The sequence below is a fragment of the Ischnura elegans genome, chromosome 9, assembly GCF_921293095.1.
Source record: "Ischnura elegans chromosome 9, ioIscEleg1.1, whole genome shotgun sequence".
NCBI lineage: Eukaryota > Metazoa > Arthropoda > Insecta > Odonata > Coenagrionidae > Ischnura > Ischnura elegans.
This window is the reverse complement of record NC_060254.1, coordinates 114,863,970-114,936,058: the sequence shown is the minus strand read 5'-3', so window position 1 is coordinate 114,936,058 and position 72,089 is coordinate 114,863,970. Positions and strand designations below refer to the sequence as shown.

Here is a 72,089-nt window from a genome sequence, read left to right as displayed (position 1 = left end):
CGTCACAGACGTAAACATCTGCTAGATTTGAGTCTCCTATCTCCAGGGTGAGCATACATTATAAGAAAGTGATCTTGTTAGTTGCCCCACTTAACTTGAGGCATTTATTTTGCGGACGAATACGCATCCTATTCCCAATGCTATGTTTGTAATCAGCTGGCGTGGTCCTCAGTGAAAATAGGGAGAGCGAAGGGAGTGCATTTAGACTAGCCAGCCGTTGAGGCGAGGACGACAAACCTGCCGTTCAATGGACAGTCAATAGGCCCAGAAGGTGACGAAAAAACAAAAAAATTCTAAGGGTACCATTTTCGAGCAATCCACATCCCTTAACAAGCACCACGTAAAGATGGCGACGAAAAAGTAATTTTGAAAGCATATCTGACGTACTAGATGCAAAATCTGCGAGTTTTAAGTGTTGTGTCTCCACTTCGAGAATGGCATATAAGAAGGTAGCTGAGTGTTTCAATGGACAGTGAAGACGCCCAAAAGCAATAGAAGGCTAGAAAAAGATAAAAAATCAAATGATACCGATTACAAGAACACCTCCTGGGATGACTTACGGCACTAATACCTTGGTTCGAAAAAAATCCTTTTTAGAGCAAATCTGACGTCCACGAGACAAATATCTGAGAGATATTAGGATTGTACCTGCACGGCGAGAATAACATTAAAGAAGGTATCCCTGTAAGCTGCCCCACTTGACTTGAGCTATTGCTCTTGACGGAGGGCTACTCAACCTCCCTCTCAATGCTCTGTTTGTAAATGGCTGGCGTGGTCTTCGGAGAAGTGAGGATTTAGTGGCTTTACTGTAAGTAAAAAACAGTTAAATTATAGGAGCCACTTTTGAAACAAGTTAACTATGCAATGGAAAAACCGTCGCCTGTATCTTAAAAATTGCATCAGAAAACCTAAACGCAGAAATTACTGCGAATCATTTCCGGTATTTTCCATGGAACTTTTAAAGTAAAAAAAAACTCCATTCAAGGCGGAACAAGCCAAATATAAAAATTGTTTATTCCCAGATTTAAGTATATGACCCCGTGAAAAAATTCTTATAATCCAAGTGAAGACTAAGGATTAGAAATGGAAACAATTTGGCATATAACATAATAAAATGTCGTGTAATATTGAAAATTGAAATTTACTTACCATTCATTCCTCAGGATCACTCTCCAGTGTTAAAGAGTTCCGAGACATATCACTCGTATAACAGAAACACCACAACTTTCACATGGAATCGATACACTGAAAATAATGAAAAAGAGACACACATTAACATATAATTTTTATCATGCACCAACCGACTATTACGTTGACGGAAAATTTCAGGTAAGAAACGAAGTTGATGATAATGATAGTTAATACACTAATTTATTTGATAATCCTTCCTTTTGTGAATGCTGAGGCCATGCAAGTTAACGGCCGCGAAGAGAAAAAAGAAGAAAAAAACTTATGCATTAGCTGGTTAAATTCCGAGGAAATTCCGATATATTTGCGATAAATTTAAGCAATTACAACCTCCTGACGACTTCAACAAAGGAGAGGCGTCCTTTTTCAACTCTAAAAACGAAATATTTAGGAATATATCTTGAAGGATCCCCGAACAATATCATGCCACTGATAAACTGCAAGGTTATGCAATCAGCGGTGAAATGGCACAGCCTTACAAATATTCAAATATCTTGGTGACAAAGTCCCGAAAATTCGAGTACAAATACCTTGCGGCAAGACGTCATGAAAATACTATTATAATCCCCTCTAAACCACGATGGGAGACAAATCACTATATTATAGCTGTTCCCAGAAGCCTTAAGAAATCACTCGAGAACCACGTACGGGTTACCTTCAAGCACTTCGTTAACGTCACACAAACACTCAAAACAGATAAAATTAAACAGAGTACACCTTAGGGACTAAATTATCACAATATGGCCACTGGATCGCTGCAATGGACAATTTCAAATTGTCTCATACGTAAGAAATGTAGACAACATTACTGAAACTTGATTACTAGGCATCGTACTCAATGAATAATAATTCAGACGTATCCCGTATCACAATAGCAATCGATCGTGAAAGAGAATAACGAATAGCCCACTATCCACGAATCTTTGGCAGGAACAATGAAAGCATTCAAATTACTGGCGAAGATATCGAAAAACATTTCCCTCAAATTATGTGGGTGATAAATGTTCTTAAGCGTAATAAATCTAAATAAATCAATCAGCTCACGAATAATTTTCGGCATTAATCACAGCAAATTCACAGATATCTTAAACATTAAAGTAAAAAGTAATGGCGTAAATATTAAACAGGGAACCGGTAACTTAAACATGGCTTCGTTACTTACCTCTTCACTCGACGACGACTATCACCAAACTGAGGCTCCCGAAGATTCGTAGGTTGAGCCGGCATGTGATTGGATAACACCTTTGACGTCACGAACATATGGCCGATGTATTTTCGTATAGATATTAAAATAGACTTTCAGTTAAAAAATAAATAAATGGGATATCATTGAAATTAAATTTAAAATGTAATAATTTATATACATGTATTTATAATAATTTACTATTTCAAAGAACTTGCATTCTTACCTTGCGTAGCGTAATAACTTCGATAGTTTCAGAGTTTGGGCCCTTTTGACTCTCCAACAGTTTCAGTGCTCAATTCAATCATGCGTCGCTGAATTCCATTATTGATCCTCGCCACTCCCTCACCCTGGCGAAATTTCTAGTCTTGTGACCGTCAGAAGACTATGACTCACTCTCAAGTGTCATTTCGAAGACTACTTCCACACTGTGAGTGTTGCAGTGTCTACACCAACGGACCACCGTCCCTGACTTCATCAACAACGGCGTGCACACAGGATACGCTTGAGAAATTTGAAAGCAGTGAAAAAATCTGTGCATGTGAGGTTCGAGTAGGATAATAACCTGTTGCAAACAGCGGCTGGCTGGGAAGAAATTTACGTGATTGACCGTGACTTAGTGAGTGAGTAAATTATTGTTATTTTGTGGGCACCTATTGCCATCATAATCTGCATTCCATTTCTTAATGCGCCGGTTGTCGGCAATTTGTTATAATAACACGACAAATATTGTCGATTTATACAATTTATGATTGAATTGCATGAGTTTTTCTATTATATTACTACTATTTCTCCTAAGGGAGCTGTTGAGTATATATGATTTTACACTTTCCCGGCGAACACCTTTAGAAAAATCTTCTCGGGATACCGCGCGGGTTAGATTATTTAAGAGCGCCGACGTTTCGGGTACCGACTCGCTACCCATGCCGTGAGAATGGGTAGCGAGTCGGTACCCGAAACGTCGGCTCTCTTAAATAATCTAACCCGCGCGGTATCCCGAGAAGATTTTTCTAAAGCTGTTGAGTGGTAAAACTGATATTATTTCACAATCTGACATTCTCCGGTGGATTCTCGGAAAAAAACCGTTGTAGTATTTTTTGAATCTCTCTGTCTTTCTTATTTTTTCCTTTCTATCTTTTATTTCCTGTATCTTATTCGCATTTTTGCAGCATACTTCTTTGGTACGGTTTTTCTTGGCAAATATCCTTAAGTAACTGCATCGGTTCTTATTTACTACTTGCAGAGAATGTAGGTACGGAGTGAGGGGAAAAATTGGTACGGACGTGTTTGAGGAGCAGATTTACACGAAAGGGATCATGATTACATGAAAGCTAATATGCAAGTCTTATGAATGCTGTCTCAGGTTTGAGCGTGAAGTGAGAAGAAATTTGGTGCGAGGAGAACATATGGTACGAGCACGCCGGTGGAGCAGGAATTCAATGGATTAATCCTGACTGCGTGAGTGGAGAAATTGATTGTCATTTACTCACCTCCTGCCACGTAACTTTTAATTATTATCTTAATTGCCCACAATTTCTTAGTGGCGGCACACTACACCCATCTTAAGTGATATTTTTGGCAACATTTCTGTGTTTGGTGATTATTCTAAAATAAGTGGTTACCGCTGAATAGCTCAGTAGATATATCGACGGGGAATAGGGTAACTCTATGCGAACATCCTTGCTGAGCAATCAGGCCTTGCATTCAACTTGCTTTTCGTCAAATGTGAATCCAATTAATTAATAGTAGCGGCCGTAATGTGAATCCGTATTTTCGACGTCCCTATTAGTCACTTACTGTACTGCAATGCTAAAGTCTTTTTTCACTAAAAATAAAAATTTGACTAATTATGGACTGAAACTATCAATGACTTTTTTGTTAAATCACACAATAAACCACGCATTAATCCTGAAATTCAATTTAAAGGACTTAAGATTATTTTATTTAGGTAGACACAACCCAAGGTGCTTCTTTATCACCTTGGACACAACCATATCTTACCTGCTACCCGATAAATTCAAGAATTTCCTTGTATCAACTCATGACTAAGCTAAAGCTAAGATTCGGAATTTTAGGAAAAGTCTCTTTGAATTTGCGAACGTTTAATAAATGAGTGCACGAAAAACGGCTGCACATATGATGGCCGGAATAAGGATTGGTAGAATGACGGTGACGTAACCACTTCGGTCCCAATATAAGTCGAGTGTCAATGGTTATTCGGTATAAATTCCAAAGTCACATCACTCAGAAAATTTCGTTATTTTCGTATTCATTCGTTCGCTCAGTCTCGCACGCAAATATCGACCAGAAAGCAAAATTTTCTTCAGAGTAGATGAATTAAAGATCAGATCAATCAATGACTTATTCTTCAAAGCATGGAACAAACTGCGCACCACTTCTGAAATTGTATTCAGATCATTATGATTTTTTTCACTAGGTAGGGATAGCCTATGATTTTTATGATGGGGCGATTCACGTAAATGCTTTCTGTAAATGAAATGAAGGCTTCGGGTGACTTCGTATCTCAACTCCGTGAGGAATTCACGCTTGATAGGAGGCCACGACTCTTGTATATCCCTTCATAACGCTCACTTTGTTGCCAAATTCCATTCCCCGATGAACTACATACTCATTTCCAACTTCACAGAAGAATACGCCATCCCCCAAAACTCAAAGGCGTGTTCGTTCTCCGATTCGTAGGCGTGGTTCAGCGGCATTGCCAATTCGACGTCTATTCTGGACAAAAATTTCGGCTTCTACTTTGGTAATATGCTCTGCCGCCGGGCGATTTTTGTTTTGTGGTTTAATTTTAGTATGAGGAATAATATACACCTTTCGATACATAAAAAGTGTAGAAATATTTTATTCATATAACATACGTAACTTCAATATTCAAGTACTTTACTACACCTCGGAAATTGATATCTACCTTTGTGCCATTTAAAAAATCAAATATTGGGTAAAATATAATTTTTAAACGCTATTTGTAATGCGGAGTTGTCGCTCTCTCTATTAATAAATACAATCTATCGATTAAATATTTTGCCCGTAATCAGAAGAAGAATACGACCGTTCTTCCGTTATCAGAGTTTCTCGCGTGTTCTTCTCCACACTTTCAACCATAGAATCCAAAAGTTTACGTTTAAACAATATTTAATTATTTACTGTCGTAGTCAAGTTCACAATCAGTAAAACGATAGATGACGCAACCCTCTAGAGCTTAGGCAGAATTTCATACAAATTATCAAAAGTCAGCTTTCTGCCTTTTTTGCGCCGATAGCAGGTGATATTTTTTGTCTGGGATGTACTAAATATGCTACACCGTGAAGGCCAAGAATTCTAAATACACCCAGTGTGATTAATGAAGCCAATATAATTGTTTTCTCCCAATCAACTGCATAGAAAAATAAAATAATTACGAGTAGATTTAAAAGGTGAAAATTATAGTTACTTGCTTATTTCCTTGAATCTGGAGCTATTTGACACTTTCCAGGAGAATGAAGCCAAATCCTAGCACCCCAGTATCATTACTCCTCTTCTGTAACTCTCATGGTAACACAAAAAACTTCGCAATCACCACAAGATTTTTCCACACACACACAAACCACCCAACATACTTAACAATATGTAATGCGCTGAACCAGTGATTTCCAAATTCAGATATTTTCGAACTCCACACGAACCAATGCGCTTCACATTTTTTAACGAACGATTTGCGTGTTTTAGATGCACACATTACTTCCTTCATGTTACTTATTGGAAATTTGAAATAACTTCACAAGATGGAAAAGGCACACCACTTAGAAATTAATTCCAACACTATCGTCACATGGTTACCCAGCAACTGCACTATTTCCTGAGTGGCTTCGCACCGATCCCAAATTGTTTCCACCCTCAACTCAGAACTGCGTCATGCTAAAGGCCTGGAGACATGTCCTCTTTCTAAGGACGGTACAAGGCGGCGGTTTACAACCTTGTTAGTCCTTAAGCAAGAAAGCAAATACTGCCGGTTGAGCAGGAGTGATGCGTCTCATAAACCGCACGAGTACATGCTAGCGATTATTCATGATGGCTTTGTACGGAATCAAGGGTGATTCTTTCCTTCGAGAGCATTTCCAATTATAATGTGAAGCGAGGGATGAACAACCAGCCCTCACCGCGTCATACGTTAGAGTGAACTCAAAATTGAAGGTGTACGGTGAGACGTGGAGTCATAGATCCATACAATGGAATGACGAGCGCCATATTTCGCCATTAGCTGAAGCATTGTCACCCATGATACGCGAAGTAAGTTGGGTAGTGCACCAGCTGTTGTTTTCACTTAAAATAAATGAAAGGCATGCAAGCGAATATGCTAGCGAATACTCGTGAAGCTTTACACGTTGCACGATGCCCCTCCATAGCTAGAGGCAAGAATTTGGGGTGAATAAAACTCTCGAATTTCGTCATTAAAAATGACCCATTTCGGGATAAAAAATGGGAAATGGCTCTAAATTTCGGTGTTTAAAAAATATTGACTCATCCAAGATTTCTCAGCCGCCATTTGGTGATACCTTGCATTCACTATATTTATGGCTGTTCTGGAGAAAATTTATTTGCATTTTAATGTATTTACAACAGTTAAAAATAATATATTTATTTTACTCTTGGAATGTACATGCATGGTTTTGTCTATAACATACAGAAATGGTTACATAGGTATAACGTAGACATAGGGTTACAATGATTGAGGTACATGCACAAAAATACAGTATTTATTTATTCATCTGAATATTTTGCAGTACAATTAATCTCCAAATGTCAAAGATAACATAAGTTCAACATTTTCTGGTGTCAAAGTTGTTCTACGGTCACTTACAATATTTGTATACGCTGAAAATCCACGTTCACTGTCCACATTAGACACTGGTACCGACAGTGATTTAACACTTGCATGTACAAACTCAGCATGATCTTTTTTTAAGTTGAGTAATTCTGACATGAGGTCAAATTCAGATCCATTAGAGAGTGCTTTCGTGAGTGCACTTTTAACAGCAGCATGGCCCTCAAGAACCACTTGTGAAGATAGTGCTGCCATTAATGGTAGATGCTTTGAGGCCCTGATAATATCATTATTTGTAGTGGATCTCATGAATCTTTCATCAAAAAGTTGGCCAATAGAATGAAGAAATCCCTTGGCAGTATCTCCATGACTGTAACTGTGAAAGCTTGATTTTTGCCTTCGTAGCTGTATTAGTTAATGCTGCTGTCAGCACAGGTGCAAGTTTTTTTGGGAGATTTTTTATTAGACCAGATGTGTCATTCCCAAAACTACCATCACTTATAATTTTTAGACTATTTCCTATGTCTATTAATTGGCTTTGTAGTTTGTATGAATAAGGATATGCACCCTCAAGGCATTCTAGCAGCTTCACAATCGGTTGACAATGTTCAGCAACAAATGCTGCTTGGCACTGTATAATAGCAACCTCTTCTTCGGTCAGGCTACTTAACCAATGTACAACACTTCCTCCCTCCCCCACCAATGAGAAAAATTCTCGGATATCTGAGAGATACTCATTAACATAAATGACAGCCTTGTGCCAAGAATTCCAGCGAGTAGCTACAGGAGATGGAAAAAGCTTAGCTTTCTTTTCAACCTATGAATACTTCTGCTGTAAGAAAGCAAGGTATGCATGTTTTCTTTTTCTCGTATTCAGAAATGCACTTTTCACCTGCAGTATACACTCATTTAACTCTTTTAAATTAATCTGAAAAATATTACTCACTAAATTAAGTTTGTGTGCCCAGCATTGTACGTGCACCAGGGACTCACCAAACAGGACTTTCAGGCTGTCAACACACTTTTTCATATATGCAGCAGAATCAGTAACGATACAAGAAACATTTGTTAAAGAAATTTCCAACTTGCACATCATCCATTATTGCCCGACCACATTCAGTAGCATTAGCATTGGATAAAATCTTTGCCCCCCGACATACAATTTGGAGCTGTCACTACATTCTAGGATTTTAATTAAAACTAGAAAAACACACTGCCCTTTTCTATCTGTTGTTTCATCACAGAGAATTGAAACTTGTTGGTCTTTTACTTTTTGTCTCATAAATGCCTCCTCTTCTTCTCGGACTTGAGGGATGTAAGTCTTCCGCATCATATCAGCTGAAGGCAAATCTCCAGCACCTGAAAAAAATACGAAATATTAAATGCAACACAAAATTTCCATGTTATCTGGCCCAGCCCAGTACATAGTATCTTTTGAATAGAGAAACACCATATTGTCAGAGTTACAGATAGTATACATAATTTTAAGTATAGCAAGGTTAAGTTTAGAAGTTAAAGCAAGCCATATCCAAAGGTTATATGGAAAAAGATCAATATAACTAGCTAAAAATATAGAGAAAAATTAAATAGTTGCTCACCTGGGATGTATTCACTCATCCACGATCGCAGACTGAGGTTATCTACTTTTTCTATTGGAATATTGGCTTCCAAAAATGCTTTACAGGTGGCCATAACGAAATAATTTTTTTCTACTCTTGCCATTTTAGAACTTTGGTAGGTTTCTTGGAGTGAAGCTTGCCGTTTCACTGATTGACCCTTCTCCTTCGCTTCTTCTTTGAATTTCTTATGTCCTGCACCCTCACAGTGCTTAGCACAGGTATCTTTACGTGCCCATTCAATTCGGCAGTTGCAGTATTTGCACATTAATATTTTCTTCTGTTTATCAAAAACATAGAAACCTTCACTGCGAAACTGATTTTCGCGGTCAAACACAGTTACTGCTTTCGGCATTTTCCTTAGGTCAATTAACGCAATGTAGGGATGTCTCAAGCTGAGTTCACATGGGAGTGGAATATACGGAACAGACTGCTAGTGGAAAAGCATCTAGCCAATCACAATCCATTCCTTCTATTCCACTCCCGGCTTCCGCGGGGACTACAATGTAATGAACTGACTACAATGTAATCACTAATGTGACATTCGTGCCGGGACAAAGTTAGAAATCGCGCTGCGACAACGAGAAAAAAACAAACGAATATCGCTTGGCGACTGGAGCTCAGACGTTGGCGATATTTTCGTGCTCAGACGTTGAGACGTGCAACTCGGAAATTACAGCGGTAATTTTCGTAAATTACCGCTGCCCCTGAAAATCATGGCAATTTTGACCACTACCTCAATTGAAAATTACGGAATTTACCCATCTATACTCGGACGAATAAAGATGAGAATACAAGACGGATTATGATTAACGTAACTTATTGGATGGTTTGATTCCCAATTAAAGGTCTCTAAGATGTGTAAAATCGTTGGATTTGTACATGTAGAACGCGTCCGATGATTAGTATTGTACGGGTATTTGAATGAATTCAATTGGAAATTTTCTGTCAGCGCTTAAAATGATAGATTTTAATAGTCGGAAGTAGTAATATTTCCTGCAGAAATGAGATAGCAAGTGGGAGCAAGAACAAAACTTATCACGGAATATTTCATTCGGTGGAGATAGTTTCGCAGTCTCGGGGTCTCACTCTTAATAGTATACAAGATAGTATATAAGTGCGGAGGTTTGTCGAAAATAATGGGGTTCGATACAGAGATGTTTCCCTCTGTTACATGCTTGAATTTTGGCCGTCGATGAGGATTTTACGATGAATAGATGTTCTATAGGTAGAGGTTTTGCTACATAAGCAACATTTTTGCAAAATATCCAGTAAAAATTCTTTAAAATTCGCATTATTTTCGCGTAGGATAATATATTTCGCGTTATCCCAAATAATCTTGATATTTCGCGTCATTCCGCGAAAAAATCGTTTCGCGAAAAATTCGTGCCTCTATCCATAGCTAACTTCTTCTTCACCTAGGGTGGGCACACAAAAATAGTTGATTCGATAGTAAATAAAACTAAACCAAAATGAAAGTATGGAGCTTGCTGGGTTGACTTTGCTCTAATTTTCAATGGGACGTAGCCCATCTTTCTGAAGAGAGTAGAGGAGCTGCTAGAGAAATATTTCCTCTAGCAGCTACACGTCTACTGAGATGGCCACTAGCCCTGAGGCAACTATCCTCTGATCCTCCTTTTGACATATAGATATAATACATTTCATAATGTCGGCCAATAGCAAGCGATGAATTTAGTTTAGGTATTGTTCAAGTTAAACATATAGCCGCTTTAATGACATTTTTTGTTTCCCAAAGGACACGAATTGACAATGACAGTATATGCAACACGCATACCGCATCGGCACCCAAAAGTATATTTTTTGAAAAAATTAACCCACCTTCTAGTTTGATGTGAATTTAGAGCAAATTATGTTTCAATTTAGCATTTTAGATAATTGCGCAATAGTTATGGTTTTTTTTTACTAACACCGTATGAATAATAGTGTTCATTATGATTCTGGAAAGGAGTGATTAAGAAGAGACTATTTTCCTGTTTTCACATTCCTCCCTACATTATCAGTGCCAAATCATATTTTGTGACAATTAATGAATTACTCTTTCTACTCCCCTTCGCATTTTTATATCGATGCTAATTTTTGTTTTGAACGCGAATTGTAAAACATCGAATGACATGTAAATATGTGGAGAATCTTTATTTATTTTCATATATGGTAATATATTGAGGAACCACGTAAAGGATAAAATGCTGAGGCCTTATGACAGAGATTCATATCAGGGTTGGTTCCAGGAGTTTTTTCTGGGGGCACAAGGCTCTGATAGGCCTTGTCTTATTTGAGATTTAAAAGATACAGAAATAACTGTAGAGAATATTCTATTAATTTTGATACGAAATTTGCTAACATTAAAGTAATAATTCGTTTCTTTCACTCGATACTCCGAAATACACAAAATAAAACGAACATAATGATAACCTTATTAAAATGCCTATTTTATAACCGTTGGGGGGGGAGGACACATGGGATGGGGGCAAGTGCCCCCATCCCCCCTCCTGAATTCGCGTATGCCATCCGTCAGTCTTCTATAACACCCATCTTTCCAGTAATATGTAGACACGCACGAGCCCCACTTTACTCACGGGGCCGGGTCGGTGATAACTTGCAAGGTTGGCACATGAAGCAACTTGCATCCATTGCCTTCACGACACCAACAGCTGACGAGGGCGGACGCGACTGAGCTACCGAAGCTGTAGTCAAACTCCACGAGCTAGAGGCCTATCGGATTTCATGTTAGCGGATGGAATGCACTGAGGCGACTCCCCTCCACGCAAGCGTTGGGCCGTAGGTTTGTTTACTTTCTGGCTCCGTGGCGAGGTTTTTCCTCTCTTTAGATTCATATTTGGGCTCACCAGTTATGTCTCACTGACACGATGCGTGGCAGCCGATTAGTTCTATTCTGTGCGCGATAGATGCGGTGAAGTTCTGGGAGAGTTCAAGTCGGAAGTAATCATCACTTATCCATTTTTTCAAACAATAATTCTTAACATCTACACACTCCTTGCAGATGACTAATGAAATATTTAATTCCGAATTTTCTAAACGGCTTAGTTATAAAAATGATAATTCTCTCTATGTTACCAGATTCATTTCTATACAGATTCATTTAGGGAGTGGAAATGAGCAGAAATAAATTGGTAAATGACCTCTTTACACTACTATATCCAATGACTATTAATACTAATTCATTTAATACCGAAATAATTATCACCTTTGTCTTCCAACCTTTTATTCAAACTAATCCGTGATTTAACTGTGATGTATTTTTTCTGGGTAGAATGGAAATATGACCACCTGGATCTTATGGCTATTAGCGTAACAGATTGTGAAATATTAAAACTAACGCTCAAACAGAAGATAAATCAATCAATGGCTCCTGATAATGTGTCCATGGATGAATCGAAACTAGGGAATGAAGCTATTTTTCTTTACTTCGGAATACTTTTTTCGTAACACTAATATTGGGGACTAATGATAGGATTAAACTATGGATAAGAGAATTTTTGAAAGATAGATCCCAGAGGATAAGAGTAGTTGAAGGATATGTCTAGGAGATAGCGGTAACAATAGGGGTCGCCCAAGGAAGCGTATTGGGTCCAATATTGTTTTTCATATACATTAATGACATGCATGTGGGAGTTGACTCCAAAATACTCTTTTTTTACGGATGGTTGCACAATCTACCGAAGGATTAAAATCAGAGAAGACCGGTGTAGGACCTACATTTCGAAATGACTTAGATAAAATATCTTCATGTATGATACCCTTCAAAATGGATTTTAATACCAGAGTGCAAAAAATACATTCACGAGAAGGAGAAATGAGGATAATCGGTCATATTTTTTTCGGGGGAAATATTTCCAACTTTAAGGTATTTAAAAAATTGGGGGTTAATTTCACATCCAAACTTGGTTGGGGAATGCATATTGATCAGGTGGTAGGAAAATCATTAAAAACTCTGCATTGGGTCATAAGAAAAATAAAAGAGAGTACAAAAGAAACCAAATAATTTGCCTATATTACTACGGATCGACCTGTATTAGAATATGCTGCTTCGGTGTGGCATCCGTTTTGAGAAAATGATACTTTAAAGCTTAAAAAAGTTCAAATAAAAGCAGCCAAGTATACTCTAGGAAAGTATATAAGGGGGGACAGTGTCACAGTTATGATAGGGTTTATGGAATGGAAACCTCTAAAGGTGAGAAGAACTATAATATATTATGTGGGGTCTTCAAAGCATTTACAAAAGAGTGGGGCTGGAAGATAATAGGTGTAAAACTGGACTCACCCTACGGAATAGAAAGGAAAGATCATAAATTCAAAATTAAGTTCAAGAAGCAGAAAACAGAAATGTTGTTAACATCTTTCCTACATAGAGGAATAAAGGAGTGGATCGACCAATCTGAAGATATTTTTAAGATCTTCCTCTTTAATACTGCAATTTTAAGAAGCAGTAATCATCAATTCTTGGCTGTTAACATTGCAGTTTATTAAGGAGAGTTTGAAATGGGAATATTTTTGGTCATTCGCCATATTTTATAATTAATGTATTTTTATAATATAATTGTATTTTCTGTTAATATACTAAGTTATTACGTGAGTAGACTAGTCATTCATTTTCTTAAATCTAATGCTTTATATACCACCAAAAAATAGACTACTTGCAATAGTTTGTAATAAATAAATTGTGGTTCGCACACATACCGTTAGGAATGCGTTTGTCCTCTCATTCACGTAAATTCCGATATTTTTTCGTCCTATAAATTTGAAAATTATAATTATTGGTCGAATTTTAAATAATTTCTCTTACCTTAGGGTATTCATATAATGATTCTAACCACGAATGTCTTTGGTTATTTAGTGAGAAAAGTAGTTGATATGAGAAAGAATTTTTCTCAACTGAGATTGGACATTATTCAGCCGAAAGGACACGGACCCCTGCCACTTCCTCTGCTTATTTCCTCTCAATGAATAAATCTGCTTGAAAATAAATGTGTTAATAACGTAGATAGTCATTATTTTTTTAAAATTAGACGTTTGAAAAAAATCAGTATTAACCGTTTATTTAGTTAACTGTGTCTATTATGTTGTTGTGAAGAATGATTAGTTTACAAAATGAAGTAAATATAATATTACTTCGGATTCGAACCATCCCAAAAAGCTAAGCGCAACTAATTCACGCAGGGATGCCAACTTACAAAAAATATTGGGGGGGCCGAACCGGGGCTCTTGCCCCGGGAAATTTTATTAGTAGTAAGTTTTACGTTTTTTACGCATTTTAGAGGAATCACATGATCGATATTAGAACCCTGATAACTCTAATATCGATATCTGGACACTCCGGGGAAAATCGACTAGCCTGACTCATTTTTTCCTCACATCCATTAGGAATTTTTGAGGGGGCTCGGGCACCCTCATGCCCCGTAGAGTCGGCGCCACTGAATCCGCGTGAAATAAACCTACTCTACAATGGAGCCACATTTACCCAACATGTAAATGTTGAGTCCAAATAGGAATTTGAAGAGAGGAACGACCTCGCCAAGGAGCCCGAATGAAAACATTCCGACCGCCAAAACATGAGCGTGAGTTTCATCAGTGCCTGTCATCCGCTTGGGCTATTGCGCTTGGAGTTTGACTCCTGTCTCGCTAGCCCGATCGCCCCCGCGTCCGTCCTCGTCGGCTCTTGGTGGCGTGCGGTTGAGGCATGTTGTTACCCCATGTGCCAACCTTCCAAACTCTTACCGACCCGACCGCAACAGTGAAGTGGGGATCGTGGGTGTCTACACATTATTGGAAATGATAGTACATAACGTTTTAGACTTAAAGAATTAAACACTTTAACGCATTACCTCATGCATGGGAAAAAAGCCGCTATTGTATTCGGTTTGTCGGTATAAATTAGGGATGGTTGGATCGGATACCTCGGGTCCAAATACCCTCGGGTATTGCCCTTCATCGGATACATCGGATCCAAAGTCGCGGAAGACATCGGATCTGGATCCGAAGTTACGTAGCAGAATTTCAGCCGAGGAAAGAAAAAAAGGCAAAATACGACTGGCACAAAGACTGACTCTCCCAATAGATTGAACAATCGTCGGGGGAATCTCAGCGTCGTAGGATAATAACTACGTCAAAAGTAACTACGTCGCAGATTTCGGAAAACCACCCTCGGCCGTCCATCAGCCCGTGCCTCTGTTGTTTTTTTTCGAAATCTCACGGACCATAAATCATTGTCTTCGTTACGGGGGTGGGTGCAAAACCAGGGGGGAGAATTTTTAAATAACAGGGTACAAAGTAGAGGGTTTCAAACTAATTTTAACACCCTTCATAATCTAAAAAAAACTTCATTTTTCCATGAATTCTATTGTAAATTCATGATTTTTCGATATTTTTCTTTCCTTTTATGAAGGAAAATACTTGAATAACTACTTCGTTTAATAGCAGAAATATGAAAATGCATTTGGATCCGAAAATAACCGATCCGAGAGATCCAGCTCCGAAAATCTAGGATTGGATCCGAAAAAAATCCTGGATCCGTCCATCCCAAGTATAAATATATATATGTATATAGAACACCACGCAATATTACATGATGTCGGTGGCGGTTGTAGGTTTGGGATGGAACCTCACAAAATGGATTTTTGCGCCCCCCCTTGAGTTTTCTCGCATCCACCACTGACCACAGCTCACCCAGCCAAACGGAAGTAAGGACGGGGTTATATGGGACTTTGGCACGATAGTACTCGCTGAGGGTTAATCTAAGAGAGTGAATTTATCCTTAATTAAATTTTATTTTTGAGTATTTCCCCAGTAAAATTTTCCCATTTCCAATCGTAATAATGAGGTTTCAGATCCGATGCTGATCTCTGCTTTTGGTAATCGACCTGTACCGACTAATGATTATCATAAATCGAGTTGAGTAATTTTTTTCGTTGCTGTAAACCACCCTCGAGTAGAGTTTTCAGTTCGTAGTCATGCCACGTAAAGTCAAGTTAATCACTTCTCCTGCTTGCTGTTATAACATTAGTCCACTGTCGCCAACGTTATTCGCTCATTAAAGATAATTATTAGGTATTGAGAACATTTTTCTCGGATGGACACCCGAAATTCTCAGCTACGTCAAAAAGGTTGCAAAACTCCCATCGTTATGCTAAACGACCACTGCAATTTTAACCCTTTATTGGCCCAATAGTTCAAGAGAAATGCACTCTTAACCCAGGCTCACTTATTGGTTTTAGCTCACGTATATATTATCCGTATGGATAAGTGACGATGCTTTGGGTAATCGGACAGACTTAGTACATAAACTGAATACATTGTAAAAATATTTGTATCATATCATCTTAATCATCAATATCATGTTTCCGAGAGAGCAAGGAGAAGTGATATTTTTCTAGAATTTCAATCTTGCTTCGAGTAAGTGGAGGCTTTAAAGTCTGACTGCCTTCACACTGCTATGTGATTGATTGTGCTTACTCATTAGTGGACTCCGAGAAATACATTTTCAGTGTAGTGATGGGCCAATTATTGCATAGTCATCGTGAATAGACATTGTGTACAGCTAAAGGGAAATACTACCGTCGAATATTCCTTAAGCTTCGCCAATGGTAAGATTAGCTAAGTTTACTACGAAAATGCGTTTCATCCCATACGCTTTATTATTTGGAAGTAAATTTTCTGGGAGAATTACCGTGACAGCATTCAAATATAATTTTATCAACTTTATTCATTTTTTAATTACTACCCCGAAATTTTTAACTATGTTTTTAACTAGGTTTTAACTAGGTTTTGTTGGAACTGATCATTTTTTACTTCTAATACTCCAGCCAAAGTAATCTATTTTCGACTGGTTTGACATAACTAGAAGTTTTGCAATACCAACCCATGATCGACTAAAGTTATTGTTTAATTCCTCTGATAAAATGTCTATCTTCCACGTTATGGATTGAGTGCCGTATCAATGGCCTACGATAAAACCTTACACACAATTCAAATGTCATTCACCATATGTATTAATTTCAATAAAGTACACCGAAAAAAGTTCAGTTAGAAATATTACATTCTAATGAAATTCAGCGAACATTTCGGTTATGTGGAACATAAACTGTTTCGGTAACAATGGCCAAACCTAATTGATAAATTTGATTTTCATTCTATCAAAATGGTCGCAGCAGTTCTATAATAGTACCCAGTTCAAAAGGATAGTAAAACCGACGAACAGTGCATATTGGACAGATTTTCCACTCGAAAAAATTTGGGCTGATTGAAAAATCACGAAGTTAGGCGTTTAACGTAAGTTTCCACAAAATCATCATCATCACTGGTCAACAATCCCAGGATTGGTTTGACGCAGCTCTGCACTCAGTTCTCCTATCAGCTTATCTTTTCATTCCATCTACGTATTTCTTCTCTTGCGTATTTCACTCTTACGTATTTCTTCTCCTACGTATCTCTTCTCTTCCACAAAATAAAGGCGAAAAAGTGAAGAGAAAAAGACATCTTCGGGAAGCATTGAACGTTGATTTTTAATGTTAACGTTGCAATCGGTTGCTGTTACAACTAAAAGCACAGACGCTTCAGTGTATTTCTATTGTTATCACTCAACCTAAGTTTTGAAATATGAAGGAGGTGTGACTGCAGTTTCCTTTCGAAAGCTTAAGACAGTGCCGGATGCAGAAAAAATTCGAGGGATGGGGCGCATAAGGTATCTCGAGCTACCTTTCATTTCATTGTAACGAAATAATCAAGTAATACGCTTTTGGTAATCGACCTTTACCGACAAATGATTATCATTGATCGGGATAAGAAAGTTATATTTAAACTGATTATACACACTCAAGACAATGGCATCTTATGTTATACGGTCCCGCAAAGAGGGGGGGGGGTTTACGCGCCCCCCGTATGTATCCGCCACTGTCTTAGGTGAATACATGATAGTATACGAAGGTACCGAATAGCTATATCTTGTGTAGATACGAAAGAAAACTTTTTGCAGGTTCTTTTATTGATGTCATTTTGTAATAACGTGGTAGGTGAGACCCTTGGCATGAATGGTGTACTATGACGAATTTTATCACATGATTAGTCATCATGATCGAGAATAATAACACTTCAGAAATACCTCCAATTAAATTTTTAATGTGTGGAAATACATAAAAATCTCATGACAGCTTTAATGTCCATGATAATACTCAAATCATCTCTTGAGTAGCAGAGGAAAACCAATTATTACTCAAGTTATGATTCTGAAGATGCTGACAGCTAAATAACTTGGTCGGTCAATCAAACGTGATCCTCGTATGCGGAAGAAAGGATTGCCTCCGAAAATTTCATTGCTGAATGCACGATTCCTTCCTGCACGTTGACACATGAGCGCCTCCGTATAAATATCGCTTGTCATATCGCCTTCCTCCGAGGGTTTCCGCGAACTCTTTTCGACCGGTAGGGGGTACACCCACTTTCCACGCTCAGAGTGTTCGTTAGTCTTTGCATCGGGGGTGAGGTTAAGAGGCATTTCAAATTCGACTTCAGATCGAGACTTGAAAAACTTCGGCTTCTTGGTGGTAAGATATTTACGTGCGGTGCATGATATCAAAGCAATCTTTTAGTCATGGCTGTCCGCAGGAGATATACGACGGTGACTTTTGGGGGAGGAATTAATATTTTGAGGGATTTCAAATATACCCTATAATCGCGATGACTTCGAGAACCTTTGGCTGTGGATACGAGTGCCTTAGTTTAAAGTAACCTAGTGTTGCCTTTACTGCATTGGCTTTTTTCTAACATATTGTGAGATCAACCCTCGATATAGAGCACATTGTTTATATTTTTACAAATCTTTTTATCCTATTATTTTTCATCACTGAATTTTTATGGCTGGATATTTTACGATATGCATAAGTTTACTAAACATAATAATTTCTAACGGTCGCCATGCATTAAAAAAATAACCGATCAGTTTAAATGTTTCCGGAAGGGTTTTTTCCAGATGGTTTAACTAAAAGGCGTGATCTAACCATTGAATTCGACAATTCCCACAATATTCTCACGATGAAAATACTATTTAGGGGGAGACTGTCATTATAGAGAAGAAAAATGTTTACCTCGAATTACGCGAGATGATTCAGGAATACGAATCTAAAAAGAAACCTCTAAAATAAGCTTTTCGAGTGACCCTTTCAAAAAAGAATCAGGTTGCCTTTATTCTTCTGACTCCTTTATTTTATTTATTTTTATACGACCTATTTTCGGTGGATAAGTCATAAATAAAGCAAATTAATGAATACTTGGAATTTTACAATTACAAAATAACTTTTTATTAATTACACCTTTAATATAAGCTTCACGATAGACGCGGGCGTTGTGGGGGCCCCTGAAGCTCGGGGCCTTCGGCGATCGCCCACCAGCCGATCTGGCCTTACCGCCCCCGGTTACAATCATTTCAATCGCCAATGTCAACCGATGCGATAGCTATCGAAGAGAATGGTGGGAGGAGCGTCCCCCCGTCTTTCTGCCCCCCCTACCTAACAATCGTCCTGGCTACGCCCCTGAATCCGTGCGTTGAGTGAGGGCCTACTCCCTATCGGTCAAAAAGAGTCTTGGAAGCCCACGGCGGCGGAAGACGTTTTGATCGGCGATTTTCATGACTGTGTGCCCCAGGATGAGATTGTGACCGGCCCCTTCGCTTATCAGTCGAAAGACAACTATTCCATCCTGTGCTGCCAGGGCCGGCCTCAGGGCGGGACGACCGGGGCGAGAGCCCCCGGCCCCGCGCTTTGGGGGGCCACGCGTTCGTGAAAAAAAATTAAAATATACGATAGTTTTGAAAATGCAATTTCAACTATTACTGTATTGTTAAGTCCGTGCTTGACAAAAAAATTAATAAATAAATGAAAATGAAAACTCATAATCTAACTTATAAAAATATGTACCAATTGAAAAAGCGCGTTTTTTGTTTATTTTACGTTATAAATTTATGAATAAATATAATTATAAATTCTATTTGTATCTCATACTATTTTGAACTCAACTGCGTGATGGTATCATAACGACGTTATTACGAAGTCCGAATTTGGGAGGGGAACGCATACTTAGCCAGAGAGTGGTAGGAATTCAAAATGCTCGAGTTTGTAGATGGGGTATAGAGTTTAATATTTTAAGTGACGGACCCCGCACTGAAGGTTCGCCCCTAGCCCCGCACCTGCTAGGGCCGGCCCTGTGTGCTGCAAAGGAAAAGAAGTGGCTTCTGGAAGTGGGGAGGAGAGTAAGACGTTTTGACTCGCGATAATGAGGTGATCATGCGTATAGGCCCCCGTGACACAGGGAATCTGTTGAGTTGAGTAGTTGAGTCACGGAATTTTCCGTGGCCATCCTTTCGTCCGCATAAGTCATTTTTCCCCAGAATACGTCAGAATACAAGAGCCATTTGTGCCTAGCTATTAGATGCGTCGTGCCAAATATTTTCAAATCCCTCAACGATCGTGGATAGCTGGGATCAGGGACGCAGCTAGGAATTAAGGATTGGGGGGTTTCAGGCGTAGCTAATACTGGGTTGCCTGAGTGTGTGGTATACCCGCTAGGGTACGCGGTAGGTGCGGGGGCCTTCCGCCAGAAAAAAATTAAGGTAAATGGTTCAAAAGTTTGAGTTTTTCTGCCCTCTGAGGGATATTTTGTTAATCATCACACTATTCTGTAAGCAATATTAATCCAATTAAGTAACATAGATTTAACCCTTAACCAGTGACGTGCAATTCTTGCTACACTACCAGTGACCGCAATAAATCAAAAAGAGGGGCAGGAGGGGGCAGCTGCCCCCCCTAGAAGCAAAAATCCCCGATTTCTTTAAAGAAAATAATATTTTTTCAAGCAGATAATTAAAAAAAACTAATAAGGAACTGTTGCTTGGGCAGCGGTTTTGTTGTTTTTAAAATGCTGGCCAGATTTGGTGGTCTTTTAAAGACGAGGGAGGGGCATCACGGGAAAAATCTGGAAGTGGTTGTATTGTCTGAGAGGATGGGGATCCTGCATTAGATCTAATCTTGCATATTTGTCTACCTAAGCTTCCCATAAACAAACACCAATTCGAAATCGTCGGCGTACTGCCGCCTTCACGCAGACAAAATACGTCAGGTTCAGTTTTTCCGCGAGGACGCAGCGAACTGGAGACATGACGTCATCAATTCTCAAAGACAGGCTCTGATTGACTCGCTAGCCGCGGCGTCAACGCAACGCGTAAGTAAGTAAGGCAGTAAAGTAAGTCAGGCAGGGCACCAGCTGTTGTTTCCGCACGCGCAAATGCTAGCGATTACTCATGAAGCTTTACCCGTTGCACTGTGCCCCTAAATAACTTACTTCTTCTTGACCTAGGATGGGCACTCAAAAAAAACTTAGTGAGGTAGTAAAAAACTAAACATAGAATGAAAATATGTATTTTACGGGGTTGCTCTAATATTCGATGAGACGTAACCCATATTTCTCAAGAGAGGAGAGGAGCCGCTAGAGAAACTTTTCATCTAGCATCTAATCGTCTGTAATATCACCACTAGTCCATAGGCAACCGCCCTCTGATCCTCCTCCTTCTTACGGCATACAGATATATTCCATAATGTCGGCCAATTGCCAACGATGAATTTAAATTTAGGTTTTATTCAAGCGAAACATACTGCCAATTTAATGGCATTTTTTTGTTTCCCAAAGGAACCGGATTGACATATAAAAAACAGTATATGCAACGCGCATACCACACCGGCATCCCAAACATATTTTTGGAAAAATTTATCCGCGTTCTAGTTCGATTTGAATTTAGAGCATATTATGTTTCAACATAGTATTTTAGATGGTTGAGCAATAGTCCATGCTTTTATTTTTTAAAGTATTAATAATAGAGTTCATTATGATTCTGGAAAGAAGTGATCAAGATGAGCCTCTTTTTTACTATTATCATATTTCTCCCTACATTATCAGTGCTAAATCATAATTTGTGACATAATGGATTACTCTTTCTACTCCCCTTCGTATATTTCTATTGATACTAATTTAAGTTTGGATTGAGAGTTGTAAATCATCGAATTACAAGTAAATATGTATAGAATCTGTATTTTTTCATCATTGCTATCTATGGAGGAACCATGTAAAATATTAAATATTGAGGCTTTATGAAAGACGTTCAGTTCAGGGGAAAGTCCAGGATTTTTTTCTGGGGGACAGCAAGGGTGTCTAATAGGTCTCCTCATATTTGAGATTTAAAAACAAAATACAACAATTACCGCAGAGAGTATTAATTCTCTTAATTTTGATATGAATGTTATTAATATTAAATTAAATGATTGAGTCTCCGCAATACACAAAAGAAAACGAACGTAATGATGACCGTATTAAAAATCTTGTATATATATTTTTTTAAGAGTTTGGGGGCGGGGTGGCATGTCCCCCTATGCCCCCTCCTAAATCCGCCTATGCCATCCGTCAGTCCTCTTCTCTAACATCCGTGTTTCCAAAAATATGTAGACGACCACGAGCCCCACTTAACTGATGGGGACGGGTAGGAAGAGACTTGGAAGGTTGGCATATGAAGAACTTTTTCCTTTGCCTTCACGAAACCAACAGCCGACGAGGACGGACGCGACTGAGCTACCGAAGCCGTAGTCAAACTCCACGAGCTAAAGGCCTATCGGATTTCATGTTAGCGGATGGAATGCACTGAGGCGACTCCCCTCCACGCACGCGTTGGGCCGTAGGTTTTTATACTTTCGGGCTCCGTGGCGAGGTTATTCCTCTCTTTAGATTCATATTTGGGCTCACCATTTATGTCTCACTGATACGAGGCACTGCAGGCGATTAGTTCTTTTCTGTGCGCGGTAGATGTTGTAAAGTTCTGGGAGGGTTCGAGTCCGAAGTAATCATAATTTATCCATTTTTAAATAGAAGACTTCTTAACACCAACATACTCTATGCAGATGGCTAAACGAAAAGATAATATCGAATTTTCTAAACGGCTTAATTATTAAACTTATGAATCTATCTACGTTACCACATTCATTTCCACACAGATTCATTCAAGGAGATTCATAAGGAGAAATAAATTGGTAAATGAACTCTTTACTCTACTTAATCCAACGACTATTTATAATAATTCATTAATTACCGAAAAAATGATCACCTTTGTCTCCCAACCGTTTATTCAAGCTAGGCCGTGATTTTACTGTGATATATTTTTTCGGTGTAGAATTTCCACCTTGCTCTTATAGCTATTAGCGTAACAGATCGTGAAATATTAAAACTAATGCGGAAAAAGTTGAGAAATTAATCAATGGGCCCTGATAATATGTCCATCTATACATTGAAACTAGGGGATGAGGTAATATATTAGAATAATTTTTTTCGTCACCCTAATAATGGGTACTTGCCCTGCGATAGGAAAATGGCTACCGTCAAACCCATTTTCAAGGGGGCGATAAAACTAAATTAGAATGTTATAAACCAATCAAGACTAATGTCAGTAGTGTGGAATTCAATTGAAAAGGTTATCGCTAGGTACTAGTGCGAATTCTAGGATTAAAATGTCAGGCTATTTTTGTATCACTATTGTTTCAGGAAGGGCTTTTTTAAGTTACCCAGTTACTGGGGTTATCGCAAGACATTGCTTAAGTCCTGTATCAAGACAGTGAAATTGATGCAGTGATCATTGATTTCAAAAAAGCTTATGATAAGGTGTCACATGGTCAATTGATATATAAAATAAATTGGATAGACAGATACACATACAGATAGACAGATAGATTAACCATGGATAAGAGAATTTTTGAAAGATAGATACCGGAGGGCAGGAGTAATTGTTGGATATTCCTTGGAGATAGCGATAATATCAGGGGTCCCGCAAGGAAGCATAGAAGTGGGAACAGAGTCACAGTTATGCCAGGGTTTTTGGGATGGAAACCTCAATGGTGAGAGCCATTAATAGGTTATGTGGTGTCTTCAAAGCCTTTACAAAAGAGCGGAGTTGGACGGAAATAGGAAGGAACGATCATAAATTCAAAATTAAGTTCAAGAAGCGGAAAACAGATATTTTGTAAAAAAAAACCCTAAAAAGAGGAATAAAGGAGTGGATTAACGTCCCTGAAGATATTTTAAAGATATTCCCCGTAAATACAACAATTTTAAGAATAAGTGCTCATCGATTCTTGTTTGATGACATTGCGGTTTATTATGGCGAGTTTGAAATAGGTTTATTTTTGGTCAATGTTCACATTTTAGTTATTTCATAGTAGAATTAATGTCTTTTTAAATAATATTTGTGTATTTTCTGTCAATTTAATTCGTTATTTCATAGGTAAACGTTCATTCATTTGTTTAAATCTAATGCTACCACCAGAAAAAAGCCTAATAGCAGTTATTTGTAATAAGTAAGTAAAATGTGGTCTCACACAGTTAGGAAAGCGTTTGTTCTTTCATTCACGTAAATTCACACATTTTGTTTTCGTAATTAAGTACTAGACATTTGAAAACTATAATTATCGATTGAAATATAATTAATTTTCTTACGATACGGAATTCAAAATGATTTTTCTTATGAATGTCTCTGGTTATTTACTAAGAAATGTAGTTGAGTAAGAATTATTCTCAACTTAGATTGGACAGTAGTTAGCCGAAAGGACACGAAGATGCAACCTCTGCCACTTCCTCTGCTTATTTATTCTCAGTGAATTAATCTGCCTCGAAGTAAATGTATTTTAACGTAAATAGTCATTATTTTAATAAATTTGGTCGTTTAAAAAAATTCGGTATTATTTACGTATTGAGTTTACTGTGTCTAATATGCTGATTTTAAGAATGATTCTTTTACAAAATGAAGAAAATATAATTACTTCGAATTCGAACCCGCCAAAAACTCAAGCGCTACTAATCCGCTTGAAATTAACCTACTCAGCTACGGAGCCACATCTATCTCACATTTAAACGTTGAGTCCAAATATGAATCTAAAACGAGGAATAACTTTGCCAGTGGGCCCTAATGAAAACACTTCGACGGCCAAAACATGAGCGTGAGTTTCATCAGTGCATGTCATCCGCATGGGCTATTGCGCCTGGAGTTTGACTCCTGTCTCGCTAGCCCGATCGCCCCCGCGTCCGTCCTCATCGGCTCTTGGTGGCGTGCGGTTGAAGCATGCCGTTACCTCATGTGCCAACCTTCCAAGCTTTTACCGTCCCCACCACATCAGTTAAATTGGGGATCGTGGGTGTTTACATAATATCGGAAACGATAGTACATAACGTTTTATACATTAAAAATTAAACGTTTTAGCGCTTTCTCTCAAATATGGGAAAAGAGCATAATTTTATTTGGTCTGTTTGTGCACGTATGTGTATATCTAGCAGTTATAGTAAAGTATGTACATGCAGTGTGTAACTGTCCTCAATTTTACGGCTGATTTCGATTAGGGGTGCCGACTTAAAAAAAAATATTAGGGGGGCCCAAACCGGGTATCTTGCCCCAGGAATTTTTATAAGTAGTGAGGTTTTTAAGCATTTTAGAAGAGTCATATGATCAGCATTAGAACCCTGATAACTCGAATCCTGATATCTGGACACTCCGGGGAAAATCGAGAAGCCAGGCACATTTTTTCGTCACACCCGTAACCAATTTTTGAGGGGGCTCGGCCCCCCTCAGGCCCCATGGAGTTGGTGCCATTGATTTTGATGGCAGTTCTAGATTCGGTATGGAATGCAATTTCTAAAAACATTTAATGATTACGAGGTCTCGAATCCACGCCCCTAGTCTGAGGCTTTGCTTAATTACGTACGATGAGTTTTTTTTGCGATTTTCAACAATGTTGCGAAATAAATTCAATAATTTTGATTTTGTTGCTTAGTATAAGAATTATACTATTATATAAATAGTAATATACTGATTGCGGTAAAAAAAACGTTTATTTTTTTAATCGTTTAGCCCCTAAGAATGACGCATAGCTGCTGAATATTTTAGAGCGTAAAATATGTGATTTCGGAAATTTCTAAGGTTAATACGTTTCCCATGGCACCGTAATTCAACTAATTAGAAACTAAAGGAATTATTGTTTTTTCACGAAGAATTATGAGGGTAAATATTGCATTTTACATCTTTAGAACTGATTTTAGAATTATATTTTTTCTATTTTAGTTTATTTTTTTCTTTTCTATTCTATATTTATATTCTCTCCCATGGAAGTACAGAATCAAACGTAAAATCTAAACGAATATGAAAATTTGACATTTTCTAAAAGACGCCGTCTAAAGTGAAAAATTCACATCCTCGTCCGAAAAAGTGGGCTCAAAATCTATTTTGGTTAAAAAAAATGTCTGTCAATATATTTAAACTTCACATTTGAGAGCAAGAGGAAGATGCTCCCTACCTTTTATTCGATGACTCGTCCATCTGCGGCAGAGCTCAGCTGTCCATCGGCGATTCCCCAAAATACACATATTCACCAGCACTACACATTCTACACACTAAAGACCATGAATTCTTCCATTAAAACTTAACACTTTCACTGCTTTCCCGTCAAATCTTGAAAACTTTAAGAGCTAGGTTGGTGGCAAACTTTGCGTTAAGTTTAAGAACATGAAATATTCCAAGAGTTATAACCCGTAAAAGAAATTGCACCAAGGACATAGTACATCCACTTTATAAAAAGAAGGAATGGTTACCTCGAAAATTAATTTGATGCATGCGTATTTAAGCCATTCTTTAGAACCTGTTTTCATGATAAGAATAATAATAACCTGTAATAAGCTGATGTATATCTCTGAACAGATTAAATGAAAGGAAACTTTTCCAAATTAGAGAAACAAATTTGAAGAGATTAAGTATTCTGATAATGCATTCGTGAAACACGGCTTCGTTAAGAGGTAAATTTTCACGTACATTTTTGGCTCATTCATTAAACTATAATAAAATGGCAAATTCTTATATAAAATTGCGCGTTGTATCAAATAAGGTAGTGGGAACCGAGGGTGGAACGGGATAGCGATTTTTAAATGTGAAAAAGGTGCTCCGCAAGCGGTAATAAACTATAGCTAGTCCAGATTGGTGTTGCTCATAAGTTCATCAACAATAATCTGGACTAGATATAGTTGTTGCCGCTTGCGGAGCACATTCTTCGGCACTTATAAATCGCTGACCTCGTTCCGCACAGGGTTCCCATAATTAAAATAATATAATAATAATAAAATGTGTTTTTATGGCGTAACCAGTCCTTCCGGTAGGATCTAGAGAGTCAAACCCCAAAAACGCAAGTTGCATAAACGACAATAATTTTTACTTTACCTTATTGCCAAAGAGTATATCTTTACTTTGCACCTAACGATCAAAATATAATGATTTAATAAGCAGAAAAAGCATGGAATAATAGTTACAAGTAAAGACATACCTCCATTCTTCAGCAACAGACCATCCGCCTCTCACCACCAATAAAACAGCTGTGAGACTCCGACTTCACGATAACAGAATGAGGACTAAGTGGAAACACCGAAAGCGGTTGCACTGCTTCTTACTTACACCTCTTGGGGGATGAGAAATTGCTTAGGAATGTATGGGGTTCTGCTCGGCACGAATAGTCCAATGCAGAGTAAAATGCACTGAACTGATTTTGAGTCACAGTGCACCACGAAGTCAGACGGGTGAGTTTCGGTTTACGCGTCATTGGGCTAGCAAGGCAGGGAGGGAGTTGGTGGCTAAGGGGAGGTAGTAATAGTGCGATGGCGAGACGAGGGGGGGGGAAGTGTCTCAGGGCGCCACCCTCTATGCACTAACACCATTAATTAAATTTTAACGGTGAGCTATCGCTACATTAATTTGCTGCCATGTGTTCTATTACATGCACTCTGGCTATTTTAAAATTTCTAGGCGAATTTTATGATCAAGCTGACAAAAAAATCATACGTAAATTTACAACTTGAAATTATTTCATGTCCCTCGTTTTAAATTCAAACAAATTATATAGTATTTTTCCTTTGCGTTGTTTAGGGATCGCGATGCTAAGGTTGGTTACCTTTATAGATATTGAATCTCCCTTTTTTGCACGGAGTGCCAGCTTTACGGCACGGAGGTATCATTTAGATTGCAACAGGTGTTCGTTGCGAAGGAAATTCAAGTTTTCATTGTTACTTATACTAAAAAAATAACAATGTTGATGCGAGTAAACGGAGAGGTGGTGAGAACTGAATCTCAGAACATTCGCAGCACTAAATTTTTGGCGCAGGGCGTATCACTATTCGAATTTATTCGTATCGACCGGCTTAACATTATGGTGTTAAACGAAGTCAAGTTAGGATGACGTTTATCGTCGTACTATGGTAGACGTGATCACGAGGAGAGAGTAAAGGAACAGACTGCAGAACGGAGAGACTTGAAATGCCATTTTACTCGTACTATTACGTATAGCAACGGTGTCTATGAATTAATAGAATTAATGGCGTTATTCGCTATGACAACTTATTGCATGTTTTCTCCATAGTTCTAACCTTGCAATGGATTTGCTATAGGAACTACAAACCACTGGAAAGTTTTGTCTTTGCATGAGTGTTCACCTATATTTTGCTATAATTCGTATTATTTCTATAACCGTGTGGTGTGCATGCTGGAGTCCAATTGCATGCTGCATGCTGAAAAATGATCATCCCCTGCCAAACACCCTTGTGGTGGCTTACAGGGTATCATGTAGGATAAATTTGAGCCAATTAGGGTTACATGCACGATAAAAGCTTGTGGAATCAGGATTTCCCATGCTCGGAATGACTCATTTTAGTCAGTTAGCACCTCACACTTCATTATTCCTCCCTTATCCTGGCCCAGAAAAGAAGTCGCTGGTCACCGAGTAGGGACTACTTTGGCTCAGTTTCCTCATGTACCCCAAGGAGAGGACACCGGTGGCAGAAAGGCCTGCTGAGCGCGGCTCGCGACTATCTTGGGAATTAGGAACGAATTGGCGGAAATGCGATGCAAACAATGATTTTTAAGTCGACGTTCTAGAACCAACAGAGAATTGAGAAAACTAACGTATGAGCTAAATATTCTTATATCTAACGTTCAATCTCAAGTAAGTGTCTCAGATGTCTCAAGTAAGTGTCTAAAATTCTCGATGTAAGTGAATTGAATAGTAAGTGCTTAATCATTTGACATTAGTAAATTGATAATATCGTTAGTCATTACAACCCAAGATTTATGGGAAAATAACTACTGCTTAACTCGGGGAATGTCTGGACATGCATATATCATTGTTCTATTTTATTGTATTCTTTTCAGGGGCCGTATTCTGTATTTCGTCGGTACCGCACCGGTCGGTTTCCCTTCCCAGCCCACCTACAGCAGATCATTCCGTACCGACGACGGTTTCCATACCGACGACGGCAAATTCAGCGATTCAGTATGGTGTCGGTATCAAACCAGACGGTACGGTTCCCCCTCCTTTTAAAACAGGGAAAATCCGAATATATCCGAAATTGAGTGAAATAATAGTTGCCTATTCAGAGTGAGATAAAGTGATAACATTGCGGCATAACTCATATTTAATCAAAAATATATTTTTTATGTCAAAGGAGCAAATAAATGATGATATGAACAAATATCTTCTTTTATCGTCAAGGGAATCAATGGTTGACGATGAAATGAAATATAGTTGCCCGTTACAAATGAAAGAAACTGATACCGTTGTGGCAAACTTCGTACTTAAATAAAAAGATCTTATTTCTATGCCCAGAGAATCGCCAAATTGATGCTTGAGTGAAATAACAGTCGCCTATTCAGAGTGATATAAAGTGATAACATTGCGGCAAAACTCATATTTAATCAAAAATATCTTTTTTATGTCAAAGGAGCAAATAAATGATGATAGGGAGAAATAAAGCCTATTACAAGCGAGTGAATGTGGTAACATAAATGAGAGAAAGTCATTATATGTTAGCAAACCTCATGTTTATTAACCACTATCTTATATGTATTTCTGTCAAGGTAATCAATATAGATGATGACACAGTGAATTATAGAGGCGTATTCGAAGGGGCAGAAAAAGATAACATTGCAGCAAACCTCATTATTTACTCGGTGATGAGGTAAAAACAAAATAAAACGTACAATGCGCACCGGGGAGTTCATGAAACCCACTAGTCGGTGGCCGTACCGACACCTTTTTGCTGTCGGTACGGCTACCGACGATCTCCCGTCCTCACGTCGGTGCCGCACCGATCGGGTTCGTACAGAATCGCACCACTTCTTGCGGGGAGTCGGTGTGACGTCGCACCCGACGAATCGGTGCCGCTCCGATCGGTTTGGAGTTACAGAATACGGCCCCAGGGATGGAGTTTGTTGTCGTCATTCTCAATCTTTTTATTTTCGGAAATTACGACTTATTGCTAGATTAAGATAAACGATATTGGATAAGTTGTTAACAATGCTTATATAATGTGTGGTAGTAATGCTGTACCTACAGAATCGAAGGAAACAATATTACAACATCACAATAAAGTTTGTATGTGATGGAGATTGTTGTTGCTGGAATGAATTATTGAAACTATCCTTGAGATCGTAGTTTCTTTTTTTAAATATTGGTTCCGTATAATGCTATTTATTCATGATTTGGTAATATAGTTGTCATTAAGTAAGTTCCGTATAAATGTGATCAACGGAAGGTTATGCCATTGGCAGCGTAGCAGACGAAAATAGCATACCATGGAACGTGAACGTAGGATTCAAATGCAAATGTCATATTAGAGGAACAAGTTAGGAAATTGTTATAAAAATATGGAGCTGGGTGTAATTAAAAGAAGTGTAATGACGAGGGAGTAAATAAATTGTGATTGGGTGAAATACATATGTATAAGTTGCGCATTCTAAGTGAGAGAAAATGATAATATTGCGGTAAACCTCACACTTATTAACAAATATCTTCTTTTATCGTCAAGGGAATCAATGGTTGACGATGAAATGAAATATAGTTGCCCGTTACAAATGAAAGAAACTGATACCGTTGTGGCAAACTTCGTACTTAAATAAAAAGATCTTATTTCTATGCCCAGAGAATCGCCAAATTGATGCTTGAGTGAAATAACAGTCGCCTATTCAGAGTGATATAAAGTGATAACATTGCGGCAAAACTCATATTTAATCAAAAATATCTTTTTTATGTCAAAGGAGCAAATAAATGATGATAGGGAGAAATAAAGCCTATTACAAGCGAGTGAAAGTGGTAACATAAATGAGAGAAAGTCATTATATGTTAGCAAACCTCATTTTTATTAACCACTATCTTATATTTCTGTCAAGGTAATTAATATAGATGATGACACAGTGAATTATAGAGGCGTATTCGAAGGGGCAGAAAAAGATAACATTGCAGAAAACCTCATTATTTACTCGGTGATGAGGTAAAAACAATATAAAACGTACAATGCGCACCGGGGAGTTCATGAAACCCACTAGTCGGTGGCCGTACCGACACCTTTTTGCTGTCAGTACGGCTACCGACGATCTCCCGTCCTCTCGTCGGTGCAGCACCGATCGGGTTCGTACAGAATCGCACCACTACTTGCGGGGAGTCGGTGTGACGTCGCACCCGACGAATCGGTGCCGCTCCGATCGGTTTGGAGTTACAGAATACGGCCCCAGGTCAATTCGTGAAAAATTTGACGTCAGCCATGCAACTGCCTTGCTGACTGTGCGGATAGTGACAAAGGCGTTGATATCGCTAGCACCTGTCGTAATTCGATGGCCTAGGCGCCATGGAGCGCAGGTCGTTTGGGGAGGTTTTGAGGCCATCAATGCCTTTCCTAAAGTTTTGGAAGCTATCAATGGGACACACAATCATATTCCTGCTCCAAAACATAATCCGGAAGCCTATATTAATCGGAAAAAAATATCATTCCATTCAGTTGCAGGTAATTACTAACTGAGTAATGTGACCCTGGTCAAATTTCAATTCGAATGATGCAAAGATACCAATATAACATTCATTATTTCTCACAGGGAATATGTGACCATAAAGCCCGTTTCCTAAACTGCTACGGTGGGCACGTAGGCTCACCCCATGATCAACGAGTTTTCCGTCTGTCGGAAGTGCAAGACTTTCATGGCGATGCAACAAAATTTCCTAGTGACAGTCATTTATTACGCGATGCTGCTTACAAGCTGCACTCAAACCTCATTGTCCCCTACCGAGATAATGGACACCTGATGCGACGTCAGAATCATTTTAATTTTTGTTTATTGTCAGTTAGGATATCTATTGAGAGGGCTCCTGAAAAGTCGCTTCCGCAGTTTGCTGCATTGTCTGCAAATGACTGACACTGCAGAAATACCCCAGTTTGTTCTTGCTTCTTGCGTATTACACAACATCTGCATATAGACCGGAGATGATTGGCGCGAATCGACCACAAAATAACAATACATGCAATGGGCATGCCTCACCGGTATCCCAAAGCATATTTTTGACAAATTAATCCGCGTTCTAGTTTGATTTGAATTTAGAAGAAATTACGCTTCAATACAGTATTTTAGATAATTGCGCAATAGACCATGGTTTTATTTTTTACACAGTATGAATAATAAGTTCATTATGATTTTGGAAAAGAGTGATCAACAAGAGCCTCTATTTTATTATCATCGCATTCCTCCCTACATTATCAGTGCCAAATCATATTTTGTGACATCTGATGCTACCACATTGCAGAAAGAGATTTCAACTCATAAAAATAAAATTTTCATTGAAAATCATGGAAATAATGATGAACAGCAGCCTTTTGTAAAATGGAAGGTAGAAAAAAATTATGCCGCGGCCAAGAATCAAACATAGGATCTCCGGGTAGGAGTCAAGTACAGTAACCACCGCTCCTAGTTGTTGAGACCGTATTTCTGAGGGAATAAAACCAACCTGTAAATGTCTAACCTCGTTTTTGTTAAAACTATCGGTTATATAACCCCATATGGGGGATGATTCGTGGTCAGCTCCCGATGGACTACGACACTACTAAGTTAGATCGAAATCTGAGACCCTCACTTCGCCACTTTCCTTGTTAGACAAGAGGAGGAAGTAATAGGCTTATATATTGAGGCAGGATTAACATCTGGAATGATGTTGAATGATGAATCTGGACATATTTTATTTACGAATGAAAATCATCGCATTCTGAGAGCTGTTATTAACAGAACAACAGAAAAACTCTCTAGCGATATTTCACGTCCACAATACGATCTAAATGCTAACTGGAATTGCAGTCTTTGACTCTCAAAAAGGATAAGTTGCCATTAATCCTCTGGGCTACTAAGACTATCACTGAAAGAGAGACCGCACTCACCGGCAATCGCCTCGATGGCATGGTTCAGTTGAGTCATTCCGCGATGTAAAAGGAGTGTGTTAATCGCACAGTATGGGTGTACTCAGTTGGGGGGGTCAGGAGGGGACAACTGCCCCCCTCCCCAGAATCGAAAATTAATGTAATTCAAAAGGAAAGTTTGGAACAAAATTTATTTTGAATAAAAATGGTTTGAGCATAAAACGTGTACTTAAAGAAATAATTTTTTCAAGCAAAATATTTAGAAAATGCACGACTACGGCTTGTCCCCTCCCCTAGTTGTGATCCAGGGTAGACCCTTGTCTTGGTGGTCTAGGGATGACTACTTTCACTATGTCTAAACATAGGACATAATACTGAATGCGGGTGAGGTGACGTCGAGATGCTAGTAAAAGAAGAAGGTTGGGATATGGACAAGTGAACAAAAAACCAACTAACGATGTGTAATCTAGCGATTACCTTACTATTTCAAGCCGGAACATCCCGAATGAACTTTAAAATGCATATAACTTACTGCCATCTGACTCATTCACAATCCTGGATAATTAATACTCACCACTATGAATTGCAATTGCAGGCGCAATACACAGTTAAGGATTTGGAGGAAAAACGACTGATCCAGGATAACACGCAGTTCATCCCTGTAAATTAAATTCAATTGAACTCAAAATAAGGAACAATATACGAAAGATTATGGAATTCCGTCTCCCTGAAAAAGATCGACCAATTAAAGTGACATTAATCAAGGTTATCTGTAAAATAAATCAGCATGCATGAAATTCTGCTAAAAACCCTAATCTAAATAAGTCAAATCAAGTCTTTCTATCGCTTTAATAGTGTCAACTAACGTCTATGATAACATCACCCAAACCAAAACGGGTTTACTGTTAACCTTACGAAAAAATGAGGTTACCATCTTGATATTTTGAGCGTTAGCAACTATAGTAGATCCCATTCCGACATTTTCCCGATCACTGATATGAGGAGCGAATCACACTTCGATGAATAACTGTCGGCTGGCTAGTGGCTAACCCTTTAAGAGTCGCCCGAAAGTGCACCACCACAATTCTTACGACGAACCCCCTTCATTTCAATCTATATTCAATTCACGATCTATATTCAATTTCTCTACTCGAAAATGGCGTATTTTTTCCAGTCGTTACAATAAACCTTATTTATAACTCCTGATAACGTGGACTTGTGCGTCTTCTTGAAAAAAATCTGAACTCGCGTGATCGTCACCTCAAAACCGTCATCGCCTCGCTGTTAACGAAGGAGAGGGACATAAAGAGAGAAAGAGTTTTGAATTTGATCGTTCCGCAAGCCTGAAAATATATTCTAAAGCAAAAAGGGTCGCTACGTTTAGGGTTGGCAATATTTGGTCGATTTTGTTCATAACAATTTAAATTAAGCTCAATTTAAAATTAGATTAAGACATTATATATTGATAAAATAAATAAAATCTATACCCTAGTGACCACTATTAAGTTTTAAATGGGTGTCACTAAACTTGTTATTTATCTCTCATACTCCATCTCAGAAGTCGAGTTTTCTTTTCATTTCAATGAATACATACCATTCCGAAAATAAACTTAAAGTAGAAACTCATTTATGCTTGTGGGAAAAAATTTAAACATTCACATTTTTCTCACGCACATCTCTTGGGCTCTCCAATATAAATACATACATGAGGGTATTAAATACAACTTTTATGCAATGAGGCTCATGAATTCAAGTAATTTATTTTTATTTTTTAGGGGTGAAAACCTCCTCCTACTTCATGATATTTAAACCCTTAAAAATCAACCCTTATTCGGGGTTAAGGAAAAAAATTATTTACCACAAAAAATATATTTTTCGTCAAAATGCCCTAATTTAAGAACGATGCCGATTTAAATATGTACAACCCTTAAAAACCACCCCTTGTAACATTTCAATTCTTACAAACTACTTAAAATAGGTAGAAATAGGAAAAAAGTAAATTTACACACTAACGTTTATTTAAACAAAATTACATTACAAATATTTACATGCGTAGAGAGATATATATATACACATAAAAATAAATATTTTAATCATGTTCAGCATGTATGATTATCGTGGTCGTCGAAGTCATCCTTGCGGGAATAGAAGGATCAAAACCTTTGCTATTTCCAAGTAGTATTATATTAAATATACTTATCACTTATCACTTATCACCCCAACCCCATCCCACTCCATCCCCCATGCCACCAGCTTTCTGCCCACACCCTCCAAGATGGCTTGCAGCTGAGGGGAGAAAGATGGTACAGAAATTGAATTTCCATCGCGGATTTATAAAAACTGTATGTGAGTGCACTGAAATTTAATAGGGTACGAGGAATCACTGCAAAAACAGCCATGGGAAAATTCAACATTAGTGGTATAAGAAGCCCGCGTCTTATCTCTGCATGAAAAAATGAAAAGATGTTTCATTTCGATAGGGATGCATGAAAATTTCAATGAAATTTAAACAGAATTCAAGGGAATATGTTCAAAATGGTTAAAAAGTTTCTAGAAAAAACTTGAAATCCTAAAGCTGAAAGTAGTTCTAATATGTGTTTAGTGCTATAAGTTAGGACCTGTATAAAATTTATCAAATTTATACCAGCAAATTTTTAAGTTACTTCCTGTGATACGCTATGGACGCCAGAGAGCAAATATCTAAATGGGCAGAGTATTTTCCTAATGAATTGATAAAATGGAGGAGACTCATACAATTGGGATTCAACAAGAATTCTTTACTTAGCCAACGAGGTATTTCTTCAGAAGTGGCATTAAAAAATATAATTCACTTTATAATCTATCAATAGTTAAAAATAATTCTGAAGAACATAATTTACATTCTTTCATTCTCTACTTAACATATTCACAAAAAAATGATGATTTGATTTTTTGAAAAAGGACTTTTGCAAAATGTTTTGAGAAAATATTTAGTTTATCAATTGAGAAAGAAAAAAAAACATGAATAAAAATTAAAGAAACTGATTTTCAATGCAGTGCTTGGATGAGCAATAATAAAAAAATGAAAGGTGACTGATTACATACAATGTTCATGATGCATCAGGATTATGCAAAGAGGTGAGATTAAATGAATGTATCTAAACTTGTTTGGAAGAACTGAAAGATGTTGACTTCATTTTGCATTAGTATAAATTAGGCTAAAAAAAGCAAGAAATCCTTAATGGCAGAATATGCATCATGAATTAAAAAAATAAACTCATGTGGATATCGTTTTAAAAAATTGAATTGAATGTAGGAGAAATTATTTTATAAATGAAATTAATATGCAAAATTTAATTGAAAGTGGGTAATATTGATTGGTTGTCCTTAAAAGTTGATTTCAATGTAATACAAATTTTGGATTGTTATTCATACTTAAGCGGAGTTGGTTTGCGCAGAATAAAGATAAAGGTGCTCAGGACAGTATTTGTGGAGAAATTTACCTTAGTGAATCTATCAAACGTTTCTACATCATCCTGATAATGCAATTAAATTTTAATAGGTTGACGCCTTCCCTCTTCTTTGTCTTGACATGTTTCTTCTCCTTTCAGTTGTCTGATGGTATCTCTTGCAATGCCTACATTCCTTCGGCCACCGGAATGTCTTGATCCTAGAGAGAGAGTGGGTTAGTTCATGCAAGGTAAATAAATGATCCTTCCCCCAAGACATAGCACACTCTGCACTGCAACATATGGAAAGTCACTGTGGGGAAGGAGGAAATTAACCCTTTCACATTCAAGTGACACAGTTTCTAACCCGTGCACTGCAATGGTATGCTGTGAATGCCAAACCTTGTTTCAACATAAAATTCTAGATAATGCTCTTTAAAATCCTAGCCTTACTCGACACAATAATTCAAAACCCAGAGGGCCCAAAAAGTAAGCTACGTGTGAAACTGGGATCCTCTTGTCTTGAGCCTATGGAGAGAGTACATGCAAGGTAAATACCTTTCCCCAAGGAATTGCATAAGCTTCATTGCAGTATACAAGTCATTGTGGCACAAGGAGGAAGTTACTACCTTTTCATTCAAATGACAGTTTCTATTCCATAATGCTGCAATGCCCATGTCAAACCTCAGTTTGACAAAAAAGTATAATTGACTAACCTAAAATAACCTAGTCTTACTTGGCACAATGATTCATGGTCCTAAGGGCCAAATCTAAGCTAAGTCATTCGCATTCTTCTTCCTGGAATGGTCTTCTTGTCCTGAAGTCTCTCTCTTCTCCTAAATTTGGAGGACTCGGGAATCACACCCATCCTTTTGTTTCTGAACAATCAAAAGGCTCAAAATTTTTGCTCAATCATGCAACCCATCAGATAAAATGCATGCAAGGTTCAAACACTTTTTGCTTTTTTTATTCTATCTTCAAACTCCCATTATTTTGCTTCATCCTCCACGAAATCCTGGAACAGAGTGGATAAATGACATGAATGAAAAATACCAAACTGTAAGTTATCCAAATATGTATCATAAAATCGAAGAAATTATAATACATAGTACACATAAATTTCCTCAATATGGTACCTTTATGCCAGTTCCTTATGTTAGCTTAATATATGTATACCATTTGTGAATGCATATTGTAACCGTAGAAATTTGGCAGGTTACATAAATTGGTTTGAATGGATATTTTTGAGGGAAGGAGAGCTTCATTTATTTGTCTTATATAAGTTTGACCGTGTGTGTGTGTGGGTAGTTCAGTGTGAATGGACTTGTGTGTAATGCATTTCACCTCCCCCCCAATTCCCCACCTCCAGATTTTGGGGTTTTCCCATCACGTGACTTTGTGTATGAGCTGGCCCCTAATAGAGAAGAGTGCACTCCTTCTCAACCACCCACACCCACCGAGGAGTGATGGTGCAAGGCTGCCTACGACCACCTGATTCTCCTTCACCTATACATTCACCCTCTCCCCCAAAATAGATTAAACATACTTTAACTCCCCCATGGTGACTTACCTCTAGAAATAGGCCTCTTTCTCATTTTCTCCCCACCCTCCTCACCCCCTGAAAACCAACCCTCTTTGAGGCATGAAACCTAAGGAGCCACCAGCTGAAAGAGATACATCAACCCCGGCCTTATCATGCTGCCGGAGGCTCTGCCAATTTGTCAGGGCAAGCGCCTCATTACATGAGTGGTCTATGGAGAGAGGGAGAACCTGGAGGCAATGGAGTTTGGACCGGGAAGGAGGAAATGAGCGGAAACAGGAAACAGGAGAATGAATGGTAGATTTCCATCATCAATAAGAAGAAGATCAACCCATGTCATCCCACTGAGTATTCTCTCAGCCCAGGGTGTGTAGATGGTTTAGCGATGAGATATGAAGTGAAACACTTTGCAATTTCCACATAAAAATTTATTAAACTACAGTCGATATATTTTGTGGGAGTCTTGATAATTCTGCAGTGCAGCAAAACATGTCGACTGTAGTTTAATACATTTTTATGTGGAAAGTGCAAAGTGTTTCACTTCATATCTCATAATGGATCTCCACAAAGTATCTGCCTCATCCATTCAATTTAGGCTCGGCGATTGCCGAAAAGGAGCCATTTGAGGAGGTCATCCCTCAGCCGTGAACAAGACAGGAAAAATTGATAAGCCGAACCACAATCCTGAATTGTATCCCCTAGTAAAGAAGAACCTTCACTCAAAGCCCTGATCTAGTGTTCTTAAAGAAACCCAGATTCCCCCCCCCCCCCCCCCAGAAACGAAGAAAGAAGATGCTGTGACGTTTATTTAAAGCTGGCGCTTGGGAGCGCCCACTGCCATTCTTTTTTTTTGAGGGTTACTTCCGTAGACAGCCGCGGAGGCCGCGGCCGGGAGTAGAATTAGGGAAGGGGAGGTTGCTACCGTCGGGAGCTCGGGGGAGTTTTTTTTTTAGGGTCAGTCGGCGAGAGTTGAAGTTGTCGAGCGGAGCCTACCAGCGTCCGACTAGGACCAAGGGGGCGACATACCCATAAGGATAATGCGTATAGGTTTTGATACACCAGTGCCATCTATGCCAGTGGTCCAATGCTGCCGCGAAGTTTGAATGCACATCTCGGCGCGTGTTTCAATTTTTTTTACGCGTCACGATAGAGCGTGCTATTCAGGCCTAATAATGATACTGCAATTGCGAGAAACTTAAAAGCAGTGAATGTAGGAAAATCTTCCTGAAGAACTTCCCCAGGTTACTAAAGCAGTAACCATAATACAAGATTAATGTACAAAGTCAACTGGCGATCTGGTGGTTGGTAAGAATAATGATCTCGGAAACTTACTTCAGTGGACATTAGTATTTATTGATACTATAACTGGCAAAAGAAATACAACAATAACAATTTCAATATGACATACTAGAGATGAAATCTGAGAAAGTTAACCATTCTACAAGCACATGAGATGCACAAGCAACAAATATCAATGACAACATGAGATGAGCAGCCTTTGCGTAATAGGAGAAAGATTCCATTACTTAAGTAAACACTCCACAGTTATAGACAAAGAGGGTGACCCAATTTTCCTTGAGGTAGATGTATCTTGCAATAGCTCTGGTACAGGGAAAACAATGCTAATCCTGAAACCATAGACCATAACAATACTTCACTAGAAATAAGCATGCAAGTTTGGATATCATTTCATGGAAGATAATTATTTAATTATGAAAGGAGGACATTATTTCGTAGGAAGTTGTTCATGATGAGTACCCATTAAGATATGCAACATATCTTGGCAGAGGAGTTTTAAAATGAAAGGTTCTTATAAGTTAATATCAATCACTTATACGAAAGAAAGTATTCCAAAAGTAGAAAACGAGAAAAGTGAAGAATATTTTATACCAATGTAGTAGAAAATAAGTTCTTACTTCAAAATGAAAGAGATTAAAGTTTTAAGAAATGTAAACATCGTAGAACACTTAATGAATAATGCTCAATTAATGACAATTAAACAGTTGAAAGGACAGAGTTGAAATAGCAAATTACATACATAACCAACAAAATGATTAGCATTAAACAAACGAAAGCATAGCACTAGCGATAAATGAGTAGTTTGAACACTAGAAAAACTGCTAGTACAATGAAAAACATATTGAAATATAAGGAATACAAGACACCATAAAATTTTGAAAACATGAGAAAAGGTTAGCTAATCACAGGTTGAAATCAAAATGGAATAATGAAGGAAACAGAATTACTCACATTTTCATCACCAAATACATTTCATACCCATGCAATTTTGCAATAACCAAGATCATTGAGACTCGTATCCTTCATCGAGCACATTCCAAAATCGTAAGGGACACTGTAAGCAATAAAAAAAGTCTGCAGTTAACACTAATGATTATCAATAAGCCTCAATATCACGTTTGTTTACATCGAGATTCAATATGGCAGCCCCCAGTTCATTACTGCACAGAAAAACAGGCTACACCAGCGCCTCTATGTTGGGTAGGCCGTTGGACCACTGGGGCTCCGGAAAAATCGAATCGAAAGAGGTTTTCTATACGATATATCGCAGTTCTGTCGCCCCCTTGCTAGGACTATTAGGAATTGGTGGCCGAGGCTGATTTTGAGTTTAAGTAGTCTGGCATTGCCGGAGTATTTTGTACCTGTATTTTTTTATATTTTCCTTTTATCACCCCGTCCTTTTTCCCAACGCTTCCCGATTCTCAGTGATGAACAGGTGAACGGGTCAGCGAGTGGTTGTCCGTCGCCTACTACTCTGAGAGAATCACAAAAAGAAAATTATTCCTTTTCCTACCGCTTCCGAGTGTGGGCGGAAGTTTTTACATTACCCACACTGGCGCCCAATTTATCGTCGACTACTCTGCGAGCATTCCCGGGTGGCCGTTACAATGCCGGAACCTTTGTTGAAGAGCCTTTGCCCATGAGTTTTTTTAATTGCATTTATGATTCTATCCTCTTTTCCCCTCCCCCCTTCCTTGAGTGATTGCGTGCACTAAAGTTTTTTAGGACAGGGTGTACTTTTCTATCTATAAGTATGCTTAAGGTTAATGTTTTCTTTTTGTTAACTAATTTTTGGGTGTTCATGTCTTGGTGAGAAACCAGGCCAAAGACTGATTGGAAGGAAACTTCCTGTTTTCTTTTTATTAAGTTGTCTTTGTTCTGTTGAATTAATCATTTTGGTAATATCCACTGGCCAGTTTGATGTTCAAAGCATAGAAAGATATTGAACAATTTCATGTGTTCTATGTGTACATTTCCCTTTTTTTCTGCATTAAATATTCTGTCGAACTCAGAATCTATGTTATAAGCTCTAATTTTTTGTGTACCCCAATCATCGCAATGAGCCTCCCCACATAATAATAGGGTAGTTTTCTTCATCAAAGAAAAGACAAGGCATGGATTCCAATTCGTTACCCATGATTAGTGCATTCATAATATAGAAATTATTTTGTTTTAGAAATTCCAGTTTAGACGAATGGCAATGGTCAATTTTAACCTCATTTGAAAAAGGTCAGATTGGTGCCCATGCAATGCCACTCGATGTGACGTCACCTAGGGCCGTATTCTTAGTCAACCCTGTAGGGCCAACCGACCCTGGATACGTCATCAGCCCCTACATAAACCGATCTCACCCTACATACGCCACATCAAGCCCTACATATGGCCTTTTTTGGAACTAAACGGGCCCTAATTGATGTAGGGTACCCGAACCAACCCTTCACCCTACAAAAACATGGCGGCCAAATATCGCCTGCTGATCACCTCGATTAAATAATTTACGTTGTAATGCATATTAAGGGAGACGAGCTCGCACAAACCATTTTAAAATGTACAGTAACACAACGGAAAAGTAATAATACTACCACTTTATAGCCACCAAGTTAAATAAATTATAAAATTGACTGATTGGCGGCCGCACGTCCTGCCTCGCCGCCACACCGCTTGCCCGGAGGCAACATAAATCGCGCTCCATCATCGAATCTCCTCAATAGGCCGGCTAGCCCAGCGGTAGAGCGGTCGCCTCCCAAGCGGACGGCCCAGATTCGGTTCCCCGTGCCGGAAATTGTAATTATTTTATTTTTTCTTGCCTTCTAGAATTCCTTTCTAGAAATTTCTTTCATGTTCAAGAACAGTAACATAGAACATTCTGGAAGTGCACCAATAGAATAAATACTGCGGCCTTTCGGCCGTTGAATTTTGAATTTGAATTGGCCGGCAAGTCAGTCTGAAATATGGAACGGATTAATTAACATCGTCCAAACCATTACAGTGCCTTATCATTGCTAGCAGACAATTCCTACGCCTGCTACAAACTAATAAGAAGAATATAGCGGTATACAAGCATCTGGTTTCTACGAATATATAATATTTTTCACGTTTGGTACTTGGTATACTTTTGGGAATCCAATTCTTCGTTTACGTACAACCATAGAAAACGTATTTTCATGCCACTATTTGGCACATAATAAACTTAACTACGGAAGGTAAAAGCGAACGACGAACCTTGATGATGCAACGTAAGTTCCCACGTCAATGATCAATTTGCTCCGTTCTTATTACTATCTTGTACAGACCGCTTTTGAAGTACAAAATTTGAAGACAATAAGGTTCTACTTTTGGCTCGATATGAGTGTATTTGTAGCGATAATTAAGGTACCGACACGACTGGACACGACCTGACGGACGACACCGATTGTTTATTTACCTTGAGCTGTTGCCCTAACAATGAGCCCGAAAATTATAGGACGTCTTTTCTTACTTTCATAGTTAGTTCCCATTACGCCACCAGTATGGAAAATTGGCGCTGCGCCATCATCTACGTCATCTCAGAGAAGTTGACGACGGAATCACCCCCCACCACTTATGTAGGGTCGACTGAGAAACGCATGTAGGGGCCTTTTGTTATGTAGGGACGGATATGTAGGGTCGACTAAGAATACGGCCCCTAGTTTCTATACGAGTAGATAGGAGTTTTACATCGTCTGAAATTACCAATGCATGCATGAGGCACAGAGCTCAGGGAAACATATCTTAATAATCAACTATTTAAACTTCCTGTGGCCAGAAAGTTTCCCTTGTTTGATAGGGTATTAATAATCCTTATTTAAGCCGAGCGATACCTGCTAGCAGGATAGTCCGCTTCCTGCATCACAGCAGCGCACATATCCTCACCAAAAGGTCACCTCACACTTCGACAGCGGGAACCATAGTGACGTCACACGGGGTTTTCCCAGCATTCATACTTAGCCGTCACATCTTCGCGCGCTTGAAATTTCTCACTTTTCATTTAATCGCGAAAAATATATATAGTAATTTAAAAATCTAAAAGGGTGAAACACGTACTCCAGGAGTGATAACCTTTCGATTTAGGCAATAAAAAAATAATAGGAAACCACCCTATTCTCCCTTCCCCTCTTTTCCTCCCTTCTCTTTCTCCCCTCTTTCCAATAAACCAACCAACCCCCACCTCCTCTTGTCACAATATGTATTTAGTCCCCATATGTATGCATGCATGCTATTTTATTCCATTGATCGCTGAGCAACTATGTACAGTCACTTTCAAAAGTCGGTCCCCATACCTGGCGCAGCCGTCTCCGTTATTCTCCGAAGTCGACCTTCGCGTATTGCTTACACGTTCCTTGTCCACTGGGGATCGATTCGACTTGATCAGGTAGTACAAATGGTGCAACTTGACTACTTTAACCGTCGTCAAGAGCCCCACGCACGATTTCAGAGGTAGGAAGGCCGCGTGAACCTCCCCCCCCCCCCCCCACACAGCCAAACAATTCCACCACCGAAGAAAGCGGAGAAGAACATATGGGTTTTTCCGGCAAGTAACCCATCGAACGAGGAAGAGAGGAGACATCTGTGTAGTTTGGTAAACTTATACAAAACATATTGTGCAAATAAATTTTCGGAGCATTTCGAGCATGTTACTCCAATATTTTTTCTTCACATCGCCTGGTGAAAAATACGTAAATATATACGCCTATGTAAATATTGTCATTTGCGTCACGGTTACCATCCGTCATCGCGCTCATCCATGCCGGCGGTTAAAGATTTTCAGACATTTTTTCAATATTTACAAGTTAAATAGCAGTCACTCCCCAAGTAGTAGCTTATTCGGACTACAAGTAGTGCCTACATTTTGAATAACGCAACTTATTCCCATACTGTCAATAGAAAATCAGTAGAAGTTTTTAAATTTTTACCGGTCAAAACTACCGGTACGGAAAATTTTTGTGGGAGAAGATAATTTTGCATTATTTTTTCGAATTAGCAATTGGATTGTCTTTAAATTTTATTGAATTGCTTTTAAGATAAACATAAAGTTTCACTAAAAGAAGCAGCGAGATGTTTATTGGCATCAAATGAAATGGCAGGCTGTTAGACCATAATGCGTCGTAGGAAGTGTTGTCCTTCTGTTTATGGGAAATACTCTTACATTAATATTGTTTATTTTTTTAAGAAAAACAGTACAAGCAACATGTGCGTGGAGTTATGATGGTGAGTCAACCAAGTATGGTGGTCATAGAAAAACATCATTTACCTGCCCTTCTGAATTGAAGATTTTACGATTCACCGTGCCTGCGCCCCTCCCAACTTGAACTTACCCCTTTAATAAAAAGTGACGCCCATTCGCATTAGGCCCTTTCATTCTAACCATATTCTTACTTTCATCCTTCCCCTCCCCCCTTACCAAAAATCTCTCGACCATGGATAGCACTTCTTTTTTTCCTCTCCATCCTTCTCACCTTTTCCTTTCTTTTTTATACTCACATCTCGGATGCCTTCATTCTTTTCTTGTCCCTCTTTTGTCGTCGCCTAAGTTTCCACACCGTCAAACGCTACATCCCAAGCAGTATATTTGGCAGCTCATAAGTTTAATTTGTATTAATAATGCACAAATAGTCATTAGGTACCCAACACGGTATATTTTTATCGGATGAATATTATGCGTGCGTAGTTTAGTGTCAGTAGGAATATGATCAGTATTTGTTCGCACGTAAGACTGACTCAAGGTATTCATTACATGAGTGTAAGTTCTATTTATGATGTAAAACCACTTATACATAATAATGTGTAGGATATAGCCCTGCATGATATCAGCAGGCGCCAATTACGACTGGTTTTAACAGAAAAAAAAGAAACGAAAAAGGGGGAGGACAGGTTAACCTCTCAATGAAGGGGCAAAAATAAAACATATATTATTAATGTGCCTTTAAATGGTAAGAAATAGGCACACAAGTCATGTAATTAATGCTTCCGTTGGTATTTTTATTATAGAAAATATATTTATGGTAATTATTAAGACATTCGGACTTTCGATGAACATAAAGATGTCGGTTAATTACTTCCTGATACCTCGAATGTATAAAGCATTATTTAAATATTTGTTCATATGGGATATGTTAGTAACGACTGGAATAAATATGATACAGAATTAAACATTACAATTTAGCGCACATTAATATTTTTGATTTCTCGCGTGATGAGACACGTAGAAAAATGTAGTATAAAACATGGTAAACATATGTATCCTAAGAAAATGGTTAGGAATAATGAATGCGCCAAACAGTGTGTTTGAAATACTTAAACATAGAGCAATATACATATGTTGATGGTGTTGGTAATAATGTGTTAAAGGTATAATCTAGAAGGTTATTTTGTAGGAAACTTTTTGAATACTCTTTCAGACGTAAATTCCAATTTTCGTTTCTTCCTCATATGTGCGTTGCGACGCAGATACGTCTCGTTATTTTTTAGTGCAAGCCAGACTACTCGGAATATCCATCTCAGAATACTATCAGGGTGGGAATCCCATGACTGAGAACATATGCTTCGCCTTGTGTTGTGGCACTGGGAGTCGGGGAAGTCGCGAAGAATTTAGGAATAGTGAAGAATGCCTCGAGAAGACTTGCGCGGACGGTGAGAGTAAGTCAAACTGGCCCGTTCAAGACACAGAAGGCATAGCCAATACCCGAAGTTCAACCTCCGAGAAAAACGTAGTTGCTCGCGCTGGCCATGGGGACCTACTTTTGAAAGTGACTGTACATAGTTCATCAGAGCTATCTTAAAAAGACCCAATTATCATTGAGTCAGTAACCCTTTACTTTTTACCATCTCTTTAGAAGTGAGTTTATCAGGATTATCACAAAAAAACTCATTTGAGGACCATGATTTCTTATTCTTCCCTGCCAAGGAACTCATGCAGTAAGTTCATTGCTCAAGAATTATTCTCGAAGAAATTGACAATTTAACACGAAGAGATTTGCCACTTGGTGACCTTATGACACTCCTTTTTGTGTAAAAGATGACAAATAGACATATAGCATTGTTTTCCGGATAATCCTCCGATAATTTATCTTATAATATTGAATTCAAGATATGTTTCCAATATGGCTAGCCAATATGGCCACTTGGAGTTGCTCGTGAAGGATAGTTACCAGTGAAGTGGGAAACTTTGAACTCGGAATTCATTGTGACTAGGAAGGAAGAAGCGATGTACAAAGTGATGGTATTCATATGTAACAGCAACCAATGGAAAGAACAATTTCCGTATACTACAGCCAGTAGCGTGCAGGGGGTCCAGACCTCCCCACTCGAAATATAAAAACACTATTATTTTCCTTCATAAAAGAGAACAAAATATTGAAAAATCATGAATTTACAATAGATTTCTTTGACAAATGAAGTTTTTTCGATTATGGAAAATGTCAAAAATTAGTCAAAAACCTCCCCACTCGAAATATAAATACTCTAATTAGGACCCTGTTTTAAAAAAATTTTCCCCTTGGTTTTGGAGCCCTTCTGAACGAAATTCCTGGCTATGCCACCGACTACAGCTTTTACCCTGCTCGACAACATTGATCTTTATGTGTACCCTAATGTGTTTTAGACCAAAAGCATCGTGTGAATGCATACCTCAGCAAAAAGGTTTGCATGGAGAGGAGTAATAGTAAAGTGTTGAATCCTTTGAGCTATATTTGGCATTGAGAGTGTCAAGAGGTGTGCCTACCCGGCAGGATGTCCAACCACAGAAGTTCTATACCGTGACATAACAAAGTGTAATGAGAAAAGGATGTAAAGGACGCGTCGGGCACAAACCGAGGTGGCACTACGCACTTTGGGAGCATGAGATGCACCAACGTACAAACTTTGTTTGCAATCCGTGGAGTCGTATGGAAATGTATAGTGGATAGACAAACAGACATCCTGCCTTTTTAAAGGGGTTATTCGAAAAGGTTATTACGGAGGTATTTTTAGATTCCAGTGCAGTTTCATGGAATGGATTCACTAAATAGATAATAGAACCATAACACATTATTAAATTGCATAAGCTGTGAAATTTTCACTTTTCATAGTATTTTCTCTCACGAAATATTTATTTTTATTAACTATTATCTAGTTTTTAAGAGCCAGAAAAGCGACAAAATGCATTTACCGGTATGCAGTTTCTGAAAATTTTCCGGGGTTGGACACCCGCATTCTCCCGTGATACGGACCCTATATCATGAGCCCCAGCCTAGCTAGGATCGAGTGCCCTAGGGCAGCCGATCACCTCAGCCCGCCCAGAACTTTTTTCTCTTCTCCTTATCACACTGCCACAAATGGGGCATCAGAATATCAAGTGAAACCTTTTAAAAATAACATAAAAAGTATTATTTATACTTTAGCACCTGAAAGTATTGAATTTCCTCGTTCAAAGGGGCATATGCTTTTATCAGCATAATAATATAATATTATTTACATCAGCAAATCTATGCAGACGACTCAAGAAAAAGTTGATACTGAATTTTTTTAAACGACTAAAAGTTATTAAACCGAACGTAGTCTAGGCTACGAGTAGCTACAAGTTAAAATGATTTTGCGGAAATGCTCACATCAGAGTAAACTAAGATGCGGTGATGCTGGAAAATAAATAATGAACATTCCAAAATGCGTACTCCCCAGGGAAAAATTAAACCAAATGTTAAAAGCACTTCTAAAGTAAAAAAAATACACAAAAGCGTGTAAAAGATCAAACCGAAAGTCAATCTACAAAATATGTCACTAACTTGGTCATAGTTAATTGCAATTGCGTTAAAAATAAGAGCGCTAAAATCGAGCACATAGTTCAGGACGTAGCAGTTTTTCATTAATCGCACTCTCTTTTACTTTCTCGCCCGAAAATATTTTCGCAATGCGCTTGACGCCATAAATATTTTTATGTAACTCATGGTTACTTCTCTAGTGCCTTAGTGGTCTATTCTATTCCCTAGTGCCTCTCTGTTTAACCCCCAAATATACCAAGAAATAATTATCCGTTTTGATTTTACAGATGACTCTATTCCAATTTTTAAGGCTGCAAATATTACTTTGTGATCACATATACCGTCCACGATATCGATTTGATTTATCACCTTAGTACGGCTCTCTGCTTAAAAGTCTAATAGTTTATTTCCCCTCGTAAACATGTCAACTACTTGTGCAATTGAGTGATTTCCGTTTAATAAGATCTCGCAGATTTCTCTATTCCTTGAATACGGTTTTATAGAGAGCAAGAATCCAAATTTATGCGTGGGAGATAGAAATCTCGCAGAATAATTATAACACTTCTACTGTGTCTCAAATAAAATGCAGATTTTTTATTTTCTAATAGTGAAATAATATCAAATCGCTGTCTGATTGTACACCATACCCTTTCTATTTCAATGTCTGTTAATACCTGGGAGGCGATGTATAAATGTGATTTGACTGCTAGAAAAACTCCGCCACCTTCCCCATCGCAATAGTAGATTTTAAATAGTGGAGGAAAAACTTCGCTGTCTCATATATCCTTCATAAGTCGATTCTCTGTCACTATGACCATAACCGCGTCTCGAAATTTGTACTCGATTTTAACGCTTTTGTTTATAACGCAATAGTATGAATTGCGACAAAGTTAATGTCATATTTTGAAGGTTGCATTTCGGATGGTCCTTATCTACGCTAATGTGGTTAAGATGGGCAAATTACACTGGAAGTGCTTATAAAATTTCATATAATTTCCCTGGGTTAATTGTTATGGATTTTTCCTTAGTTTCCGGCATTACTACTCTTAAATTTACTTCACGTGATGTGAAGAATTGCCCAATGCGGATTACCTCTGAGGATAACCTTACTCATTACTAATATTTAGCATAGAATTTTTCTCGCCGAATATCCCGCATAGATTATGTTGATGGTAAGAGTGCGTCTTTTAAAAAATGAGAAAAAGTATGATTATTGTGGACTAGATCCCTCCCATGAATCTACCGCCACTACCGCGCACAGTATAAACCTACTCACCCATGAAGGCACGCACTAGGAAAAGATATACGGTGAGTTCAAAGATAGGAAAAAAACCTCGTCCCGGAGCCCGAAAGTAAACACTCCAACGGCCCGACGCCTGCGGGGACGTGAATTACTTTAGTGCATTCCATCCGCTAATATTAATTTCGATGGGATATTTACTCCTGGAGTTAGACTCCAGCAGGGTTATTCCTCTAATCGTATGGCCGGGAAATAAGTCAAAATCGACCATAACTACGGCCTCGGGACATACGCATGGCTTCGAGCGATTAGTACGTAGAATTTTCATTTTTAGAAGAGCTAATTTTGATGGGTTTAGGGATCATCTGAAAAACGCTCCTGGAGTTTGACTCAAGGTCCGGTAACTCGGTCGCGTCCGCGTTCGTCCTCGTCGGCTCTTGGTGCCGTGAAGGAAAAGGATGCAGGCTGCTTCCTGTGCCAACCTTCAAATTTCTTCACCGACCCGAGCCCATCAATAAAGGGGGTATCGTGAGTGTCTACATATTATTGAAAACGATAGAACATTTATGTAATACGAAAAAGGACTTGATGGAGAAGAATACCTGACTGAAATATTTTCCTATTTCCCTCCGACAAAATTCCCTCCCACAGATACCATAGAAAGTGCTGAAACTAGTTTCCAAACTGCGGTGAAAGTGGCATCGCTTCATTCTTTGTAATAATTAATCCCACTGTACCTTCTATAGATTGGGAGACGCATAGATTCATTCCTGGTGAGAGGGATAAAGTGATTTCCGAGGCGTTTGTACACACTTTTACATCAGATTCATTGTTTCAAATAGCATCCGCACCAAATAGAGGAGAAAGTATTCTTGGAATAATATCGACAAATATACCTCATCAGGTAATAAACATGAGCACCGTCGAATGAATTAGTGACCATAGGTTAGTAACTGCCAAATCTTCTTTGAATACCGCTGAAATTTTTAAAGAGCCTAAACTTTTAATTTTTAAAAGAGCTGATTTTGATGGGTTTAAGAGTCATCTGAAAAATGCTTCACCTGCGTGTCAAGAATCATTATCAAAGTTAAATGTAGGTGGTACTTGGAAACCTCTTCTTTCGCTCGTATCCTCGGAAGTGAATAGCTACATCCCTAGTGAAACAAAAAAAAAAGTAGATAGCGACCGCGATGGTATGACGCGGAAATGAGAAAATCATTGAGGTGAAAAAGAGCGTGACATACTAAAATGAACTGCCACCACGCTAATGAACGCGTGGTATAATTAAAAAATAGTTTTTTTTTTTAATTCCGCCACGAAGGAAGCGTTCAGGAATGCATTCAGCAATTATCAAAGGAAAAACACAAGTAGATCAGTTAAGGGATATCCCAAAAGGATTATGGTCTCATTTTAAGGTAGTTCAAGGTAAAAGATCTACCGTATGTTCGTTGAGAAACGATAATGGAGATAAGTTGACAAGTTCCGATAAAGCAAATTCATTATATTCCTACTTCAAGAGCGTGGTCACCGAAACTTCTGATAACTCATCCTAGAAAGTGGTCAATCTCTGCATAGGAAAGATGCCGCCTAATGGCATTAGTACGCACGGAATAGAAAATATATTGAAATCGCTCAGTCTAAATAAATCACCTGAACCCGACGAAATCCCTTCTCGCGTGTACAAAGAACTTTCCTCAGACGTCGTTCATTATTTGCAGTTAATATTCAGTAAATCCATCGAGCAACACAAAGTACTTAATGACTGGAAAATTTCTAATGTAACGCCAATATTCAAAAGTGGAGGCAAGGAAGAGCCATCTAAATTCGGACCGATATCTTTAACGTCCATCTCATGCCAAGTCCTTCGAAATATCGTAGACAGCTCAGCAATGAAACACCTAGATGCGCAAAACTGTTAATGAGAACTCAACATGGATTCAGGAAAAGTAGACCATGCGAAACCCAGTGAGTGCTTTTCGCCCTGATACTTTAGTCTCCGAAGAGGACAACATTCAATTAGAAGCGATCGATCTCGATTTCAAAAAAGGTATTGATAATGAACCCCACGGAAAAATGATAATGAAACTGAAGCCTTACGGCCTAGATGAAGATGTCATTTCCTGGATAAGAGAACTTTTGAGCGACCGCTTGCAGAGAGTAAGTAGTATTGGACGGTGAAGTCTCCAACGAGGTTGGAGTCACTTCTGGCGTCCCTCACGGTAGTGCAATAGGCTCACTCCTATTCCTTACTTATGTGAAAGACAGTGGTGAAATAGTCCACAGTAAGCTACGATTATTTGCAGAGGAGGCTGTAGTTTACAGAGAAATCCGTTCCAGCAAAGACACAGATGAACTAACGAATGACCTAGCTGCTATCCAAGCATGATACGATGCATGGCAGTTTGAATTAAATTTGAAAAATCATAGGATTCGTAGTAGTTTGGGAGGACCAAGATCCAGCCAGGTATACTGGACCCAAACAATGGTCGAGCGCGACCCTTTTTCGAACCCTTTCCTCGGTCACCCAGAGGTTATCCGGGACCTCTGGAGACTGCCATAACAGCACGAGCTCACCCCTACAGATATCACCTGTTGTAGTAATTTTTTTGCTTTTTTAATTCCAATACTTAGCGGTAAATAAAGGCGCTAATCATATTCCTCGCGGTTGAGCGATTAAATTCGTCTTTTGATCGAGATTCTACGATGAAAAATAAGTATTTTATGAAAAGTGATAAAATTAACGCCGATTGCCTCCAGAGATTTGCAACGCCGAAATTTTGTGATGGGAGGGGAAAAGTAAAATAATCCTTTCTCTTCCCCCACTCCACTTTTTAGCTTGACCACGTGTATGAGCGTATCCGAAATTCTGGTGGAGACCGCAAATGTGTTTGGCAGAGTGAGAGTTTTAACCCTCGTACACTATTTTATTTAATATCGTAAAAAACCTTAGGTCGGGAAGAATCATAGAACACACTAAAAAAAGGATAAAAAATACTCACAGTTAGTACTAAATTTTCGGTCGTGTATTACCACCTTCCTCAGAGTTACTGTAAGAGACTGTAGGTAAAGGATAGCTGAGGGAAGGGGAAATAGTGGGGAGGTAGGGTCCAAAGAGGGGGGAAAGAGTGTGTTGAGGCAATTAAGGGATTATCGATTGATATTTAAGCCAGGAGGAAGAAATGCTTTGAATAGCCATATGTACGTCAATTCAATGGAATTAAGTTTGAGTGGGTGGTCTGTGGGGGGAAGGGAGGCCAAAACTGATACATTGTAACAATCATTGAATTGACGCCGATGAGTGGCCGCATGTTTCGCCACTGGGAGGGACGCAAAGTGAGAGGAAGTGCACGATGCCCTGTGGTTATTGATTTTTAGGTTAAGGGGGGTTGAGGATTTGCCTATATAAAAGGAGGGACAGTGTTGGCATTGAATGAGGTAAACTCCATTCTTGGAAGTACAAGAGGCCGCAAGGGGTGGTGGTAGACAGAAGACAAGATGACTAGGGATAGAAGGAGAGGCAAAAATTGGGGAGGTCTTGCATCTAGGACGACCACAGGGCGAAGTAGTGGGTAACTTCTGTGAGGGGTTAGTTGAGCGGAATAAATTTGAAAGGTTAGCAGGTCGTCTGAATGTGACAGTAGGGGGTTTGGGAAAAAGATTGGCTGTCGACTTATTATTTTTTAGAATAGGGAAGAGGTCTTTGAGGATAGATTGCAGGGATTGTATTCCAGGAAAGTAAGTGGTGCAGAGGGTAAGGTCACGTGGTTTGCTTCTATTGCATGGTTCAGCGGGGCAGTTTGCTGGGGGGAGGGGGGGTGTTTGAGAATTTTTTTATACAGGAGGGACTCTGTGTAGCCTCTCTGGATGAGGGAACGGTGAAGGCTGTGAAGAAAATTATTCAGGGCATCAGGATTATTACAAATACGGTGGCCTCGAATGGAAAGGGAATAGGGAAGGGAGCGTTTAGTGTGGGAAGGATGACAACTGCTAAAATGAAGGTACTGCTGCTTATTCGTGGGTTTTACATGGACAGAGGTGAGGAATTTGTTATTGACAAGAGAGATATTGACATCAAGGAAGGTAATCTGCGAAGTAGAAATGGTTGATTTTAATTAAATAGTTGTATTTTCTTATTAGATAGTTTTATTTAATATTGTACTTGCGGATCTGCATCTACATAACTCAGTGAGGGAAATTCAAACAAGGCAAACCATTTCCTTTCTCCGCCGTCCAAATACGCACCATTCACCGAGTCTCCCCAAGCCAGAGCATGACTCGCGATGAACTCCGTAGCATAGAGGCGCATTCGACGGCATCATGTGCGCACATTGGGAACGCTACTCTGAATTTTCCCTCGCCTATCTCAACGAAACGGCAAAAATCACTACGGGCTATAGCAAGGTTTCTCTTAAGGTATACAAGGCAGTAAAGAGATGATTCGAAGGGCCACTTATTTGAATGCAGTTGATTTGAAGAAGTTTTTCCGGAATGACTGACGAGCACATTGCCAGAACGCGTTTTTCTTTCGATCGAGAATGATATGTTCCTATCTTGATTTAAGATACCTTTGTCAGCAGGCAAAAGGGGGAAAAGAAGTCAGCTTGTTGGAGGCAGGCTTATTCGTAGCGGAAACGTAGCGAAGGATGAATAAAAATTGAAGCATCGTGTACTACTCGGAGAAACGCAACAGAGGCATTGAAAAATCGGAGAAGACATCCACCTGAGAAGTGATCGATTAGGACCTAGGTGTACAACCTGAGATGTTTTTGCTTGCGGACAATACATCGAAGTGCTGCTGAGATTTCAAATTTAATAAAAGGAGAGATATTGTCCCAAGTGAAGTGTGAATTCAATGGAGTATATTTTTCGTTCTTCATTTTTTTCCGCATTAACTAAGATATTTTATTTGACCCTTAAATACTGTCAAAAATAATTTGACATCAATATGTCAAGCATTGATTTAATATTACGAAATTGGTTTTCAAAAAATTGGAAGGAAAGTGAGGTATCAAATTGCAGAAAATAAAAGTTTTTCTTGCCACTAGCTAGGAATAAATAAAATGTTAATTTTGTTTTACGAGTTATGGAATTTACCTCGAAAAATTTTGTGTCGTCAATCAAATTTGTAGCAATCATTGAGGAAATTTTCAGCCACAATTGACGGACTAAAACCTTTTACAGTGATAGTTGTTTAGGTATCACTGGTCAACATAGATCTTTTTCTAGAGACGTTGTTACGTGATCTAAGACGTATTTTTCACGCTGATTCCGAATCTATGATTGGATTCTTTATATCACATCTAGTTTCTTTAGGACAGCTTAATGTATGCTTTTGCTTTTACGAAAGTGGTACCTTTATTCATTTATATATCGTGATAACATGAGCTAGTGAAAATAAAACTTTCCTGCCAAAATATGTTGTCCTACGACGTCATGCCTTCCTATCCTGTCAAAATATCTTTAAAATTGCTTTATCTTATCGTTTTCTTCTAAGCAATGCTGACTCAGCTGCCTCTTCACATCAGCAAGTGACCAGCTGTTTGCGCGTGAAGACGTTTGTTTTCTCTGAAGATAGTTTGAGAATGTTGTTTCCCACAGGAAATTACAGTATTACAATGTAATCGCATAGAAGTGGCTTAGCTTTTATCAGGCTTAGATAGTGCTTAAACCATCCTGATGACTTTCGTTATTTATACGGTGAAATTACTTTTAAGTCTCAGAGGCGGAAAATTACTCCCTTTTTCAGAGTGTTATAAGACTTATAAACTTCATGTTGACTGCCTGTTGGGTGGCCAAGTTTAAGGATGGGCTCCCTATGTGTTGTGTGGCCCCATTGTAGAGATTTTTACTGGTTGCACTAAGGGAAAACGTCATAAGGAATTTTTCGTCTCCAGGAATTGGCAGATCATTTTTCATACTGCTATTTTTGTTGAAAAAAATGAAAGGAATTACACCGATGTCAGAACGCAGTAAAATATCCAGACAAATTTGAATCAGCGATACTACCGTTCCCTCACTCCGAAAATTTACAACTGCCGGAATCAATGAAATAAGTTAATACAAGCGAAGATTCAGAAAGTAATCAAGAACGTGATAATAAGGATTCGGAAACTCGAAGAACCCAAATTTTGGACCGAGTACATATGATGGACCTCATTGTACAACGCAAGAGGATGTAAATGATCTAGTGCACGATTAAAATTTTATCCAAAAAGGAAGGTGAAATATTAGGACCACTATTAAAGTGTTAGAATTTGCCGGATCCAAATAAAATACTTTTGATGTCGTGATCTCGACATGACGAATTTGATTTGATTTTTTGGCTTAAACAAGGATTATTAATGCCCTATCGAACGAGGGAAACTTTCCGACCGTAGCCAGTTTTAATAGGTGATTATTAAGAGATGTTTCCCTGAGCTCTGTTCCTCATGCATGCATTGGTAATCTCAGACGATGTAAAACTCCTATCTACTCGTATAGAAACTAGGTCCCTGTGACGTCACGTGGAGTGGCAACGCATGGGCACAAATCTGGCCTTTTTCAAATGAGGATAAAATTGACCATTGCCATTCGTCTAAACCGGTATTTCAAAAACCAAATAATTTGTATATTATGAATAACTTAATGGTGGGTAACGAATCGTAATCAATGCCTTTCGTTTTCTTTGATGAAGGAAACTACCCTATTGTCCACATAGTGCGTGCAATACCTTAACCTTCGCCACCAACATTTGATCCTTAAAACCTTTCCTTCATAGCATGATACTGAACCCAATCCACAAGCGGTAGATGAAGTCATTATTTTCATAACTTCCACCGTTTACATACAGTTTCCACTTTTAAATTGTTTTGAGTAATGTGAATTTTTTACGGTCATTTTTAAGAATGCCTTTCTTAAAAAACGAATAATGTGTTATTACCTCGGACTCGACCACTCCCAGAACTCTTTCGCAACTACTACCCATAGCATACACCCAATCGGCTACGGAACTAAGTATTAGTGAGACATTAACAGGAAGACGTAATATGAATCTATAAAGATAGGAAAAAACCTCACCACGGATCCCGAAAGAAAGCAATCCGACGGCCCAACGTCTGCGGGGGCGTGAATTACCTCAGTGCATTCCATCCGACTGTTTTAATTCTTATTGGGCTTTTGCTCCTGCAGGTTGACTCCACTTTTCCTAGTTCTGTTTCGCCCGCGTCCGTTCTCGTCGGTTCTAGTTGCCGTTAGGGATGCAGGTCGCTTTGTGTGCCATACTTTCAAGTTTTCACCGATCCGGCAACATCAGTTAAGTGGGTCTCGCGTGTGTCTACGTCATGTTATTGGGAACGGTAGTACACACAACAAACACTCACTCCTTGAGCTCAACTCCGGGGGGAAAATGGTCTCCCTCCAGCGGTAGTATTGTGACGTGCAGTGGTGTCGACTCCATGGGGACTGAGGGGTCCCGAGACCCCTCGAAAATTCGTTATGGGTGTGAGGAAAAAAATATGTCAGGCTTGTCGATTTTCCCCAGACTGTCCTGATATCGAGATTGAAGTTGGAGGTTCCAATGTTGATAATGCGACTCTTCTAAAATGCTTAAAAAAAACTCACTACTTATAAAATTTCCCGGAGCAAGATCCCCGGTTTGGGCCCCCCCCACCCCAATATTTTTTGTAAGTCGGCATCACTGGTGACATGGAGGGGGTAAGTGAACCGCTTTCGAATCGAAATGATTTCCTTCTCAAAGCAGTCTTTGCGTCGACATTTTTTTAATAATCTCAAGACGAGAATTTACCCCTTCCTGTGAACCAAAATGGTGAACATTGACGTGATACCCAAGAACTCTATAAGGTCCACATTGTAAGGTTCTTGGTGTTACCCAGCCTTACGGCGAAAGGATTTCATTCATGTCGGACTTTTAAGGATAGCAACGTTGTCTCAATTGATAGGATTAATGGCTTCGCTCGCTAGGATCACTCATTGCATGTTTATTTTCAGCAGTTCTAACCTTGCATGCATTTGCTCTAGGAATCACGATCCATTGGCAAGTTTTGCTTTTACATGAATATGCACGTATAGTTTACAATTATGCGTAATATTTCTATTTATGAGTATGTGGCGGTCCTCTTGCATGCTGCAAGTTGGTGATTGGTCACCTCCTGCCAAACACCCTAGAGGTGGGTCTCTGGGTATTTTGTAGGTGTAGAATAAGGTGATTACTTTTCTCTTCCGCTATTGAGGCCGTCGAGCTCACCTAACAGATGAAAACGGTAAATTATGAGGGAGGCTTTTCTATCTTTATGAAAATGTTATTCTTCTTTGATCACAAATGATTTCTTTATTCCAATAGTATTTCCACCGATATAACAGTCAGAGATTTATCAACAATCGCAACTTATCGAGACATCAATAGCAACCGCAATCTTGGTCAATGTTAAAAATTGTGCATGTACCTAATGATCTTTTTGGTGAGGCTATCATTGTAAATTGGGTTTTGCTCCAAGGGTGATGGCCAGAGCATAAATAATATATTCAAGATTCTATTCTACGCTGAGAGGGACTCATCGCTATCGCTATCATCTGTCTAGAGACTGCTTTTCTTCTCAGAAAACTTCCAGAGGCGTGAGATCGAAGGAGTTGGGTTGGATTAGGCGAAGATAGATAAGTGCGAAGCATCGAAAGATATGAGCAGGGGGAGAAAGTATATGAAATGGGAATCGAATAGAACGCCTATTTTACTCTGTACAATTACTTTCAAAAGTCGGTCCCCACGGCAAGCGCGAGCAACTACGTTTTCCGCTGAACTCGAACTTCGGGTATTGCTTAAATGCCTTCTGTGTATTGAATGGGCTAGTTTGACTTACTCTCACCTTCAACGGAAGTCTTACCGAGGCATTCTTCAGTATTCCTGAATTCTTCGCAACTTCCACAGCTCCCGGTGCCAGAACACAAGGCGAAGCTTAAGTTCTCAGTCACGCGATTCTCACCCTGATAGTATTCTGAGATAGATAGTCTGAGAAGTCTGCCTTGTACTTAAAAATACAGGAACTTACATGCTACGCAACGCAAATATAAGGAAGAAACGAAAATCGGAATTTACGCCTGAAAGAGTATTCTAAAAGTTGGCTACAAAATAGCCTTCAAGATTATGCATTCACCACATTATTACCAAACACTATTGATGCAAAATGCTTTTAAGTGCTGTAGACCCTTTGATAGGCGCATTGATTATTCCTGAGCATTGTCTTGGGATATATTTTATCCTACAGCTTTCTACGTGGCTCATCACACGATAAATCAAAACACAAATGTGTGCTAAATTATTATGTTTACTTCGGTATGACATTTATTCAAGTCGTTACTCATATTTACCTGAGCAAATATTTAAATAATTCGCAATAAATTCCAGATATCAGTAAGTAATTAACCCACATCTCCACATGTCCATCGATATTTCAAATGTCTCAATAGTTACCATTAATAAATTTTCGATAGTTACAAAACCATCGGAGGCACTACTTTTATGACTTGTTTGCCTATATATTACAACATTAAAGCACATTTTGTGCACCTTTTAAATTTTGAGTATATTTCTATCGCACGAGCAATTTCCATCCGATAAAAATAAACCGTATCTGATGACTATTTATGCGCAATTAATGCAATTTTTTTTATTAGCAACGAAATATACTGCTGGGGATGTAGCGCTTTACGGTGGGGAAACTTGGACGACAGTGAAAGATGGACAAGAAAAGAATGAAGGCATCCGAGATGCGAGTATAAAAAAGAACGGAAAAGGTGAGATAGACGGAGAGGAAAAAGAAATTAAGAAGTGCTATACATGGTGGAGAGGTTTGAGGTAAGGGGTAAGGATGAAAGTAGATATTTGGTTAGAATGAAAGGGCCCTAATGCGAATGTGCGTTACTGTTAATTAAAGTGGTAATTTCAATTTGGGAGGGACGCAAGCGATGTGATTCGTACAATCTTCATTTTAATCCAACATTCCAAGGATACGTTAAATAATAATCAAATATACTCCTTTTTCATTTCAGGAGGGCAGGTAAAATCCGTTTTTCCATGACCATCATTAATTGTTGACTGGCAGTCATAATGATGCGCTGAATTTGCTCGCATAATTTTTCATAAAAAACACGGAACTAACTGTGCGCGTGTTCCCCAAAAAGAAAAGAATGACACTCCCATGACGACGCACTGTTGTCTATAAGATTTACTCTTGCACATAAATATCTCTGCATTTCTTTTATTGTAAAATATATATATCTGAACAACAATTCAAGCCAATCCGATTGCTCATCTGAAAAATATAATACAAAGATAACCTTCTCTCATGAATCAATTGCCTATCGTATCTTTGCATATGAAAAATTAAAATTCTTCGAATATAAAATTCTTATTTTCTATTTATAGGATGGGAATAAGTTGCGGTATTCAAAATGTAGGCACCACTTGTATTCCGAATAAACTTATACCTGGGGAGTGACTGCTATTTCACTTGCAAACATTGAAAAATGACTGAAAAAATCCTTCGACGCCGATAATGGTGAACTCGAGCCTGGATGGTAACCGTGACGCTAACGACAATATCAACATTGGTGTACATATTTACGTATTTTTCACATGACTATAAGGAGAAATATAAGTATTGAAGTATATGCTCGATACGCTCCGAAAATTTTATTTGCACTATACCTACTGTGTAAGTTTACAGAACGACTCAGACTCCCTTCATCGCGCGATGGGTTAGTCGCCGGAAAAATCCTTAAATTCCTCTCCGCTTTCTTCGATGGTGGAATTGTTTGGCTGTGTCTGGGGCCTTCCTACCTCTGAAAGCGTGCTCTGGGCGAGGGTTAAAGTAGTGAAGTTGCACCATTTCCACGACCCGACCCAGTCAAATAGATCCCCAGCGGACAAGGGACGCGTAAGCAATACGCTAAGATCGTCTCCGGAGAATAACGAAGACGGCTGCGCCAAGCATGTGGACTGACCTTTGAAAGTGACTGTACATCGACAGCATCTCTATTGCACCGACTATGCCACGAATTAAGCTTGAAGCGGGTAGCATATTCCGTGTCAACCTCAGGTGGCATTGACTGCATTTGAACTTCCTTCATATTGTTCTAATAGAAAGAAATAGCGTCAGAAAGGGAAACCAATTTTCATGCAATAGCGATAGCGGTGAAACGAATTTTGTTGAAATAAGTTTTTTCCGCAATATTCCATAGGATATAAGGCCGTCGCTGAGGACAAAGTATAGCAGTCGCTAGGAAAGATGATATTCCAAAGAATATATAATTGATATGCATCACCAGAGGATTAACTGATATATATTAAGGTGGCTGATGCATGAAGGAAGCCGATTAAAAGGTTCTGCAGTAAATAAACGAGATGAATTTAAATGAAATATTCTGCAAAACTGTAAGGCAGTAAATAAACGGCGTGTAAAGAGCTGATTGGGAATAAAATTGTATAACATTACGTATATTCGAATAAACAATTGAAAAACAATCTCATTTCTCCAGTGTTATCGACTCAATTAGCTAATACAGGAGAAAGTCAAGGGGAGCAAAAGATATCTTGAGCTACATTAACTTTTATCGAATTGAGCATTAATCAAGGCAAATGAATTTATTTTATTTTAACTAATTGTACACATATACAAGATAAAGCCACCTAATGACGTAAAAAAGTTAAAATTGTGGTTCTGCAATTTTAGGCAATGCGGGCGGCCCCGTAACAGGGGGCTTTCACCCCCCCCCCCCCCCGGTGCAACCCATATATGTATATCCACCACTGATGGACTTAATCATATTTACTTGCAAAAGATAAGGCAAGTGAATAAAAATAGATTTCACAGTATCTCAACGTGGTTCAAAGACGCATTTAACGAATGCCAATTATTAGAAATTCCTCACATGAGCCTTCAATAATTTGGGGAAGATTGAGTACTTCGTAAAAATTCAAAGGTAAAAAATGCAAAACTCTGTCTAGTTGTTACGTTAAAGATTTAAATCATCGGCTTCAATTAATAATAAATGGTTCAAGGTTTTCGGATTTTTGCTAAAATCATAGGAGCCTTCAATGGTGGTCTAGTCCATCATTAATAATGAGGAGCTAATATCGCTTCCTAGAACGTCGTAAGGTAATTATACGCAACGCCAGAGGAATTATTTATTGTTGTTATATACTAGCTATTCCGTCCACAAGAAAATATTGTTTAAAGAGAAATAAATATTATAACGTACATAATAATATAAATGATTTATTTTAATAAATTTAGTGGTTTAAAAGAAGTCGGTATTAACTTTTTCAAGAGTTAACTGTACCTATTGTTTTCATGTTAAGAATGATTCTTTCATGCAATGAAATAAAATTGATTACAAAATGAATAATACCCATCGAGCCACCTTTAAAGTGTTTGACCGGGGTTCTTGGTTGCCTTACTTCGGATTCGAATCTTCGGAAAATTTTCAGCAAAAACAGCGCACGGAATAAAACTACTCTACTGAACTTACTTGGAATAAAGGAGTTAGAATGCGTACAAAGAAGAGCTGACAGGAACGTGAAAGGTCGTTACGATAGTCTTGTTAGTGTAACTGACCTCGTAGATAAACTCAAATGGGAATATCTGTCGGACCGTAGATTGAAAAATATACTATATCTTTTGGAAAAATTCAAGAGCAGTGTCTTTTCTAACGAAGTTAGCCATATTTTACGGTCACCAACGTACTACGGAAGATCAGATAATATAAATGAAATAAGAGAGACTGTAGAACAGGCAGATTCAGGATGTCTTTTTTCCTCGATCTATAAGAGATTACAACGGCAGCTTTAGAACTCATATATAGATTTGATGACTTTGTAGGGTAGCCTACTAACTTGTGTATACCTTAATACATGTTTCTTAATTTTATTATTATTTCTAACAGCATATGGTAGTATAATTTGTTAGTATGCGTGACGTTTTCTGGATTATGTGGTGTGCATGTGGAAATCTAATTGCACGCTTGTGATTCATCACCCCCTGCCAAAGACCCTAGAGGTGGCTCGCAGGATATCATGCAGATGTAGACAGGGGCGCAGCTAGGAATTAAGGCTGGGGGGTTTAGGCGCAGCTAATACCGGGGTGTGTTGAGGTATGGAATACCCACCAGGATAAGGGTATAGGTGCGAGATTAATAAATTGCGGAATTTTAAAGGTAAATGGTTCAAAATGGTGAGTTTTACGGCTTTCTGAGGGATAATTTATTTAACATTACACTATTCTAATAGTAATATCAATCCAATTGAGAAAAATGGATTAAACTTAAAAAATTCTCTGAGCTCTGGGGCGGGGGGGGGGGTTATCCCCCAAAACCCCCCCTCGCTGCGCCACTGGATGAAGATGCATTCATTTTAAGCTACGGTGCCACGTCTTCATAATATGCCATAATGCCTTCTGTGCCTTGAATGGGCCAGTTTGACTTACTCTCACCACCCGCAAAATCTTACCGAAGCATTCTTCTCTATTCCTAGATTCCTCGCGACCTCCCCGCTCCCGGTGCCAGATCACAAGGCGAAGCACAAGTTCTCAGTCACGCGATTCTCACCCTGATAGTATACTGAGATAGATAGTTTGAAAAGTATGGCTTGTACTAAAAAATACCGAGACGTATCCTCGTCGCAACGCACATATAAGGAAGGAACGAAAATCGGAATTTACGCCTGAAAGAGTATTTTAAAAGTTGACTCCAAAATAACATTCTAGATTATACCTTTAACACATTATTACCAAACGCGATCAATGCATAATGTTGTACCTATATATATTAGTATTTTAGACACACTGATAGGCGCATTCAGCATTCCTAAGCATTTTCTTGGGATGTATATTATCCCACAAATTTCTACGCGTCTCATGATACGAGAAATAAAAAATACTAATTTGCCCGAATTTATTATACTTACTTCGTTATGATATTTATTCCAGTCGTTACTAACATTTCCCTAAGAAATTAATTAAATAATACTTAATGTATTCCAGGTGTCGGTAAGTAATTAACACATTTCCTCGTGTTCATCAAAAGTTGGAATGTCTAAATAGTTATCATAAATATATTTTGGATAGATAAAAAACCTCCGGAAACAATTATTACATACCTTGTTTGCCTCTTTCTTACCATTTTACGGCACATTTAGCATATGTTTTATCTTTCACCCTTTCACTGAGAGGTCAAACTAAGTCTTTCCCGTTTTTTTGTTTCCTTTTTTTCGGCTAGAAACGGGCCTAATTGGCGTCTAGTGATATCATGCATTTCAATGTCCTCCACATTATTATGTAGAAGTGGTTTCCCACCAATAATACAACTTACACTCACGTCATTAATACCTTGTGGCAGTCTTACGGGTGAATAAATACTGATCATTATCCTACAAACAAAAAACTACGCATACATAGTTCTCATCCGATAAAAATATACGGTGTCGGATACCTGATGACTATTTATGCGCAATTAATAAAAGTGATATGTATTAGCTACCAAATATAGAGCTTGTGGTGTAGCGATTTACGGTGCGGAAACTTGGACGACGACGAAGGATGGACAAGAAAAGAATGAAGGCATCCGAGTATAAAAAAGAACGGAAAAGGTGAGAAGGACGGAGAGGAATAGAAACGAAGAAGTGATATCCATAGAGGAGAGATTTGAGGTACGGGGGGAGGATGAAAGCAGGATATGGATAGAATGAAAGGGCCCTAATGCAAATGTGCGTTACTGTTAATTAAAGTGGTAAGTTCAAGTTGGGAGGGGCTCAGGCGAGGTGATTCGTAAAATCTTTCACGGAATCAAACATTATCAGGATGCCTTCATTATAATAATATATACTCCATTGTTCATTTCAGAAGGGCAGGTAAATTTTGTTTTTTTGGTGACCACCATAAATGGTTGACTCACAATCATAATGCCACGCTTATGTTGCTCGCATTATTTTTCTTAAGAACACACCGAACAATACTAATGTACGAGTATTCCCCAGAAAGAAAAGGACAACATTTCCCACGACACTATGCGGTCTGAAAGTTGGCCATTTTTCTCAATGCCCATAAATATCTCGCTACTTGTTTCAGTGAAAAATTATAGTTATCCTCAAAGCAATTCAAGGCAATCCGATTGCACATCTGAAAAATATAATGCAAAAATTATGTTCTATTATGAGACAATTTCTTTGCCGGTGGTTTTTCTAGGGAAAAATTAAAATACTACTTCATATTTTGTGTTAACAGTACGGGAATAAGTTAAGGTATTCTAAATGTATGCACCATTTGTACTCCGAATAAGCTTAAACTTGAGGAGTATCTAATACTTCATTTGTAAATAATGAAAAATATCTGAAAATCCTTCGCCCTCGACACGGGTGAACGCGAGCATGAATGGTAGCCGTGACGCAAACGACAATATTAACATTGGCGCATATATGTTCAAATTTTTATCGAGACAGTATTGAGAAAAACATACTGCAGCATTATGCTCGAAATGTTCCGAAAATTTTATTTTCAACAGGTGTGCATTATAAGTTTACCAAACGATTCGGATGTCCCTCTCACGATGTGTTACTCGCCAGAAAAATCCCTAAATTTTCTCCGCTTTCTTCGATGGTGGAATTGCTTGGTTGTGAGGGGGAGGGTTCATTAGGACCTCTGAAATCGTGCTCGGGGCTCTTGGCGAGGGTTAAAGTAGTCAACTTGCACCATTTGCACAACCCGATCAAATCAATCGGACAAGGAACGCGTAAGGAATACGCGAAGGTCGACTTCGGAGAATAACAGAGACAGCTGCGTCAGGTATGCGGACCGACTTTTGAAAGTGACTCTACCTATGACCACCGAAGCACAAAGTGGTTAATAGACAGGGTCTGCATCGCCTTCCGCGACCGTGATAGGGCGCCCCCTACGAATGTGTGATGAACACTTTGTCATATTTTAATTCTTTTCACTCGTTCGCTTTTTCAGATGAAATACATGTGCGTGCGACCAAAGTTTCAAGATTGAAAGCTCAGTGTTTATCCTCTGCTTTCACTCAGTTCTGCTGAGCTTCGAGGAACTCGCACTTCAAACGGAGGCTGCGCGTTAGGCTTAGATCGTTTGAACATTTGAAAATGGATATCTTTAAGAGCGATACGGAGAACTTAATATTAGAACAAAAATACAATTCCAAGTCCCACTGAAACGATAAAATTAAGAGAGATGTTTTGCTTAACATACATGTATGAGTGTTCGTTTTTCTCCCGAGCCATTCAGGACTTAAATAAATGCTGGGCGTAATCTTGATTGTGCGAGTTCTTTTTAAATGTAAACAGCTGATGTCCCAACACCCCCTGCCACACGCCTTTTTAGCATAAGGAAAGAAATAATAATAGTCCAAGATAAAGCAAAATTCCTCTGTTTCTTACTCAAACCACATCTCATCAAATATAGTACTATAGGGGTTACATGGAAGATGGGACATTCTAGCCCCAATCTCGCCCAATAAAGACGTTTTTTATTATTATTATTATTACAGGCATCCCCCGAGTTACGTAAGGGATGCGTTCCGTCAGACTCTGCGTAAGTCGAACATTCTGCGTTAGTGCTTCATAGATTTCGGAGAAATGCGCGGTAAATTCTCGGAGTAGTTTCATTCAATTCACTGCGATATTCATGAACTCTTCCGCGTATTCTTACGTTATTAGATTTTAAAAAATCAATACACATTAATATACTCTGAGAGTTCCTCTCGAGCATTGCCAATCAAAATGCGTAATAATTGACCGATCGCGTGGATTCGTGAAATTACAGTATCTCAATGCTACATTACTAAACTGAATACTTAATTGATTCATCATGTAATACTGCGATCTAAGGGCGCATACTTTGCATTGTCTACCTACCTTTAATCCCCAAGTAGTTGACAAACCTACGAGAGGAAACAAGCTATTAGACCTTTTAGCCGTAAGCAATCCTAAGTTGATAAAACAAGTCGATATTATTGACGGTATAAGCGACCACAGAGTAATCTTTGCAACGTTAAAAGTTAATGTGGTGTCAGCCGTAAAACCAAAACGCAATATTTACCTATTCGATAAATGTAACTTCACTGAATTTGGCGAGATGCTTAATGACTCCCACAAAAAATTCGTTGTTACATCAAAGGACCAAAGCACAGATGTAATATGGACATGTTTCTTAGAAATTCTGCGCCAAGGAATCAACGAACATATTCCGCAAAAACTGAAATGTGATAATAAGGAACCTCGCTGGTACAACAACGATGTCAGAAGAGAACTTAAGAAACAGAAAAAACTATACAACTTGTACAGAAAGTCCATCACGTCTCGTAATAAATCGAAGGAACTTGAAGCTAAAGAAAGTTACGCTGCTCAACGCTCAATAACCAAGAAATCAATGCGAACTGCAATGCGAAAGTTTAAGAAAAAAGTTCTCGGTGAATTACTCGAAGAAAATCCGAAATCCTTTTGGTCGTACGCGAGAGAGCTTCAGGGAAAACATTCAACCGTAGATTCTTTATTTGATAAAGATGGTAAACTTGTCACCGAAAATATTGACAAAGCTAACACTTTAAATGCCCACTTCGAAAGTGTATACCTACACTACTGACGATACTCAATTCAATTTAGACATCCCATATACTGAGGATTTGATGGAAGAAATATCTATAAAACGTGATGGGATAACTAAACAACTACAATCGATTGAGAATAGTAAATCTCCGGGTCCGGAGGGAATACCCGCGCGTGTCCTCAAAGAGTTAGCCCCACAGATAGCGCCTTACTTAGAGATCATATTCAAGAAGTCACTCTCCGAAGGGAAGTTACCGCCCGACTGGAAAATTGCAAGCATTACACCCATTTTCAAAAAGGGAAACAGAAATGACCCAGGCAACTACCGTCCAATTTCCCTAACATCAATTATAGGCAAGATACTTACATATCGTTGTTAGTAATATCATGACTTTCTTGGACAGACTTAACTTCCTCCATGACTGTCAGCACGGATTCCGAAAAAATAGATCCTGCGAAACACAGCTCGCGCTCTTTCTTCACGACGTTATAAAATCTGGTGAATCGAAAAGACAAGTTGACGCACTATTTCTAGATTTTAAGAAAGCTTTCGACACTGTACCTCACAACAAACTTTTATACAAATTACAGTCATGCGGATTAAACGAAACAGTTGTAAACTGGATACGCGACTTCCTCAGAGATCGTAAACAAAAAGTAGTTCTTGACAGAATTAGCTCTGATGTTGTAAAAGTTACATCAGGTGTTCCACAATGAAGCGTAATCGGCCCCCTGTTGTCATTATATACACTAACGATCTCTGCTCCCGCATTAGCAGTAAAATACGTTTATTTGCTGACGACTTTGTCATCTATCGCGAAATTAGTGATCACTCTGACTATGGAAATCTATCATCGGACTTAAACAACGTTCATTTGTGGAGTCAAGAGTGGGGACTCGAACTTAATCTGAGCAAATGCATGGCGGTACATTTTTTGCGGAATTCGTCCGACACTAACAATGTTTATGCAGTGGATGGCATTAACATAAAGGCAACAGACGAAGTGAAGTACCTGGGAGTTACGATAACCTCGAACCTCACGTGGGGAACACATATAAAGAATATTTGCGGCATAGCTCTGAAGAAATTAGGATTCGTCAAGCGTATTGTGGGAAGATTTTCGGATGAGAAAGTAAAAGAAAGGTGCTATTTCGCTCTCGTCCGACCGCACCTTGAATATGCAGCGATCGTATGGGATCCAGTGCAGAAAGACTTAATCCGCGAACTGAATAAGATACAAAGGAAGGCTGCGCGTTTCGTCAAAAACCGCTACGGGCGAACAGACAGTGTTACCCAGATGTTAAGCGAATTAGGCTGGGAGCCGTTGGAGACTCGGAGGCTGCGCGCTAGGCTTAGATTGCTTGAACAATTAAGAATGGATATCTTTAAGAGTGACACAGAGAACATAATCTTAGAGCCACACTATGTTTCCAGGTCCGACAGAAGCGATAAATTTAGAGAGATTTTTTGCCGAACGGATAGATATGGGAATTCGTTTTTCCCCCGAACAATAAAGGACTTTAATAAACGCTTGTCCCAACCTCGTTAGAGCACTTCTTTTTTTAATAGCATTTAACGGCTGGTGTCCTAACACCCCCTGCCACACGCCTTTTAGGCGGCTTGCGGGGTATTATGTAGATGTAGATATCTTCTGCCTTTTATAAATTACGTTGATTGATGAATCTGGTGGTTTCATTGTCACAGTTAATAGACGTAGGAGGGGTGTCGAGGATTACGAACAAATAACACACAAAAAATACCAGTAAATCATATATTCTCAAATACATTCACACGCACAAACACTCAATCTTTCACGCACGCAAACATACTTCCATACATACATCTCAATGAAATGACGTGAAAATATCATCATTTTAATATTTACTTCGCTGGAAACATCGAAGAGTATTTCCAATGCACGAAGCTAATAAAAAGTGAGCTTTTATTCAGCCAACTCCGTCATTACCTTGCAACAAAGTTAGTGGGGAAAAGCTTTCAATAACGCAGTATTAATTTATATTGGCACACAATATGAGAGAACGAGATAATGCATCTTAAAATCTTTGCAAAATACAACACGGTGACCCAGTCGCCGGAAACATGTAAACAAGTACGCAATTAATATCGTGTGTCAACTTTTTCCTCACTTTTTCGCAGCGTTCTTTGCCAACATTCAAAATTTCAATGCCTTTACGTGGGTGCTAACCAATTCCTTTCCGCAATAAATATTTCTGCTCGAACTTTATTTTCTTTTAATTCCGCAGATGGAAATGTCCAAACTTAAGGATACAATTTTTAAATTGTTGAAAGTCGGAGTTCGGGTGTGTATGCTTTGTAACAAGCTGTATCGTACACACTTCCATAGCTAGAACTGCAAATTTTCACGCTAATTGGTGACTTGGGGTTTATAAACGATTTTTCTTCAGAAATTAATGAAAATTCCTTCGAGGAATGATAAAAATGGGTCACTTTGTTTTGTTTATCACGTAAAAAACTCGATAAATATTCGATATTTTTTCAGCCACCGGGTATACCAGCGAATATCTACTTCATCGCGCTCATATTCGAAAATTAACATAATCACTTGAAATACGGTTATCACTATCGTAAGTACGGATTTACATAAGTCGAGGCATACGTAACTCGGGGGATGCCTGTATTACTATAGAGGAAAAAGTTCGTAGAAAAAGAAAAAAATGACGAATGAGAATTCAATACGTAAAAGTGTTTGCGAGGAAGCATAGGCCGTGATGCATCGCAAGCGAAGCTAATGGCCACTGGAACCGAAGAAATAACCGAGGAAAATGTGGTCAAAAATTTCCACTATACAGTCAACTGCCCGAATGGTTATGGAAAGTTTAAAATTCCAACAAATAACTAAGCGCTTAAGAATTCTAAAGTAATGGGAAATACTCCACACCACACACGATTATCTGAAAAATTTCTGAGATTAGAAAAATGTGCACATCGTGTGCGCACAAGTCAATCAACCATCATCAAGATTTGATCAGTACAACCACTGATCCGTAGCGAGACATTTTTACCCACTAGGCCACCGGAACGAATGGCTGTTTCAATTCCAGATCACGGCAGTGTTCACAGATTTCCCGACGAGGGTATATTGATTATTCATAGGTGAAACGTAGGCGATAAACTGAGGAAGAATTCGTAGTTGGGTCATTTACGAGTTGTCTTAATGCGACGTACGTGGTTAAATTTCCCCCGGTACAAGGGGTATATAGTTTTAAAATGTCTGGTTGTATACGTAAAGTCATGTGCCATTCTCTGGGCCTCATACTCGGTTTTGCAAAATTTCAATGATCAGAAAAATGTCCAAATTCTGCAAGTGAAATACCCTATCATCCCTCACAAAGATTTGACTCAAAGAATCTTTTTTTCATAACATGTTACGTAACCCACAGCAACAAAGAAACAATTGCGCTCTCTCGCAATTCAATTGCCAACTTTGTTCGACTTTTTTTCAAATTATGACTTATGTTACAGATGTTCCAACGAGAGTAAATTCCATCCCGGGCGAAATTAGGGCGAAAGGATAAGTAGTAAGTTTATGAGCACTAAATACGAAGTTGGATATTTGTAACACGTCGCTGTTAAACCGCGACGTGATTTCCGCGGTAGAAGGGGTGTGCTGTTTGAATATTAAACGGAGTATATAATCAACTGTTGACATCAAGTCAAAAGAAGGATATCGCAAGCCAAGAAACTCTTTCAAAGATTAAAGAGATGTCTCGCAGGGAATTTCAGGGTACGTGATACTTTGATGGGGCCCCAAAAGGCCATGAGTTAAGCCATGAGTTGTTATTTCGCTAATAGAAGCATTAGCGTTTGATGCGGGGGAAAAAATCGTGATTAGTTTCCTTCAAAGTGTGCTGTGACACATGGTTTTCATAGAGGACACTAAGGAAATGGTAAATGACGAAATATATGAAGTTGCATGCATATGATCTTGGAAGAGGGTTACGAGAACTCGGTGGGCCGAAATAAAACTGAGGAAAAACACCACACGATGTCCAATATATATAAAAATAACCAATGGAAAAAAGATCAAAATGGGAAAGTATTTTGTGTAACGCAATCGCCTCATAAAAAAATTGGACGGCATTAAAAATGGCAGAACCGTATTTACGACAACACTAACCGGAACAAAAGTATCCACGGGCAACAAAACAAAAAATAAATATCAAAACAAATAAATAATGATCACTCGTATACGATAAATGTGGGAGTATATGCCAGCACGAATCCCAACAAAAGGCAAAATTCATCGAACGTTTTCTCAGGCAACATCTCTTCATGCAGAATATTATAGCAGAAAAAACTTCATTTCGTAAAAGTGTTGGCCATCTGAATAGTATATACTTCTAACAATAGAAAGTAAGAGGTAGATATACACCCATGTCTCGTATAGCGCAATTTCGATTAGCGCAATTTCGATATAGCGCAAATTCGTTCCTCGGGGAAACATTGCTACGCAGTGTCGCCTAATCAAAAATCTTAAACGCTCTCGTGATAAAACGTGAACTTGCGCGAAGTACACACGAAATTTCTATCATTTTACGCATATTAATATTATTGCTTGCCTCAAAGCTTCTTTTTTGTTTATATATTAATGGAACTCCATTGCTGTGCAATGGCCAAAAGTATTACTCGTCATTGGGTCCAGATAGCCGGCCTACCGAAGGTATTTATCTCGTCTCCTTAACAGAATGATAATAAATAATTTAGATCGTTAATTAAGCGTGGGGCTAGTGGAAATGAGATTTTTTCAGCAATATGGTTTGAGACGTATTTTTGCCGTCATAGGTTATCGGGCGATTGACTTCCAGGTAGAGGGTCCACGCCGTCTACGCTAAAGCCTTCAAGGTCATCGGTATTCACGCGGGAGAAATGGAGCGGTGGCCGAGTTGCGCATGAATAGCATCAACACATAAAAGGGTCTGCTATAGAGACTCAAACACAATGGCTTCGTTCCCTCCCCGCAGTCGTAGGCCTTCTGCGTCTCAGGAATACAGTTCAGCAGTGGAAGGTGATTTAGATAGAGGCATACAGAGTAAAAACCAAGAGAATATGGCAAAAAATAG

General features: G+C 38.7%; 1 protein-coding gene and 1 long non-coding RNA gene across 2 annotated transcripts; both read right to left on the bottom strand.

Moving 5' to 3' along the window:
• Positions 1–8,020: 8,020 nt before the first annotated feature.
• Positions 8,021–9,156, bottom strand: LOC124165553 (CGG triplet repeat-binding protein 1-like). Its single transcript, XM_046543006.1, has 2 exons — positions 8,792–9,156; positions 8,021–8,552 (listed from the first exon to the last, which is right to left on the bottom strand). Exons 1-2 carry the CDS (start codon positions 9,075–9,077, stop codon positions 8,293–8,295), a joined length of 546 nt encoding a protein of 181 aa, XP_046398962.1. The 5' UTR covers positions 9,078–9,156; the 3' UTR covers positions 8,021–8,292.
• Positions 9,157–35,368: 26,212 nt separating this feature from the next.
• On the bottom strand, positions 35,369–38,541 carry LOC124165615. Its single transcript, XR_006866269.1, has 3 exons — positions 37,269–38,541; positions 36,607–36,773; positions 35,369–35,410 (listed from the first exon to the last, which is right to left on the bottom strand). It is a non-coding gene; the product is annotated as an uncharacterized LOC124165615 (long non-coding RNA).
• Between the last annotated feature and the right edge of the window lie 33,548 nt (positions 38,542–72,089).

What these genes read in the sequence shown, in the direction of transcription:
- LOC124165553 (XM_046543006.1), bottom strand. Translation starts at nt 9,077, where the DNA reads ATGTGCAAATACTGCAACTGCCGAATTGAATGGGCACGTAAAGATACC. An exon ending in GATGAGTGAATACATCCCAG is followed by an intron (nt 8,553 to 8,791) that starts GTGAGCAACTAT and finishes TATTTTTTTCAG; the next exon opens with GTGCTGGAGATTTGCCTTCA.